General features: G+C 39.0%; 2 protein-coding genes across 2 annotated transcripts; one reads left to right on the plus strand and one right to left on the minus strand.

Annotated features, from left to right (window-relative positions):
- Nucleotides 1-12,402: 12,402 nt before the first annotated feature.
- PTH (parathyroid hormone) lies at nucleotides 12,403-14,977 on the minus strand (the record flags this gene model as incomplete). The annotated part of the gene is made up of 3 exons (XM_079708795.1): nucleotides 14,920-14,977; nucleotides 12,784-12,874; nucleotides 12,403-12,664 (listed from the first exon to the last, which is right to left on the minus strand). The coding sequence occupies exons 2-3, from the start codon at nucleotides 12,867-12,869 to the stop codon at nucleotides 12,403-12,405; spliced, it is 348 nt and encodes a 115-aa protein (XP_079564921.1). The 5' UTR covers nucleotides 12,870-12,874; nucleotides 14,920-14,977.
- A 5,405-nt stretch (nucleotides 14,978-20,382) lies between these two features.
- Nucleotides 20,383-20,865, plus strand: LOC307056335 (large ribosomal subunit protein eL21-like; the record flags this gene model as incomplete). Its single annotated transcript, XM_079709039.1, has 1 exon — nucleotides 20,383-20,865. The coding sequence occupies one exon, from the start codon at nucleotides 20,383-20,385 to the stop codon at nucleotides 20,863-20,865; it is 483 nt and encodes a 160-aa protein (XP_079565165.1).
- Between the last annotated feature and the right edge of the window lie 51,224 nt (nucleotides 20,866-72,089).

Genomic DNA, 72,089 nt, shown 5'->3' on the forward strand with positions numbered 1-72,089 from the left:
CTGTGTGTCACATGCTGGACTACACAAACAGAAAAATGAAAGACACAGTCCCCAACCTCGAAGCTCACACCCTGGGGGCGAGACCCACCCGAAAACAGATAATCGTGTTACACTGTGGTGAAGGCCGAGCTGTGAGCTGAGAGGGAGGAACCGGCTCGGCCTGCCATGTTGAGGAAGCTTCCACCAGGGGGTGACATTTGAGCTGAATCTTGAAGGATGAGTAAGAGTTACCCAGTTTTTAGAAGAGTGGGAGGAGCGCTGCAAGCAGAGGAAGAGGACCTGGTTTGAGTAATTTGCTATGAAAACAGATTTTGCCAGAAAGAACTTTGCTGAAAAGCTTTTAATCACTGTTGAGTTGGGAAGAGAAAACTCCCTGGCTTCTACATGTGCTAACCAAAATGTTTTTCAAACCAGTGTTTATGCTAAGGAGATGAGCAGTTGAGCACAATAGAGGATAGTGAACATCCTTGTCCTCATCTAAGGACACCACATGTGAGAGACCTAAGGGAAACAGATTTTTGTCGTAATACCCAAGTTATTATCATTGCCACATTCTGCTAAAGTGGAAATCTTTGAAGGTTTCTAAGACAGAAGAAGAATCTAATAGTTTTGTAATACAGGTATATCTCATGGAGAAACTTCAAGAAAACCCTCAGGCAACAAAATAACAAAAACTCCATTGGCCTTATGTATTATCATAGCTTTCTTCTATAAGATAAGATCAAGAGAAGTAATTCTATAGTCCAAGTTTTAGTGAGGTCTGTCAAAGAGGAATTATTTCCCTATATCAAAATAGAAGCTATCATTTCCTAAAGAGAGACCCTGATATTCTACTATAGGATTTCTGCCAATCTCCCTTTAGACATTATTTTCATACTATTATGTGTATGTATACTATAGTGACATTTGGCTCACCGTACCAATAGAAAAAAAATAGGTCATAAACAAATACTGAATCATGTTGTACACCTGAAAATAATATAATGTATGTCAATTATACCTCAATTTTTTAAAAAATTAAAAATTTTAGAAAAAGTAGTTCAAACTCTGTTGTGAGCTAGTCAGGTGCTCTGCTTAGCATAATTCACACATTCTATTCCAAGTTCTAGGAATTTTCCAAGAAACATTGGAAGAATTAGTGCAAGATTTCAGATGAAGTATGGAAACTTTATTCCATGCTGGAATCTGGTCAAATCATTTAAACTTGCTTTGAGGGGCCTATAGTTCATTTTATTCTGTTATTCTTTTTTTTTGGCTTTATTGGGTCTTCATTGCTGCACAAGCTTTCTCTAGTTGCGGCTAGTGGGGGCTGCTCTTGGTTGCGGTGCGCGGGCTTCTAATTGTGGTGGTTTCTCTTGTTGCAGAGCATGGGCTCTAGGCACGTGGGCTTCAGTAGTTGTGGCACATGGGCTCACTAGTTGTGGCTCACGGGCTCTAGAGCACAGGCTCAGTAGTTGTGGCGCATGGGCTTAGTTGCTCCGTGGCAGGTGGGATCTTCCTGGACCAGGGCTCAAACCTGTGTCCCCTGCGTTGGCAGCAGGTTCTTAACCACTGCACCACCAGGGAAGCCCTATTCTGTTATTCTTGAAAGAAAGAAAGGAAGAAGGAAGGGAAGAAAGAAAGGAAAGAAAGAAAGAAAGGAAGGAAGAAAGAGTATCTAATAAAGCTATCACTGTCATTCACTTAAAAAAATTAACCTTTCGGGCTTCCCTGGTGGCGCAGTGGTTGAGAGTCCGCCTGCTGATGCAGGGGACATGGGTTCGTGCCCCGGTCCAGGAAGATCCCACATGCCGTAGAGCGGCTGGGCCCGTGAGCCATGGCCGCTGAGCCTGCACGTCCGGAGCCTGTGCTCCGCAACGGGAGAGGCCACAACAGTGAGAGGCCCGCATACTGCAAAAAAAAAAAAAAAAAAAAAAAAGAACAATGAGATGCCCATTATATCGGCAAAATTTTGAAAGTCTTGCAATACTTGACATTGGCAAGAATGTAGAGTAAGAGGAACTTTCATACGTTGCTGGAGGCATGAGATATAAACTGTTACAACCACTGTGGAAAATAGGTTAGCATCTCCTAGAAAAGTTGAACATGCAATTCCATTTCTAGGTGCATATCCTAAGGAAACTCTTACAGGTGTAAAAGACATCTAAAAGAATGCTCATTGTCAGTAATAGCTCAAAACTGAAAACAACCCAGATATCCATTAATAATAAATGCATGAATAAACTGAAGTATACTTTACAATGAAATACTACACAATTAAAATAACTACAGCTACATGCATCAATAGAGATGAATCTCGCAAGTGAAAAGAACAGAATGCAGAATACTAAATATGGTAAATAATATGGTAAATTTGGACATTTTGTCCAAAACCAGACAAAAAATTTTTAAGATACACACACAGGGCTTCCCTGGTGGCGCAGTGGTTGAGAGTCCACCTGCCGATGCAGGGGACATGGGTTCGTGCCCCGGTCCGGGAAGATCCCACATGCTGCGGAGCGGCTGGGCCCGTGAGCCATGGCCTCTGAGCCTGCGCGTCCGGAGCCTGTGCTCCACAACGGGAGAGGCCACAACAGTGAGAGGCCCGCGTACCACAAAAAAAAAAAAAAAAAAAGATACACACACACACACACACACACACACACAGAATATTATATATATATATAAAATGCAAAATATATATATATAATATATATAATATATAATATATATAATACAAAAATATTTAATTTATTACATTAATGGACTAAAAGTGAAAAGTTACATATTTTTGGAGAAACAGCATTTTATAAAGTTCTTTTATAATTTCAAAAGAACCCTTAGAAAACTAGTTATAGAAGGGAATGTCATCAATATGTTAAAAACCATTCTCTTGTTGAGAAATTACATACACATTTCCATTAAGGTCCAGAATATGATAAGGAAACCCAGTAGCATCATTCAGTAGCATGGTACTGAGGTGCCAGATGCTACTATAAGAAATGAAAAAAAAAGTGTAATCACAGGGAGAAAAGAGATAAAAGTGTCATTTTTTGAGATTATATGATCATCTACATAGAAAAGCAAATGTAAACAAAATATAAGCTATTAGAATTAATAAGACAGTTCAGCAAGTTTGTTGGTTATAAGAGAAAATTAGAAAAATGAACAATGTTTCTCTATACCAAAAATAACCAATTAAAAAATATAATAAACATTTATATACCTTTCACAATAAACCATATAGAATTTAGCAATTAACAGGGATACATAAGATTTTTCTAGAGAAAATGTTTAAACTCGATTTAAAAGGTTTAAAGTAGGTCAGAATAAGTGAAAAGGCTTACTATGTTGATGAATAGGACGATATAATAAAGATGACAATTCTTCCTAAAATTAACATAATTTTAATACAATCCCAATCAAAATTGCAGCTGGATTTTTTTGGAAGAGAACCCAACAAACTCAGTGTAAATATAGAATGGTAGAATAAAGATCTATAAAGAGGATATGTGTGTGTGTGTGTACTTTATACTGCAAGAACAAATACATCAATATAACAGAATAAACACATAGAGCTCAAGAATAACCCTATGTTAGTAACATCAGCAAGATGGTGGAATAGGAAGTCCTAGGCCTTGGTTCCTCACAGAAACTGATTTAGCAATAATATACAGAGCAAAATACCTTTATGAGAAGTCTAGGATCCAGTTAAGAAGTTGCAGCACCCCAGAGAAGCACAAAACTAATAACAGCCATATTGAAATGATGGCCATGGCAGAAAAACTCAGAAAAGAATCAACACATTTCACCTGCCTGAACTATTTCCAAGATCCCTGTTTGACATTCTGCAAACATAACTTCTGTTTCTCCTGCCTTAGGCATCAGGACAGTCTTTTCTCTTGTCTCCAGTTTCTTGACATCTCCTAGATCCAGAGGATCCAGACCAGCATGGCCTTGGGGAAACTGGTGACTGAGATCTAAGTGATGATGTCTGTGCTGAGATTCTATGTGAAAATGACTCTAGCTCTGGCTATAGCCAGTGACTTCCTCTTATTCTGTTAATGACCTGCAGAGCATTGAATGTGGGTAGGTTCAGGCAAGACAACCAGAGAATGCCAAAACATTTATCCCTGCTTCTTGTGTGCTGGGATCATCCTGCTTCACCTCTGGCTGACATTATTAGGAGATGGAAGTTGGAGAAACACTGGAATTGGCTGTGGTTGTTTGCAGGGATTCTGCATATCATGATTGCCCTTTCCTGGTATCTTCAGGTCTGGGGTTCTGGGTTCTGAGCCTCAGGAGGAGACATTAAGTCACTGCCAGTACAGAAACCAGGACTATTCTCCACGTGAACTCAAACTTACAGAGGTGAGGATTTTTCTGGACTGGGACCTGAAAGCCATTTTATTTTTCAATGCCTCTGATGGTTTTCATTTATACATCTTCACAAATATTGAGTTGGCCAAAAAGTCCATTCAGTTAGTGAATACACTGCTCAAAAAGTTCTTGGTGAGAATGAAAAATGTGTCTTACCTTGGAGTCTCCTGTGCCCACCCTTTTTCCCTGGGATCTCAAGAGAAGGTGAAAATGTACAACCCATGAAAATCTGTGCCAAGAATGCTACAGATGTTGCAATTTGGCCACAGTCCTTTCAAAGAGATATGTGATTGATGTCTTGTCCCCAAAGAAGAGCATATAGGGTGAAGCTGATGCATCATACATCCCCAAGCTTTCCTGATATTACCAGGAGTTTATATGATTGAGAAAACTATCTAAGAATTACAAAAACACATAATTGATTTTAAAACCTAACTTAATTCTACATACTGGGCTTTGATCAGGATGATGTTGAACTAGACCCAGGAGGCTCACAGTTTAAGGTATTGACCTAAAGTAAACCTAGTGATTTCCCCAGCAAAAAAAAAAAAAAAAAGTTTATTTGGGATAAACAAAGAATTACAATTCAGGGTCTGCAACCATGGAGAGCAACATGTAAGTCCTCACATAGCAAGGGAAGGAGAACTCTTTCATAGAAGGCAAAAGGATGTTGGGAGGGCTATAACAAACAGTCCAGGGCTTTTCATTGGCTGAGTTGTTGCCAGGAAAGAAGAGGAGGTCTTTCTTCTTCCAGTTGGGTCCTACTTTGGCAGCAGGGCATGAGAGCTCCCTCTTCTGGTTTCCTGACTACTTGAGGTTTCTGTTTATTAATTTTTTACATTTCCCTCTTTTAATCAAGATCTTTCTTTGAAAGTATCATTGATCGAGTCAGGTTTTCTCATTTCAGCAGCTCCCTGTCCCTCATGCCAGGAAGGACTTTTCCTGGGTATAATGTCTCACATCAGAGGGAAAGAACACAGAGTGGAAACTTATTGAAGTCACATTTGAGTAACAAGGAGGGTAAGAGAGAGAACTCCCAGGCACTTTTAAAGTTTATATATTATCAAGATATTAGGCATTGGAGATCACCTGAAGCATTATGTCATCATCAACGGTTTGGCAGACAAACTTTCAACAGGCCTGGTCCAGATATCTTTGGAAAGCTATCTCATCAGATATTGTCTGCTTCAATTCCAGGAAATCTTTACTTTCAGGTCACTAGATAATGTGCAGACCCAGTCAGTGTTTGGTGTTTTCTTTAGATGTGTCACATGTTCTCAGAGTCTATTCCCTGGAGTTTGGCAGCACAGGATTAGTTTGCAGTACCTGACAGGGGCCTTTCCAGCAAGGTTGAAGAGAGTCTTTCTGGAGGTGCATTTTCCAATAGACAAAATCTTCAGTTTGCAGGGTAGGATGCTTAAGGTCTTCCTCTCCCGAGAATGCACTGTGAAAAGATTGATCAAACATAGTTATTTGTAGTAGAAGCAATTAGACCTTTGCAATATTGGAGTATCTTTCCTTTCATCTCTTGTGGGTCAAAAGAGGCAGGAGCCAAGTACACTGGGCATCTTCTGACTATCCCAAAGGGTGAGAGTTTATGAGTTCCAAAAGAGGTAGATCTGAGATTTAGAAGGACCACCAGCAAGGCTTTTGGCCAAGGTATTTGGAAGGCCTCTACAAATTTTGTCAGTTGACTCAATAATGCTGTGTACCTTCAACTAAACCAGAGGATTGAAGGTAATAAACACAGTGAAATTGTTGTAAAACCAGCCAAACAGAGCAGACTGGTCGAAGTACATGAACAGTAAAAATGGGTTCCTTGATCATTATGAAGTTTAAGAGGAGTTCCCCAGGTAAGGATAATCATATCCAAAAGGACTTTAGACACAGAACAGGCAGTAGTCTGTCAGTGTGAAAACACACAGACCATGACTAAAACATATGTATATCCATGAGATGGAGGAAGTTGTATGAAACCCATTGGCCGGAACTCAAACGGTCCATGAGGCAGTTTAAAATGTCTGAGAGCAGTACAAACAGGCTTCCTGGGCTGTATTTAGAACAAGTGGAACAAGTGAGGTAGGCACTATTTTGTGACTTTTTAATGTTTCTCCACCAATATTGACTCATGAATGCTATCATTTTATGAATAGACCAATGGTTTAATGCATGTACAGTGGTTAGCAATGGGATTTTTAGAGTTTCTGGTAGGACTAGAATGTTATTTGGTTTGAATCAGAGCTTTCTCTTTTTTCAAACCAACAATTGTGAATTTTCAACCTTGTTTTTTCTTTTCTGAGGCCAACTGTTGGGCTTCTCTAACCAGTTTTTCTAACTTATCATTTGGGGAAATATCTCTTTGGACCATGACAGAGGTCTGATTGCTCTTGGTTCCTTTAAGGGCAGCATTCCTTGTGCCAGCATGGTGATTTACCTTCCAGAAGTCAAGTTTAGAATGCCTGGAATCTTGGGACTTCCCTTGTAGTCCAGTGGGTAAGACTCCGAGCTCCCAATGCAGGGGGCCTGGGTTTGATCCCTGGTCGGGGAACTAGATCCCCCATGCATGCCGCAACTAAGAGTCCGCATGCCGCTACTAAGAAGCCCGCATGCTGCAACTGAAAGATCCCGTGTGCCACAGCTAAGACCTAGCGCAGCCAAAATAAATTTTAAAAAAATAGAATGGGGCTTCCTTGGTGGCGCAGTGGTTGGGAGTCTGCCTGCCGATGCAGGGGGCACGGGTTCGTGCCCTGGTCCGGGAGGATCCCACGTGCCATGGAGCGGCTGGGCCCGTGAGCCATGGCCGCTGAGCCTGCGCGTCCGGAGCCTGTGCTCCGCAAAGTGAGAGGCCACGGCAGTGAGAGGCCTGAGTACCGCAAAAAAAAAAAAAAAAAAAAAAAAAAAAGAATGCTTTGGAATCTTAATAACAGCTAAAGTGGTGGGTAAAAGCATTACATCCAACAATTCCTGAACAAAGGGGCCATTTAAAATTTTATATCTGCTGGAAGAAAGGAAGTCACATTGCTTGTAAAACATTCCAAAATCATGAACTACTCTGAAAGCATATCTGCTATCAGTATAAATATTAGAAGTTTTGCCCTTGACTAAAGTACAAGCCTGTGTAACAGTGTATAATTCAGGCTGTTGGGCCAAAGTAGTCATACGTATAGATGGTGCCTCATCAGTATCAAAAGGAGTTGCAATAGACTAAACAACACAGTATTTGCCATTGTCACCTTTTAAATAAGAACCATCAGTGAACCATGAAAAGCCAGTGTTACCCAGAGGAATAGCCTGTAGATTATCACCAGGAGTCAGGAGGTGATCCATCAGTGTTAGGCAGTCATGAGAGATGTCACTGGTGGTGGTGGGAAGAAGAGTACCAGGATTAAAGTTATTACACTGTAAAAGAGTTATGTGAGGAGTAGTTAACAAAAGGGCTTCATAGGAGTTGAGGGGGCTCACTGAGAAAGGTTGAGTGTGATGAGAATTGGGGAGGCCTTCTACTGCATGAGGTATAAAAATGGGTAATGGGGATCCCACAATAACTTTCTTGGTGGCCTTAACCAAAAGGGCAGAGACAGTAATTGTTCTAAGGCAAGAAGGGTATCTCCATGCCACAGGGTCCAGTTATTGGCTATAATACCCTATGGGTCAATGGTGGTCCCAGTGTTTTTGGATGAGTACCCCCAGGGCATTCCCTTCCTTTTCATATACAAAAGGAAAAAGAGAATTTGATAACTGGGATGTCCAAACACAGGCAGGTTCATCAAACTCTCCTTTAAGGCCTTAAAAGCTACGTTGTCTGGTTCTTCCCGTCAAATTGGATTGGAGTTGTTATTGCTTAGTAAAACATACAGAGTTTTGGCCATAAAAGAGAAATTTGGAATCCAATTTTGGCAACAAACAACTAGCAGTTGGCACTAAGTTTTGGGTTTTTGGAAACTTAGGACACCACGAAGTCTATCTGGATCTGGGTGTGGCCCTTGTTCTGATATCAGATGCCCTAAATATGAAACCTGGGTTTGAGCAAACTGAATTTTTTCCTTGACAATGTTATGTCTCTTTAAGGCTAAAAGCTTTGACATATGGATGCTGTCTTCCGGTGAAGAGGCTTGAGAAGGAGAGCACAGAGATTTCTTTCACATGTTACAACAAAATAGAACTTCTAGGGAACTTTTTATCACCTGGATAAGCCTTCAGGATTTGTGAGAAATAAGTAAGGGCTGAGGCATTACTGCCCATGTGAATTGTTTTTCTTCCCAAGTGAAGTAAAAAAGGTATTGGCTAGGGGACTTCCCTGGTGGCGCAGTGGTTAAGAATCTGCCTGCCAACGCAGGGGACGTGGGTTTGATCCCTGGTCTGGGAAGAACCCATATGCCGCGGATCAACTAAGCCTGTGCACCACAACTACTGAGCCTGCACTCTAGAGCCTACAAGCCACAACTACTGAGCCCACGTGTCGCAATTACTGAAGCCCGTGCACTCTAGTGCCTGTGTGCTGCAACTACTGAGTCTGTATGCTGCAACTACTGAAGCCCACACGCCTAGAGCCTGTGCTCCACAACAAGAGATGCCACCGTGCTGAGAAGCCTGCGCATTGCAATGAAGAGTAGCCCCCTCTCGCCGCAAATAGAGAAAGCCGCGCACAGCAACAAAGACCCAACGCAGCCAAAAATTAAAAAAAAAAAAAAAAAGGTATTGGCCAGTTTCATCAACTGGAATACTAAAGAATGTACTGCATAAATCAATTACAGTAAAGAAATTGCTTTCAGTGGGAGTGGGTATTAGTAATGGATATTAGGAACAACAAGGTGTTGAGGGATAACAATGTTGTTTATTGCTCAAAGGTCCTGGACAAGCATCCACCCTTGGCCCTTAGGTTTTCTCACTAGCAAAATGGGAGTATTGCAGGGGCTAGTGCAAGGGATAATGATGCCTTGGCCCTTGTAATCTTCTATTATGGGCTTTATGCTTTGAAGAGATTCTTTCCTATAGAATATTGATTAATTCTGAGCAGAGGTTTTGAGAGATCTATTTGAATCTTGATGGGAGGTGTGCTGTGAATTTTGCCAATATCAGTTGGAGATTTTGCCCATAACAAAGATGGTAGCTGAATTGATAGGGACAAATTATCAGTGTTTCCAGAATCAGCTCTAGAATCATTAGAGACAGAGCAAATAAAAGATGTCAAGGGGTCATTTAATTCACCTGGTTTGTTACTTCAATGACTGCTCTCAAGTTCTAGAATTATTTCTACCTTTGCAATTTTTTTTTTTTTTTCCGCACTGTGTGGCTTGTGGGATCTTTGTTCCCTGACCAAGGCCCTTGGCGATGAAAGCGTGGAGTCCTAACCACTGGACTGCCCAGGAGTTCCCTTTATGATTTTTTTTTCCACTTTGGAAGAAAGAAATTCCAGCATGATACTTCTCTAAGAAGTCTCAGCCTGATAGATGGATGGGGTTGAGGAGCTAAGGAGAAAAAGGCATGTATCTCTCAAAGGGCCAAACAAAAGGAAATAAGTTCAGGGAGAGGCATCTCTTGAGGTTGATTAGAGATCCCCACTATTTGAACTGTTTTAGTACTTCGAGGCAGGGGCTATTTCATAGTGGTGGAGTCAAGCACCGAGAGTGTGGCTCTGGTGTCAGTTAGGACTGGAAGAGATTCATACCCAATCTGGAGAGACGTTTCTCCAAGCAGATTAAGAGGGATGATTGGGAAGAGCCCCTGTAGTTTCTCAGAGCCCCATCACTGAGAATTGGGAGGACGTTGGAAAGACTTGTTAGAGGGCTGAAGGTGCCTAAAGCACTTAAAGGTATAACAATCTCTTTTCCAGTGTCCTAGCTTTTTGCAATAATAGCAGAAACTAGGAGGGTTTTGTTTTTGTTTAGGGGTTTTTATTTGCTGGAGTTGAAGAATTTTAGTGTGTTTTTTTTGGTTTTGTTTTTTGGGGGTTTTTTTGGCCACTCCATGCAGCTTGTGGGATCTTAGTTCCCTGACCAGGGATCGAACCTGGGCCATGGCAGTGGAAGCGTGGAGTCCTAACCACTGGACTGCCAGGGAATTCCCTAGTGGTCTTTCTTTTAGGTGAATCATCTAGAGTGCAAGAGAGTAAGTTTGTCAGATTAACTAAGTCTGGAGTGGACATATTTTCCCATTCCATCCTGATCCTTTTTACTAGAAGGGAAAGGTCCTGGTTCAGCCCATTAATAAACATAGAGTTAAAAGCTACCCAGGTGGAATAAACATCTGAAGGAAGACCAGAATTTTCTTTAAAAGTAATCTGAAGTCAATTGTAATAGTCATGAACAGATTCATCTGATTTTTTTGTGCAAACCTAAATTTTGCTGCAATCAACAGGCTTTGGAAAAGGCCTAGGAGTTGCTCCATGAGGTTGCCTAGCAACTGTCCAAGCTTGATCGTATAATAAGTTAGCAAGCTGGTCTCCCAGTTGTGATTCTAGAGACTTTCAGGATTTTCCCAATTAGCAGTTTTCATGCAGTGCTGGGCCAGGCCTTTACCAACCAGCATATGAACTAACTGATTTAAATCAGAGAAACAAGGTTGACAAATTTGAAAGACTATATTAAATTCCTCAGCAAATCTGTGAAGATCTTCGGTTACTTTGGGAAAATATTTGACTGTGGCTCGCAGTTTAGCTTTAGTCCAGGGAATATAAGAAATTCAGGGTTTAGCCTTTGGATCCTCAGAAGGCTTAATTTTAAGGGGACAGGTTCTGATAAGTTCAGAGAAAAAAGGAGTGGGGAGGGTTTCAAAGAAATATGAAAGTTCAGCGAGAGAATTAGTAAGGGGGAGCTGAGGGTGTGGAGGAGGTGTGGGTATAGAAGTATAGAAGGGAAGGAGGAAGATGACGCCAGACATGAAGCCTGAGCACAAGGAGCCACGGAAGAGGAGCATGAGGCTTCCGAAGCCACTTCATCTTTCTTTAACTGCTTGTTTGCCTCAGTTAATCTTAAAATCCTATTTTGCAGAGAGGCTATTTTAGGGTCCTGGTGATACTTGGAAGCCTCAAAATACCAATCAAAATAGGAATTTCATTCAATTTTGGAAACCTTAGAGCTATGGGAGTCCAATTTGGTTTTAAGAAAATTGAGTCTGGGGATTTCAAATGTTCCCCATAATGCCCATTGGTATTCTTTTTTTTTTTTTTTTTTAATTTTATCTATTTATTTATTTATTTATTTATTTATTTATTTATTTATTTATTTATTTATTTTTTGCGGTATGCGGGCCTCTCACTGCTGTGGCCTCTCCCGTTGTGGAGCACAGGCTCCGGACGCACAGGCTCAGCGGCCATGGCTCACGGGTCCAGCCGCTCCGCGGCATGTGGGATCTTCCCGGACCGGGGCACGTACCCATGTCCCCTGCATCGGCAGGCGGACTCTCAACCACTGCGCCATCAGGGAAGCCACCCCCCACTGGTATTCTAAATGGTCTTTGGTTAAGTCAGTCCATTTTGTTAGAAATGCGTGTGAGGAAGGACAAATGAACAAAGTTATATTCTATTAAACACAAAAATTCTATTCCTTGCAATTTGGGGTCCAGACTAGGAATATGACCAGTGGCATTTCATTTCCTTTCCTGAAATGAAGAGGACACTAGTAACTAGCTAGTGATGATTCAGGGACCTGGTACTTTGATAATATTCAAAGGATAATTTCAAAATATCAGAATGTTAGACACAGGGTGAAAAAAAATTTGTGTTGTTCTTCCTAGTCACAATCAATTTAAACATATTGGTGTTACTAATAACCAAAAGATATTTTTATAACAAGGAAGAAATTCTTAACTTCATTTATTTAGAATCAATAGAAATAGAATTATTAAAAGAGCTCTTAGATGAATAAAAGTAAAATCAAAATAATCAATTAAAATTGCCGCTACCACAGCTAGCAATAGATTACACATAAAGTTTGGTAACATTAGAAATATTGCCACTTAATCTTAATAGAGCTTGAAAACATTAGCAGCATGTAATGTTGTTGCCCTATGCTGTCTAGAGCAGTGCTCTGATCATATCTGTTTTCACTGGGGTTTAGCTTTAATTAATACATCCACATCAGCTTTGTCTGCTTCTCCAAGACTTTTTTGATGGTTCTCAACCAGGACATTGTCTTCCTTTTTTCGGGGTCTCTGGGAACTACCATCTCTGAAAGCTATAGAAGTTCCAAGAGCAACAAAGTTGTGCACATCCTGCAACTTCTTACGCAGCCATTCCAGTCTTTCCATGGAGCTCAGATGCTTGCCCAGGTTATGCATAAGCTGTATTTCACTCACAGATCTCTTCCTAGAGGGAACAGAATCAGAGAGGATCACTCCATTAGCTCCCCTCTTCCAAATCATAAAGCCAACCTTAAAAATCCAATTCCCATGCCCTCACCGTGCAGAACAGGCTATGGTACTTACTTAACAGACTTCCCTTCCGATCTTGCAAGAAAACAAACCGCGAACATGACAACCATTACTTTAACCATGTCTTTTGCAGACATCATCTTCACTAAAAGAAAAAGCAAAATGGAGGCATTTAAAATATTTTTAATATTACAAACAATACAATTAAATTTATAGTAGTTTATATTTATAATCATACAACTTTGTACAGAGTGTGACAGTAACTAATTGGGTTGTTTTTCATGAGAGACTTTTGGAATCAGCCTCTTTATTTTACAGTATATATAAGTATATATTATATATACAGATAATTAGTATATATTATGTATACACACAATTTGACTTAGAAATTAGACAGATTAGCTTTACTTTCTTAGGTATCTTTTTGAGAGTTCTTGTGCAAGTTTTAATATATGAATTTAAGCTACATGAAGAATGAAAAACTTTACTGTTTAGAATTTCCTCCCACATTTTGTGTTATGACTAAATACACATGAAGTTTGAAAATGGCTACTTCTTTCTTTCTTATTTATTTATTTATTTATTTATTATTTTGGCTATGCCGGGTCTTAGTTGCAGCACGCAGGATCCTCGCCGCAGCATGTGGGATCTTTAGTTGCGGCATGCGTGCAGGATCTAGTTCCCAACCAGGGATCCAACCTGGGCCCCCTGCATTGGGAGCGTGGAGTCTTACCAACTGGACCACCAGGGAAGTCCCTACTTCTTTTAATTAGGTAAATTGTCAACAGTGTTTGTTGACTTAGCAAACCTCTTTTTCATAAGTAAACTTCCTTTCAACACAATGATAAACATAAATGCCAAATGAATAGGCTCTGATTTAGAGATTTTTACTAAATTAACACACACTTCTACCGTTAAAAAGAATGTGTCAAAGCATTTAAACATCATCTAATTAATTACTTGTTATATGAATTCAGAGCTTTGACTCCATATAAAATGCCTGTCTGTATCTTATCTTTTCAGCTTATTTTATTAACGATTTTGTTTGAGTATAATTTTTAGTACTTTCCTCTTTTGCTTTTAAGCTTTTCATCTCAAAATAGAAAAGTCTTACCGTAATCTGCATTTCAACAATTGCAAAGTCTTTTATCATAGACGTGCCTTTTCTTAATACTTAATGTTCTCCGTTTTAACATACACATAGGGTGGCTATGTACTCATATTTTAAAGGGAAACTGCATCATTTAGAAGTAGCATAAGGAGCATTATAATCTATTATATTTATTTTCACTGTGCAATATAAAGCTATTGAAGGAGGAACAAATGAATATTCTTCATTTTTGGTTTGTGTTAGAAACAATCATTGTAGCCAGAGGACAGAAGCTTTGGTGTCCTATTCTAGCTTTGTCACATCCACCAAACGCCTCTGCCTTGCTTCCTTGTTCTTAATAGAGAGATGAGGTTCTTACAAGAATGTCATTTTAAAAGCTGAAAAATCGTTGTAAAACATCCTTAAAATTCATGTACAGTTTTCAGAATAGAAAATTAGAAAAGGCTTTATGTAAAGGGAATAAATATTCAGCAGTAAAACTGAGTTTCTCCAACTATAGTACACAGATTGAGCTCTCTATGAGGATATTCTGGAGGAAAAATGGAATTTTAACTCAGACAAATAAATTTACATTGATTATTTAAATCAGAATTATTCATTTCTCATTAGGCTGTTTTATTTCAAAACTTTAATAAGATACCATTAAAGCACATCATGCCAAATTTTAATTATTTTTCATGTAATTTCAGATGAGTTTATAAAAAGCAAGGCCTCTCAAAAGACTTTAATCACAAAAATAAATGATTTAACAATATTTTGGTAGCATAAATTTATTTTTTATTGCAACAGTTTTAGATTAAATTATCATTCAAACCCTCCCTTAACATTTTACCTTGAACGAGCAGCATGGCATTGTAGAAAATGGTACACATTAAATAATTGCTTGATCATAAAAAAGAACTCATATGAAATTTAAAAGAGAAAATAAAGATTACTCACCACACAATGTCTTAGGACACGATCTTCTTTCAGGTGTATTAGCAGTTGATGCTTTCTCAAAGTTGAGTAAACCTGAGAAAGCTGATGAATTGAGTTGTAGACCCTCAAATGTGACTTTTATATATAGGTCTTCCACACACCAAGAGAAGCTTTTTTATTGTTACGGATGATGTCACTCCCAATTCTCTGAATTTTAACTATAGGATCAGAGCAGCACACACACTCCCATGGGGCGGTGCTCATTCCTCTTAAATTTTAGATAATTGGATATTAAAAGGAAAACAGTGTGGGGCTGGGAAAAGGATTTATGCAAAGATTTCTAACAAATAGTGAATTGTAATTCTGACTGGATTAGTGAATTTATATTACAAAAAAGACTGACTTCAGAGATTTATAGTAAAGTCATCATTTATTTGAAAGTAAAATCTTTAAATAAGTATATTTCTTATAACCATAATATTGGCACAATTATTATAAGGATTATAATGAATCATATTACATTATGCTTACTTTACAAGCCATATTCAACCAATCCATATCATTCCTGATCATCTTTCCAAAAAATAGGTATAGTGCTTTTCTTAAAGGAAGTGTTAAAAATGTTTTGAGAATATGCTCTTAGTACATAATTAATTTGAAGGGCTTCAAAAGTGAAATTATTTTAAAATTCATTTAACTTACATTTTATCTCTTTTTATTTTAATTTGCAATAAAAACATTTGAAAAGCAGTACCTGTATGCCAGACTTTACATATATCATCCCAGTAAGTCTTCACAGCAATCCTTTAAAGTAAATACTATTATCTTCACATGAGGAAACTGAGGTTTGGAAAATGAAGAAGATGGAGTTCAACAAAGGTCTTTATGATTCCAGAGCTATTTTAATTCTTACTACCTCAGTTTCCCCTTAGAAATGTAGCCCTTCTTTGAACCCCAGTCTTCCTGACTCTAATTTGCCTAACCCTTTGCAGACTCTTTGCCAGGAGTTGGGTCTTGTTTCTCATGTTCCCCACCTGGTGATGGAGGGCCTGCTCCAAAACCTAATAGAGGCAAGATGCCACCACCTGTCTAATTTCAAATATTGCTACAGCCTTGTCCCCATCTATCGATCAAAACCCCTTGAATCCCCTTGGTATATCTAGGGTTCGTTTAGGCAGCTTGCCTCCCAACTAAAGCCCCAGAATTGGATCAGTTCTCTTAGCTCTGCTCCTACCCAGGCTTCATGTTATCCTCTTTCCTGCTAACTCTTGCCAAGCTTTGATGCTACATCAAGTAAGAGCCAGTCCAAATTTCAAATACCTGTACAGAGGCTAGAATGAAAGATATGTGTTAGTGCTGCTCTGAGAAATCCTCTACACTGAGCAAATCTCATTTGGAGTAGTGTTCCAGGCTCCATTTCAGAAGTCTTAGAGACGAACTGCAACATGTCTGGAGGATATGAACTAGGTTGGTGAAAATGTTGATAAACATGACATATCAGAAGGAGTTGAATCAAACTGGAAAAGTCTGGAAAAGAAAAGACTTGGGATGATGATGTACCTGTTTTTAATTCTTTATAGGGCTTCTATAAGGAAGAAGGAATATCTTCTGTGGTTTAAGAAGGAAGGACTGAGTCCAATGGCTAAAGATTACAGGGATGCAGATTTGGGCTCATCTTGGATACCGTAATTGTCAAAATAAAGAATCAATTGCCTCCCTAAGTAGTGAGTTCCCGATCACTGGAAGTGTTCAAGTAGAAGCTGGGTGAGCATCTATCAGAGATATCATAGAGATTCATACAGAGCAGAGAGTTGAACTAGATAACCAATAGGTCCCTTTCGACTAAAAAAAAAATCTATTGTTTTGATCCTTTAAAAGACCTCTTCTGATGCAAAGTCTAAACCTGATGTTTGTGTACCATTTTTTGTTATGCTCTGTTAAGAAGTAGAAGAACTGGAAAAATAAATGGTTTTATAAACACATTTTTTGATTGTTATTATAAAGCCATGTTTAACATTTTAATTTGGAGATTTTTCCCCACTTCTTTGGGTAAGTTCGATATAATTGACAGCCTTCCAGGAGTAATGCACACTGTTTTCACTGTCTTCCTCTTATTACAATTATTTAAGAATAAACTGCCATATTGAAGATAACCACATTATTAAACTAGTTTTACAGAAAAATAAAGAAAACAGACAAAGCTTATTCATTCAAAAAGTGCATTAAATATATACCAGATATCTGCTGGAGACTGTGTTAATCACTAAATGGTTGAGACATGATCCTTGCCCTGAAATTTGACATATAAGTTGGAATATAATATAATAGGCATTATAATAGCCATATTAACAGAGGATTATAAAAAGCACAGAGGAAGAAGTGACTAATTTCCCTGTAGTTGTTGCAAGCTGTTTTCCTGAGAAGCTTAAGTATTCTCAAGGATGAATGAGTTTTCCATCAGAGAAGGTGAGAAAGGACAAGAAGGAACAGCATGTGCAAAGGCATAGAGGCAATGAAGACTGAATACATGCTAGTGGGAGGAGAGGGGAGATGGGTAATGACCCTAAAAAAGTAAGTATGGTACAAATTATGGAAGGCTTCTGTGTGTATGCCTAGGAGTTTTATCTTGTAGTCCTCTCTAAACGCGTGTGTGCATTAGTAATATTTTGTGTCCTTTGGATTTTGTAAAGTACTACTTTGACCTTCCCACAAAGAAGAGACACAGCTGCCAAGATCTGGCACATAGTTTATCTGAACCATCAGCTTCTGGGGCTGTAGACATTAGATAGAAGGAAACCATTTAGGAATAAGAGGGCTAAGGGCTATGTGGGCACAAGAGACTGATGTCAGAGTGACAGAGAAGAGCTGAGCATAGCTTTTTCCTTTGAAAAGCTCAGCCTTTCTTAGTGCTCTCAAGTTCTCTGAAGCTAGGGTCAGACAACCTACTGTATTCCTCCTCACATTTGGTAAGGATAAAGGGCCATGTGTTATTTCCCCTTGCATTATGCGAGGTTTAATTTGAGACTGATACTTTTTCCTTCTGTTTGCTCAATAGGAATTAGCATGGCTTTGGGGACTTAACCTCAAGAAGGAACTTCCAGCGCTGGGAAATCCAGCTATAGTTCTCCTAATTCCATGTTTTGTCAACAGATTAATTGGTGACTGTCTTAACAGTTGACCTACTCTTTTGCTTTAAGCTCTCCTGTGGGTTATTGAGCTACTGAATTCTTAATCTGTCAGATACAATTTTCCTCCCTCCTACTCACCAGCCCCCAGACGTTTCTGTTGTTAGAGACAATGAGTAAAAATGTTTTAAAGGGCAGCATATAATAGCTGTTGAATTTTCCACTTGTTTTTTATAATATTCATTTCTTTATTTTTCTTTCTCCATAATCTTTATTGATGGATATTTCAAGTGTGGTTCTCTGATAGGCAGCGTTTAATAAGCCATTGATCTCTTTATATGTATAAGCTGTTATAAACCCTGGGATACATTATACCTGAGTAGCCCTTCAAAGATGAAATATGCAGCTACCTTCACGAATAAAATACTACTTGTTGCTTTTTGTCCATTCTATCAGTGAGCGTCCATCCCTGCCTGTATTCCTTCTCCATGTTTATGTGGAATGGAGGAGTGTTAAAATGACATGCACTGTTTTCACAGTTAGAAAAAGGCATCTCTGCAGGTGGGGACTGAGGGTAAAAAGATTCTGGATGCCTGGGATGAGAGAGTCCTTCTAAATACAGCAAGGAATGTCACAGTGTAAACCAGGGTGTCACTTGGGGAAGCCTTGGGATCTTTATTGATTGAAAAGATTTCTAGTTGTGCAGATGCCTCTGTAATTTTCTCATGATATAGGTAAGCACTGGGACAAGTCCTTGAGTGTTCCTCATTCAAAAGCCCCCTGAGATTTAATTGTACCCTCTGTTTCTTAAAGAAATGGAGGTGGGGGGGGGAGTAGGCTTTGAGAGTTTTCATTTTTATTTTTGGAACCATAAGGAAGTTGGACAGCCATAGCAATTTAATGAAGAAGTAAAGTCTCACATTTTTAATGACCCTTTTCAGTGAGCTGACCAGACCACTGATGTCACTGCTAATTCTAAATATTCTTCTTTTATTGTCTCGTAAATATACTCAGACCAAGTGTTCTCATTTGGAGTATAGACAATATGTTTTCCTCAGTAAATGTGAATCTTCCCTTGGAATAGATTCTTAGTTCTGTTCCATTTTCCCTTTACCCTTGGTAGAATATTATATGCAATTTATGACATCAGAAAAAAAAATACAATGTCTTTCACATCCCTTCCCAATAGTCAACTGGAGCCAATAATCTGTGTACCTTGATTCTTTCTTTATGTTTTAAAATAGTGTGGGGAAAATAAAGCAGGACAGGGGGTATTGGTTTCCCATTAGTGAAGCTTTAAGTCAAATGATCTGGGTGCTCAGAGTCTGAGTTAGGAATGCCAGCATGTCAATCCAAATTACCATTTCAATCCAACATAGTAAAGATTTGTTGAGCACCTAAAATCAGCCAGTCTAGAAACAGCAGCAATTTCCCTGCTCACAATCTTCTCCCTGAACTTTTTTTTCCTGTGATTTTTTTTAAGTTAGAGCACCTTAACTTTTCAGATCTCAAATTCTACATCTCAAAGTAGAATACTGCCTTCCCTCCTTTTAGTTATGAGCTTTCAGAGATGAGCTATCATATGTGAAAGTGTTTTGACTGTAAATGGCATTCAAAAAATGCATGTTGGGGCTTCCCTGGTGGCGCAGTGGTTGAGAGTCCGCCTGCCGATGCAGGGGACATGGGTTCGTGCCCCGGTCTGGGAAGATCCCAAATGCCACAGAGCGGCTGGGCCCGTGAGCCATGGCCACTGAGCCTGCGTGTCTGGAGCCTGTGCTCTGCAACGGGAGAGGCCACAACAGTGAGAGGCCCGAGTACTGCAAAAAAAAAAAAAAAAAAAAAAAATGCATGTTGAATCTAAATCTGAAAGGAAAGTGTCCCTTGCCCATTCTCTCACATGTGTCCACCTCATTCCAGGAGTCCCCAGTACTAAACATGGAGAGTGTTGAGCTCCTGAGCTCAATCTGCTCTCTTCCTCCTTCAGCCCAGCTCCCTGAAGTGCAAAGAATTCTGAGGCAGTAGGCAGTTATGATGTTCATAAATTCCATTTTGAATTTGCTAATTGCACAAAGAATTGTAAAATTTAAACTAAAACTAAGCATATCTTTCTATTGTTGGTAATAAAATGTGCCGAGTGTGACTGGAGAGTGGACTCCAACGCAAGTTAAACTGACAGGCAGCCCTAGAAGCTATGTTCTTCTCACATCCACCTAGCAGCACTATGCAGTGAAACGCTCAGGACCTGAATATGGAAGATGAGGGTAAAGGTTTGGCACTTATTAGTTGCACAACCCAAGTCATTTTAGCACAGAACCTTAATTTCTACAGAAAAATAGATATGAACTACTCCACAGAGTTATTGTGAGGATCACATAGAATAATATATATGAATGCACTTTGTCAACTGCATACCTGGTATTGATTAAAATCACAACTAACAATAATAATTATTTTCATGGCTTTTCGGCCAGAACCGCCATCTTCCAGTGATTCGCCAAAATGACCAACACAAAAGGAAAGAGGAGAGGCACCCGCTACATGTTCTCTAGGTCTTTTAAAAAACATGGAGTTGTTCCTTTGGCCACATACATGCAAATCTACAAGAAAGGTGATATTGTAGATATCAAGGGAATGGGCACTGTTCAAAAAGGAATGCTCCACAAATGTTACCATGGCAAAACTGGGAGAGTCTACAATGTTACTCAGCATGCTGTTGGCATCATTGTAAACAAACAAATTAAGGGCAAGATTCTTGCCAAGAGAATTAATGTGCGTATCGAGCATATTAAGCACTCTAAGGGCCGAGATAGCTTCCTGAAATGGGTGAAGGAAAATGATCAGAAAAAGAAGGAAGCCAAAGAGAAAGGTACTTGGGTTCCACTGAAGCACCAGCCCGCACCACCCAGAGAAGCACACTTCGTGAGAACCAATGGAAAGGAGCCTGAACTGTTGGAGCCCATTCCCTATGAATTTATGGCATGATGGGTATAAAGAAAATAAAAGACCTGGACTGTAAAATAATAATATTAATAATAATAATAATTATTATTTTCATGAATCCTGTTAAGGTCATATAATTCCAATTTGTAGCTTTCTGTGTCCCCATTTTAAGCTGATTGCATGGCATTTCAAACATCACAGAGATGCTCTAAAGGCTTAACCTAGAATGCTATTGACTTCATCTTTCAACAATGAAGAGAATCTTCAGCATGGCCTAACTCAACAAACTGTCCAAAAGAATGATCTAATGGGTGCAAAGAGAGGCATGAAAATGAGATTCTATATTTCCCTGCCAGGGACATTCTCCAGATTTCCAGTAAAGTATGGAAAGTCACTGTGAAACAATTCCAAACATACTCATGTGGCTGGTTATTTTACAAAATCAATTAGAGGGAAGGTGATAGTGGAAAGAGCACTAGATTTGGAGTCAGAAGACCTGAGTTCAGATCCTGAAATCACTAGGGTCACCAGTTTCAATAATAAAAACACAGAATACCAGTCAACAATAATATATTCTATATTTAAAGTTTTATTAAGAGGGTAAATCTCATGTTAAATGTTTTTTCCACAATTTAAAAAAAAGGAATTAGGGAATTCCCGGGCGGTCCAGTGGTTAGGACTCAGCACTTTCACTGCCAAGGGCCTGGATTCAATTCCTGGTCAGGGAACCAAGATCCCTGTGTGGCTCGGCCAAAAAAAAGAGAAGGAATTAAAAAAAACCCACAGGACAAGAAATTAAATTTGAATTATTTCTAATTACCTATGCAAATGCACACTGAGATTAAAAAAGATATTGCAAGGGAAGGGACATATGTGTAGTAAAAATTATTTGAGTTTATCTGAAGTAAATATCTGAATTCCGTACCTCTTCCTTTATTTCCCTAATGACTTGGTTTTTCTTAATAGTTCCTATTTTGTAGAATTTGCTTATCAGGTTTTTTGCAGTTACAGTTTATGTTCCAATTACATTGTTACATAGCTTCTACAGTGGCCACATCCAAATTATTTCATTCTTTTCTGGACTGAACATACATTAATGTAAAAACATGCTCAAGATTATCATATGAGCGGGTATCTTGAACATGTACTGGAATAAAATCAGCTCCAAGAACTGCTCTTCAAATTTGATTTGTTGAAGCACATAATATCATCTTTCATGGTATGAACTGCTTTTCCCTTTCTTCAGAATTACATTTCATCTCTTGATCAATGACTCTTTAAATTGTTATCCACCGACAAAAAAGAATATTGTCACCAATTCCAATTCCCCTCTTCTTCAACACTGTACATGATGATTTCACTTGTTTCCATGCTGGATAAGTATTTAGGACTATCCATGTAAAAGAATCAAATTCTTCAAGGGATGAAATCCATTGGAAAAGATAGCTATGGCAAGTGTCATAATTACTTTCCACTTCAAGTTGGAATTTTTTTCCCCATTCATAAGTAGTGTTATCCCTTTTAAGAACAGGTACTTAAAGGGAAACACTTTTCATCAATTCTTTCTTATTGAACATATTTTAAAAGTTCCTATAAACAATGGAGCACTTTAATAACACTGCTGCTCTTTTTTCAATTTGCATAATCTGACTGCCAAAGAAATATTGAAAACTGTGAACAAGAAATAAGGCTCCATTTAATGGAGTATCTAAAAAGTCAACAAGAATTTTGGGAACGTTTTCTTTAAAAAGTATTTTAATGCATCAAGTAAACTGAGGATTCTTTAACTGTGTTTGTGAAAGAGAAGTCAGTGGGCTTTTAAATGTGAGAGAATTGGATAATACTGAATGCCAACAAAATTACAAAAATCATTTAATCATCCAGTTTGAACAGGATAAATATTGAACTATGTTTTGTTTTTTTTAACATCTTTATTGGAGTATAATTGTTTTACAATGGCATGTTAGTTTGAACTACTGTTTTTAACTAATAAAAATGTATCAGGGGGCTTCCCTGGTGGCGCAGTGGTTGAGAGTCCGCCTGCCAATGCAGGGGACACAGGTTCGTGCCCCGGTCCGGGAAGATCCCACATGCCTCGGAGCGGCTGGGCCCGTGAGCCATGGCCGCTCAGCCTGCGTTTCCGGAACCTATGCTCCACAACGGGAGAGGCCACAACAGTGAAAGGCCCGCGTACTGCAAAAAAAAAAAAAAAAAGTATCAGTATTGGCTCATTAATTATTAAAAGTGTACCATATTAATATAATATGCTAACTATAGGGGAAACTGTGTGTAGGGGTGGGTTTATGGGAACGTGCTGGGCTACCTGGTCAAATTTTCTGTAAATCTAAAACTCTTCTAAAAAATGAAGACCAATGGGCTTCCCTGATGGTGCAGTGGTTAAGAATCCGCCTGCCAATGCAGGGGACATGGGTTTGAGCCCTGGTCTGGGAAGATCCCACATGCCGCAGAGCAACAAAGCCTGTGCGCCACAACTACTGAGCCTGTGCACCCTAGAGCCCGTGCTGCGCAGCAAGAGAAGCCATCGCAATACGAAGCCCGCGCACCACAACGAAGAGTAGCACCCCGCTCGCCGCAACTAGAGAAAGCCCACGCACAGCAACAAAGACCCAACGCAGCCAAAAATAACTAAATTAATTAATTAATTTAAAAAAATGAAGTCCATTATTTACTTATTTATTTATTTGTTTGTTATTATTTCTTTATTTTGGCTGCGCTGGGTCTTCATTGTGGCGTATGGGCTCTTCATTGCAGGCTTCTCTAGTTGTGGCACCCAGGCACTAGAGCGCATGGGCTCAGTAGTTGCGGCATGTGGGCTTCTCTCTAGTTGCGGCACAAACGTCTAGTTGCCCTGTGGCATGTGGGATCTTAATTTCCCGACCAGGGATCCAACCCGTGTTCCCTGCATGGGAAAGAGGATTCTTTTTTTTTAATTTTTGAATTTTATTTTATTTATATTTTTATACAGCAGGTTCTTATTAGTTATCAATTGTCTACACATCAGTGTATACATGTCAGTCCCAATCGCCCAATTCATCACACCACCACCGCACCTCCCTGTCGCTTTCCCCCTATGGTGTTCATATGTTTGTTCTCTACATCTGTGTCTCATTTTTTGCCCTGCAAACCGGTTCATTTGTACCATTTTTGTAGGTTACACATACATGCGTTAATATACAATATTTGTTTTTCTCTTTCTGACTTACTTCACTCTGTATGACAGTCTCTAGATCCAACCACGTCTCAACAGTGACCCAATTTTGTTCCTTTTTATGGCTGAGTAATATTTCATTGTATATATGTACCACATCTTCTTTATTCATTCGTCTGTCGATAGGCATTTAGGTTGCTTCCATGACCTGACTATTGTAAATAGTGCTGCAGTGAACATTGGGGTGCATGTGTCTTTTTGAATTACGGTTTTCTCTGGGTATATGCCCAGTAGTGGGACTGCTGGATCATGTGGTAATTTTATTTATAGTTTTTTAAGGAACCTCCATACTGTTGTCCATAGTGGCTGTATCAGTTTACATTCCCACCAACAGTGCAAGAGGGTTCCTTTTTTCCACACCCTCTCCAGCATTTGTTGTTTGTAGATTTTCTGATGACGCCCATTCTAACTGGTATGAGGTAGTACCTCATTGTAGTTTTGATTTGCATTTCTCTAATAATTAGTGATGTTGAGCAGCTTTTCATATGCTTCCTGGCCATCTGTATGTCTTCTTTAGAGAAATGTCTATTTAGGTTTTCTGCCCATTTTTGGATTGGATTGTTTGTTTTTTTAATAGTGAGCTGCGTGAGCTGTTTATATATTTTGGATATTAATCCTTTGTCCGTTGATTCGTTTGAAAATATTTTCTCCCATTCTGAGGGTTGTCTCTTCGTCTTGTTTATGGTTTCCTTTGCTGTGCAAAAACTTTGAAGTTTCATTAGGTCCCATTTGTTTATTTCTGTTTTTATTTCCATTACTCTAGGAAGTGGATCAAAAAAGATCTTGCTGTGATTTATGTCAGAGTGTTCTTCCTATGTTTTCCTCTAAGAGTTTTATAGCGTCTGGTCTTACATTTAGGTCTCCAACCCAGTTTGAGTTTATTTTTGTGTATGGTGTTAGTGAGTGTTCTAATTTCATTATTTTACATGTAGCTGTCCAATTTTCCCAGCACCGCTTATTGAAGAGACTGTTTTTTCTCCATTGTATATCCTTGCCTCCTTTGTCATAGATTAGTTGACCATAGGTGCGTGGGTTTACCTCTGGGCTTTCTATCTTGTTCCATTGATCTATGTTTCTGTTTTTGTGCCAGTACCATATTGTCTTGATTACTGTAGCTTTGAAGTATAGTCTGAAGTCAGGGAGTCTGATCCCTCCAGCTCCATCTTTTTTCCCTCAAGACTGCTTTCGCTATTCGGGGTCTTTTGTATCTCCACACAAATTTTAAGATTTTTTGTTCTTGTTCCATAAAAAATGCCATTGGCAATTTGATAGGAATTGCATTGAATCTGTAGATTGCTTTCGGTAGTATAGTCATTTTCACAATATTGATTCTTCCAATCCAAGAACATGGTATATCTCTCCATCTGTTGGTATCATCTTTAATGTCTTTCATCAGTGTCTTTTAGTTTTCTGCATACAGGTCTTTTGTCTCCCTAGGTAGGTTTTATTCCTAGATATTTTTGTTGCAATGGTAAATGGGAGTGTTTCCTTAATTTCTCTTTCAGATTTTTCATCATTAGCATATAGGAATGCAAGAGATTTCTGTGCATTAATTTTGTATCCTGCAACTTTACCAAATTCATTGATTAGCTCTAGTAGTTTTCTGGTGGCATCTTTAGGATCCTCTATGTATAGTATCATGTCTTCTGCAAACAGTGATAGTTTTACTTCTTCTTTTCCAATTTGTATTCCTTTTATTTCTTTTTCTTCTCTGGTTGCCATGGCTAGGACTTCCAAAATTATTTTGAATAATAGTGATGAGAGTGGACATCCTTGTATTGTTCCTGATCTTAGAGGAAATGCTTTCAGTTTTTCACCATTGAGAATGATGTTTGCTGTGGGTTTGTCATATATGGCCTTTATTATGTTGAGGTAGGTTCCCTCTATGCCCACTATCTGGAGAGCTTTTATCATAAATCGGTGTTGAATTTTGTCAAAAGCGTTTTCTGCATCTATTGAGAAGATAATATGGTTTTTATTTTTCAATTTGTTAATATGGTGTATCACAATTGATTGATTTTCATATGTTGAAGAATCCTTGCATACCTGGGATAAATCCCACTTGATCATGGTGTATGATCCTTTACATGTGTTGTTGGATTCTCTTTGCTAGTATTTTGTTGAGGATTTTTGCATCTATATTCATCAGTGATATTGGTCTGTAATTTTCTTTTTTTGTAGTATCCTTGTCTGGTTTTGGTATCAGTGTGATGGTGGCCTCATAGAATGAGTTTGGGAGTGTTCCTTCCTCTGCAATTTTTTGGAAGAGTTTGAGAAGGATGGGTGTTAGCTCTTCTCTACGTGTTTGATAGAATTCACCTGTGAAGCCATCTGGTCCTGGACTTTGGTTTGTTGGAAGATTTTTAATCACAGTTTCAATTTCATTACTTGTGATTGGTCTGTTGATATTTTCTATTTCTTCCTGGTTCAGTCTTGGAAGGTTATAGCTTTCTAAGAATTTGTCCATTTCTTCCAGGTTGTCCATTTTATTGGCATAGAGTTGTTTGTAGTAGTCTCTTAGGATGCTTTGTATTTCTGTGGTGTCCGTTGTAACTTCTCCTTTTTCATTTCTAATTTTATTGATTTGAGTCCTCTCCCTGTTTTTCTTGATGAGTCTGGCTAATGGTTTATCAATTTTGTTTATCTTCTCAAAGAACCAGCTTTTAGTTTTATTGATCTTTGCTATTGTTTTCTTTGTTTCTATTTCATTTATTTCTGCTCTGATCTTTATGATTACTTTCCTCCTACTAAATTTGGGTTTTGTTTGTTCTTCTTTCTCTAGTTCCTTCAGGTGTAAGGTTAGATTGTTTATTTGAGATTTTTCTTGTTTCTTGAGGTAGGCTGGTATAGCTATAAACTTCTCTCTTAAAACTGCTTTTGCTGCACCCCATAGGTTTTGGACCATCGTGTTTTCATTGTCATTTGTCTCTAGGTATTTTTTGAATTCCTCTTTGATTTCTTCAGTGATCTCTTGGTTATTTAGTAACATATTGTTTAGCCTCCATGTGTTCGTGTTTCTTACGTTTTTCTCCTTATAATTGATTTCTAATCTCATAGCGTTGTGGTCAGACAAGATGCTTGATATGATTTCAGTTTTCTTTAATTTACTGAGGCTTTTATTTGTGACCCAAGATGTGATTTATCCTGGAGAATGTTCCGTGTGCACTTGAGAAGAAAGTGTAATCTGCTGTTTTTGGATAGAATGTCCTACAAATATCAATTAAATCTATCTGGTCTATTGTGTCATTTAAAGCTTGAGTTTCCTTATTTATTTTCATTTTGGATGATCTGTCCATTGGTGTAAGTTAGGTGTTAAAGTCCCCCACTATTACTGTGTTACTGTCAATTTGCTCTTTTAGAGCTGTTAGCAGTTGCCTTATGTATTGTGGTGCTCCTATGTTGGGTGCATATATATTTACAATTGTTATATCTTCTTCTTGGATTGATCCCTTGATCATTATGTAGTGTCCTTCCTTGTCTCTTGAAACATTCTTTATTTTAAAGTCTATTTTATCTGATATGAGTATTGCTACTCCAGCTTTCTTTTGATTTCCATTGGCATGGAATATCTTTTTCCGTCCCCTCACTTTCAGTCTGTATGTGTCCCTAGGTCTAAAGTGGGTCTCTTGTAGACAGCATATATATGGGTCTTGTTTTTGTATCCATTCAGCGAGCATGTATCTTTTGGTTGGAGCATTTAATCCATTCACGTTTAAGGTAATTATCAACATGTATGGTCCTATGACCATTTTCTTAATTGCTTTGGGTTTGTTTTTGTAGGTCCTTTTCTTCTCTTGTGTTTCCCAGTTAGAGAAGTTCCTTTAGCATTTGTTGTAGAGCTGGTTTGGTGGTGCTGAATTCTCTTAGCTTTTGCTTGTCTGTAAAGCTTTTGATTCCTCCATCAAATCTGAATGAGATCCTTGCTGGGTAGAGTAATGTTGGTTGCAGATTATTCCCTTTCATCACTTTAAGTATATCATGCCACTCCCTTCTGGCTTGTAGAGTTTCTGCTGAGAAATCAGCTGTTAACCTTATGGGAGTTCCCTTGTATGTTATTTGTCATTTTTCCCTTGCTGCTTTCAATAATTTTTCTTTGTCTTTAATTTTTGCCAATTTGATTACTATGTGTCTCAGCGTGTTTCTCCTTGGGTTTATCCTGTATGGGACTCTCTGCACTTCCTGGACTTGGGTGGCTATTTCCTTTCCCATGTTAGGGAAGTTTTTGACTATAATCTCTTCAAATATTTTCTCAGGTCCTTTCCTTCTCTCTTCTCCTTCTGGGACCCCTATAATGCAAATGTTGTTGTGTTTAATGTTGTCCCAGAGGTCTCTTAGGCTGTCTTCATTTCTTTTCATTCTTTCTTCTTTATTCTCTTCTGAAGCAGTGAATTCCACCATTCTGTCCTCCGGGTCACTTATCCATTCTTCTGCCTCAGTTATTCTGCTATTGATTCCTTCTAATGTCATTTTCATTTCAGTTATTGTATCGTTCATCTCTGTTTGTTTGTTCTTTAATTCGTCTAGGTCTTTGTTAAACATTTCTTGCATCTTCTCGATCTTTGCCTCCATTCTTTTTCCGAGGTCCTGGATCATCTTCACTATCATTATTCTGATTTCTTTTTCTGGAAGGTTGCCTATCTCCACTTCATTTAGTTACTTTTCTGGGGTTTTATCTTGTTCCTTCATCTGGTACATAGCCCTCTGCCTTTTCATCTTGTCTATCTTTCTATGAATGTGGTTTTTGTTCCACAGGCTTCAGGATTGTAGTTCTTCTTGTTTCTCAGAAGGTGGATTCTTAACCACTGGACCACCAGGGAAGTCCCTGAATTCCATTAATTTTAATGTTCATGGAGGTATCGCAGGCCAAGATAAATAAATGAGTGGTAATTTAAGCAAAAAAAAAAAAAAAGTTTATGAGTTAAATTGAGAATTAGAGTGGTGACAATACAGCAAAATTCAGTCAAATAAGATTATTTTGATCATCTATTATCACTTTCCACAGCACTTCATATTATACATTGTCTTATTTGGTTCTCACAGTATCTTTGAGGTAAACATTATTCCTATCTTTTAAGTGAGAAGTTGAAGCTTGGACTTATGAAGTTACCTGTTCAAGTTTACTCAGCTAGTGAGGGAACAAGGTCTGAATTTAAATCTATGTCTCTTATATCCATGGCTTTTCCTGCAATGTCAGATTACAGAGAATAAAGGTGAGTAGAATGGAAGAAAGGAATTCAATCCAGAACATATCTGCTAAGGTGCTGGAAGGGATGGTATTATAGAGAAGGTCAGGCATGAACCTTGACCTTGACGAATGTTTGTGCTGGGGGGGAGACAGACAAATATGATTTACAATAATACCAGGACCACTGGAGTGGGAAGGAGAGGCAGATGTAGGTGTTTAATGTGCACACAACCTCATTCCTGCTAGTGGTAAAAAGTTTCAAGGTCAGACTCCTACACTTAAATGCAGTCTCTGCAGATTTGAAGATTACTTCTTTTTACCTGAGGGAACACTGAAGGATAGGCATCTTGTTTTCTTTTCAGGTGTAAATAAGATGACACTGACAAGTGATAAAGCTGACAATCATTTTTCTAGTATAAAGATTTCTGCCTATAGTTTTTCAACCGTAAGTGCTTTCCTTGCCACTAAATAATTTAGCTGGCAGTTTGATTTTAAGCTTGGATTCAGCGAAATACTTATATCTTTCATTAGTCAGAGTTCAATAATATAATAATAGTTACACTTATAGAGCCCTTACTATATGCCGGGAACTATTCTAAGTGCTTTATAAACATTATATCTTTAATCTTTACAACAGTCATAAAATGGGACTATTTTGACAACTATTTTACAGCTGAGGAATCTGAAACATAAATAGGTATAAAACTTGTCTGGGGTTATCAAACTATAGTGGCAGAGACATGATTTGGACACAGGAGTATGACTTATAATAATTATGGTATATTTGAAACCCAGCAGGACTCTGTGGGACCCTCCTGGGTACAAATACTTTCTGTGTCTCCCATTTCTTGTTTGTAGGAAATAGGCTTCATTCAGCCTCCCTGACCTTCCCTGAGTTCCAAAGGGCAGATTCAAACAGTTGCTAATCCGGGAAGGGAGGGAATGCAGAAACAAAGGAGGAGCAGCCAAGAAATAATAGCTTGGTGATAAAGCAGGGTCCTGGTTCCCCCTCAAGAGATATACATAACAATATCTTTGCCATATTCTGCAGGAACTAAGGCCCCCACCCAGGTGGAGGATGGTAACTTCAAGCTGAGCACAAGATTCCTGGAACAGCACTCTGTTACCTCAGTACCAACCAATCAGAAGAAAGTCTGCATACAGTGGAAGATATCAGAGACTCTGATCCCCTCCCCTGCAATTAACTTCCCCTTTTTCCCTTTAAAAACTTTCATGGTCAAGCAGAATCTTTGGAGTTGGTTCTTGAACACGAGTCCTCCTTCTCCCCTGTTTGCTGGCCATCTGAATACAGCAACCTTTCCTTTCCAACCAACACTTGCTCTCTCTCCTTTTTTTAAATCTTATTTCCAGTGTACTTTTTTTTTTTTTTATTCATTTATTTTTGGCTGCATTGGGTCTTTGTTGCTGAGCATGGGCTTTCTCTAGTTGCAGCGAGCAGGGGCTACTCTTCATTGCGGTGCTCAGGCTTCTCATTGCAGTGGCTTCTCTTGTTGCAGAGCACAGGGTTTAGGTGTGTGGGCTTCAGTAGTTGTGGCACGTGGACTCAGTAGTTGTGGCTCGCGGGCCCTAGAGCGCAGGCTCAGTAGTTGTGGCGCACAGGCTTAGTTGCTCCCCGGCATGTGGGATCTTCCTGCACCAGGGCTTGAACCCATGTCCCCTGCATTGGCAGGCAGATTCTTAACCACTGTGCCACCAGGGAATTTCCACTAAGTGAGATTTCTTCCTGGAATGCACAGATGGCTTAACATGCAAAAATCAATTAATGTGCTGTATAACATTAACAGAATGAAGGTGGGAAAACCACATGATCATCTCAATTGGTGCAGAAAAAGCATTTGACAAAATTCAACACCCTTTCATGATAAAAACACTCAACAAACTAGGAATATAAGGAAATTACCTCAACATAATAAAGGTTACATATGAAAAATTCACAGCTTACATCATACCCAAGATGAAAGACAGAAAGCCTTTTCTCTTAGAATAGGAACAAAATAAAGATGCTGGCTTTTGCCACTTTTATTCAACATAGTACTGGAAGTCCTAGCCAGAGCACTTAGGCAAGAAAAAGAGATAAAAGGCATCCAAATTGGAAAGGAAGAAGTAAAATTATCTCTGTTCACAGACAACATGTACATAGAAAATCCTAAAGATTCCAACACACACACACACACACACACACACACAACCTGTTAGAGCTAAGTTTCAGGATACAAAATCAACAACACCAGTTGCATTTATTTACACTAATAAAGAACATCCTTCCCCATTAAGAAGACAATTCCAGGGCTTCCCTGGTGGCGCAGTGGTTGGGAGTCCGCCTGCCGATGCAGGGAACGCGGGTTCGTGCCCCGGTCCGGGAAGATCCCACATGCCGTGGAGCGGCTGGGCCTGTGAGCCATGGCCGCTGAGCCTGCGCGTCCGGAGCCTGTGCTCCGCAACGGGAGAGGCCACAACAGTGAGAGGCCTGCATACCGCAAAAAAAAAAAAAAAAAAAAAAAGAAGACAATTCCATTTATAATAGCATAAAAAGAATAAAATACTTAAGAATAAACATAACCACGGAGGTGAGAGACTTATATACTTGTATAGTGATAACTACAAAACATTGCTGAAAGAAATTAAAGACACCAAGAAATAGAAAGACAGCTCAAGCTCATGGATTAGAAGACTTAATTTTTATTTTTATTTTTTTTTGGCCATGCCGTGTGGCTTGCGGGATCTTAGTTCTCCAATCAGGGATCAAACCCGGGCCCTTGGCAGTGGAAGTACAGAGTCCTAACCACTGGACCGCCAGGGAATTCCCAAGAAGACTTCATATTCCTAAGCTGTCAATACTACCCAAAGCAATCTACAGATTCAGTGCAATCCCCATAAAAATCTGTCATGTTTTTTTGTAGAGATAGAAAAATCCATCTAAAATTCATATGGAATCTCAAGGGACCCTGGAGTAGGTAAAACAATCTTGAAAAAGAAGAACAAAATTGAAAACAACATTTCATAATTTAAAAACTTACTACAGATCTATGGTAATCAACATAGTGTGTTACTGGCATAATGACAGATATGAAGACCGATAGAATAGAATAGAATAGAGCCCAGAAACAAACCCTTGTATACATGGTCGAATGATTTTCAACAAGGGTGCCAAGATAATCAATAGGAAAAGGACAGTCTTTTCCACCTTACACCATATAAAAAAATTAACTCAAAGGACTTCCCTGGCGGTCCAGTGGTTAAGACCCTGCCCTTCCACTGCAGTGGGTGTGGGTTCGATCCCTGGTGGGGGAACTAAGATCCCACATGCTGCACGGAGCAGCCAAAAAAAAGAAAAATTAACTCAAAATGGATGGAAGATTTAGATGTAAGACCTAAAAGTATAAATCTCTTAGAAGAGAACATAGGCCAAAAGCTGCACAACATTGGATTTGGCAGTGATTTCTTGGATATGACACCAAAGGCACAGGCAACAAAATAAAAAACAGACAAATTGGACTTCACAAAAATTTAAAAATTTTGTGCATCAAAGGACAACAGAGTGAAAAGTCAACCTGTGGAATGGGAGGAAATATTTGCAAATCATATATGTGATAAGAGATTGATATCTAGATTAGAAAAAGAACTCCAACAACAACAAAAGAACCTGATTTTAAAATGGGCAAAGGACTTGAATAAGGAGTATTTATTACTTCTCCAAAGAAGACATACAATTGGCCAATAAGCACATGAGAAGATGATCTACATCAATAGTCATTAGGGAAATTCAAACCAAAACCACAATGACATACCACTTCACACCAATCATTATAGCTATTTAAAACCAAAATCAAAACCAAACGCAAAATAGAAAGTAATAAGTGTTGGTGAGGATGTGGAGAGATTGGAACCCTTGTGCACTGTTAGTGAAATGTAAAATGGTGCAGCTGCTGTGGAAAAAGCATGGTGGTTCCTCAAAAAATTAAACATAGACTTACCATATGATCCAGAAATTCTACTTCTAGGTATACACCCAAAAGAAATGAAAGCAGAGACCAGAACAGATATGCGTACACTCATATTCATGGCAGTGTTATTCACAACAGCCAAAAGGTGGAAACAACCCAAATGTCCGTCAATAGATGAATGGATAAGCAAAATGTGGCATATACATAGTATGGAATATTATCCAACCTTAAAAAAGAATGAAATTCTGACACATGATACAACATGGATAAACCTTGAAGACATTATGCTAAGTGAAATAAGCCAGACACAAAAGGACACATGTTGTATGATTCCAGTTATATGAGGTACCTAGCATAGTCAAAATCATAGAAATGGAAAGTAGAATAGTGGTTGCCAGAGGCTCAGAGGGTGGGGTGGGTGAGGAGTTGTTAGCAGATACAGAATTTTAACCTGGGAGGATGAAGTTCTGGAGAAGGGTAGTGGTCATGGTTGTAGAACAATGTGAATGTACTTAACACCAGTGAACTGCACACATACAAATGGTTAAAATGGTAAGTTTTATGTTATATATATTTTTCCACAATAAAAAATAAAACCAAAAAATTAGTTCAAGTCACTCAGTTAAAGGGATTTCTAAATTTAATTTAAACTTTCTAAATTAACCCCTTCCCCTTTTTCCTCTCCAAGATGGTATCCAGGGGCATAGTTGGAGGGGTCTGGCCTACTTGATCCTGTGACACTGGTGAGTAAAATGTCCTGTACCTAAGTTGGTCCACGCACGTGCACAACCTGCCATCTATTCAGATACAGTTGGTTCATTCCCGACCTTTGGCATGAAATTTTGGTCTTCTTACTCACTTAGTTTCCAGTGACTTCTCCTTGCTGGTTTAGTTTCTCTTGTCTCTAGGTATTACAGTTTCCACTCCCAGATTCTGTCACAATCTCCAACCAGGCCTTGGCCTGTCCTGTCCACTGTTCATGACTTTGCTGCTACATCATCTTACTTTGCTATTGTGAGCCCATGCCAGAACCACTGGTCCTCAACTCAGAGTACCCACCACAGGGGAACCCAGGGAACATGAGAGAGCAAATTGAAAGCTCTCTCTACCTGAGAAGGCCACTCAACTCACTTAGCTATGCTGCACCTTCCCTTCTTTTATGGAGCCACAGGATAGTGATTTCCTTCCAAAGTCTCAAATGGGGATCAGTGCAAGAACTTTTCTGCTCTTGGAATTTATTTTAAATTATCCAATGCCACTCTGTCTCAGAGCAAATCCTGAAGAGGTGAAGAGAATCCATGACTATAACTTCTTACCTCTTCTCTCCTCTCCTCTCTTGTTCTCTCCTCTTCTTAGTCTTCCTTGCTCTTCCAACAAGTCTCCCTTCCACCCCCATTTTGACCACAAGTGGTGGGATTTTATTTTAATTTACCTATGACATACTCTCCTACCACCAGGCAGCACATCTCCTGTGCTAATCATAGTAAGTGGGGAGATTATCTTGAAGGAAGGAACTTTACGCAAGGAACACTGTGATCTGATTCAGATCTAACTTTTGATACTTTAAATACAAGCTAAAGGAATTTAGAAAATTCTTTCACAAAACCTGGCTTTCTTGTTGTAATATCCTATTTTAAACATTAAATGTGCTGGATATTACTTATTTCTTTTTCTTTGTAGTCCTTCTGCAACAAATTCCAACCTCTCTCAAGGAGATGATGCTTAGGTTCTATTAGACAAAACATCATACTTTCAAAAATGCAAAAAAAGAGGTACATAAATATGTTTTCAAATAATATTACCCCTCTTACATTTGTGTCGTTGCTTCAAAGTATCTCTACAGCAACTCTACCACCCAGGTCATTGTAAATACCTTGCATCTGGATAATGGCACTAAACTAACCTCCAGAAAATCCATTCTCCACACAGTAGCTAGAACAGTCACTTAAAAACAGAAACAGATCACATCATACACCTACCTAAATCCAAACTCCTAACCATGGCCAAAGAGGCCGGACATGAAGTGACCTCTGTCTAACTCGCCTCTTTTCACTCTCCCCCCCTTCTACTAAAAAAATATCCTACAGTAGAATTTCCTCAGAATCCCACTACTCAACAGATAATGTGAACAATTTCAAATCCCTAATGAGAAGTCTGCTTCTCACCCCTATGCAATTTTACATGAGCCAAGTCTCTCTTCTGAGGCTCTGGATTTTCCTTGACCATTTGACAAATACCTGCCCATCTCTAAGATCCAGACCAATTATAACCTCATCTGTGATGCCTGCATGAACACTGACCAGTGAGATATTCCTGAGGCACTTTGTACTCATCTCTACCAAAGCACTGAAAATGGCAGCCAAGGCTGGAACCCAAGTCCAGCTATTTCTATTACTCTCACTGTTTCTCACATTAACTTCTTTTTTTTTCTTTTTTAAAAGATTTTTCTGGTTTACATCACCAAAGCAGTTTTTTTTTTAATGTATTTATTTGTTTTATTTTATTTATTTTTGGCTGCATTGGGTTTTTGTTGCTGTGTGGGAGTTTTCTCTAGATGCGCTGAGAGGGGGCTACTCTTCATTGCAGTGTTCAGGCCTCTCATTGCAGTGGCTTCTCTTGTTGCAGAGCATGGGCTTTAAGCATGCGGGCTTCAGTAGTTGTGGCGCAAGGGCTTAGTTGCTCCACGGCATGTGGGATTTTCCCGGACCAGGGCTCGAACCCATGTCCCCTGCATTGGCAGGTGGAGTCTGAACCACTGCACCACCAGGGAAGCCCTCTCACATTAACTTCTAAGCTGTGACACTTGCAGACTGACCAAAGAATCTCAAAACTGAGGGCTAACAAAGACCTGGAGATTGTCTTTTCAGGAAAACAAAAGCTGTGTGATAGTGGTTTTGAGTACTGTCATCATTTCTTTTCATATCTGAATTTTTTTGTTTGCCATGAACCCCCTCAATCAGTCTTAAATTATCTGAGATTAAAGAGAGAGATCAAGTGCTCATGTGCTTGGGAGCTATGGGGTATAAACAGCAGTGAGCAATTTTATGTGTCTCTGAGCCAGATACTATGTAGATTTCTCTTGGCTCCTCCATGGCAAATTCTGTTCACCTTCCAGTTGCCCTCAGTCCCCCATTAAGCTCCAAGCCATTAATTTCTAGGGCCAATGGAAAGCCTTCCAAGTCTCTTCCACTTTAACCTCCTGTTTTACATATACATACACAGTCAATTTTGCACTGTTAACTGTAGGGCTCACATATTACACAGCACTGCAGAAACCTCCCTTACTAGGTTTTAAAGTAAAATTGCAATTTCTTCAAAGATATCTTTTCCACAAAATCTCTTCTATACTGCTTCATAGTCTAAAAGTGGGTGAGAAAGTTCAAGAGTCATGGAATGGGTTTTCTCTCATTTCCTTTGTAAATTCTGTTTATGGAGCTCTGTTTCATATACACTTTGATGTCTGATATCTCTGTACTTAGCACTATGGTGCAAACTGAGGCCAGGGGAGCTATTTCTAACACTATGTTATACTATATGTATTAGTAATCCAATACTGCATTACAAATTGTCTGCAAACTTGGTGGCTTAAAACAATAATAATTATTTGTGATTTCTACTCTTTCTGTGGTCAGGAATTCAGCAGTGGCTTGGCTGGTCAGTTTTGTGATAGGTCTTTCATGAAGTTGCAGTCAAGATATTGTCTGGGGCTAAAGTCATCTCTCTAAATTTGAAATACTGATTTTTTTTTTTGGCGGGCCTCTCACTGCTGTGGCCTCTCGCGTTGCAGAGCACAGGCTCCGGACGCACAGGCTCAGCGGCCATGGCTCACGGGCCCAGCCGCTCGGCGGCATGTGGGATCTTCCCAGACTGGGGCACGAACCCGTGTCCCCTGCATCGGCAGGCGGACTCTCAACCACTGCGCCACCAGGGAAGCCCTAGTTTAAGTTTTAATCTTCCAATGACTCTGAAATGTTTTTATTAGTCCCGAGTGTTCACCCAAATTCTGATTGTATATCTCCACTTGTTAACTGGATCCTATGACTTGCACTAACCTCCAACTCCATGTGTCCAAACTGAAAATATCAATGTCATGCTTTAACTGGCTTCTTGAAAAAGTCATCAACAAATATTTATTGGGAGCCTACTATATTTCAGGCTTGGATTAGGTGTGGCATAAAATAAAGTGAGAATAAACAGTATCTGACCTTGGGGAACTCACAATTTAGGGAAGAGAACCAGAAGCCAATGAAAGGCTGATATACAAATGGACAATGGACAGGCCATATATAAAAGCAGGACCTTGGCCCACAACCTGAAGCAACATACTCAGGAAACCAGCCCCTCATCAAAATAAACAACACAGGAAGCCAGTCTGCTATAAATCAGACTTGCAGAAAGCCAGGCTGCTATCTCTGGTAACAGCCCAGGAAGCTAAACAATAATTTCTGTAACAATTGGCCCCTAATGGCAAAGACTTGATTGATAACAGTTTCTCTAATTTTGTCCCTGCTTCCAGCTGAGGACCAACCAGAGGAAGCCAAATATGTACCCTGAACCAACCACATAGGATGCTCTACTTTTAAGTAGTCCACCTACAGCTTCACCATGCCAACGGCCTCTAATCAGGGCATATCTGAAGCTTCCCCTTTTTCCACTATAAAGCTTTACCCCTCCTCTGCCTGCCTTTGAGTCTATAACAAAATGCAAGTGACAGTGGCTGACTCCCTTGCTGTAGCAAGCTTAGAATAAATAGACTTGGCTTTTTTCATTTGGTTGGTCTTTGATTTTTTTCCACATCAACATCCACATAACTGTATGGGATAAATGTCTTAATGGTAGCTATGGAAACACAAACTGCTGTCGGATCCCAGGGTAGGGGTGCAGAGGTTGTAAAGAAAATTTTCTCAGAGGAGGTAGCCTTCTAGCTGGGTCTTGAAAGTAAGGAATTACATTATTACTTAAAAGTTTTACAGGTATATCTTGTCTCTACAACTAGATCAAAGAGAAGAGAACCTGAAAGAAACATAGTTTCAGACTTAAAAGGGCCATTAGAGATGATTTAAACACCTTCATGGTTACTAACTGCTGCAGACTGAAGGTTTGTGTCCTCGGAAAATTCTTATGTTGAAACCTAATCCTCAATGTGGTGGTATTTGGAGGTGGGGTCTTTGGGAGGTGATTAGGTCATGAGGTGAGCCCTCAGAGTGAGATTATTGCCCTTATAAAAGAGACCCCAGAGAGCTCCCTCACCCTTTTCCTACATGTGAAGACGCAGAGAGAACAGCTGTCTATGAGTCCAGAAGGCTGGTTCACTGGGAACTGAATCTGCTGGCACCTTGATCTTGGGCTTCCCAGCTTCCAGAACAGAAATAAATTTTTGTTATAAAGCCATCCAGTCTATGGCAGTTTGTTATAGCCACCTGGACAGACTGAGACACTAACAAAGAGTCTGGGGCTCTGAGAGGGGAAATAACTTGCTGCAAAATCTTTTCGTGGTCCTTGTGGTACCTGTCATAGACTTAATGATTCTAAATCTCTCCAAACTGAGAATATGAAGTGATTTCTTTAATATTCAAATTATGAGGGCTTTGTGCTCTCATCCCACTTGACTGAAGAAAGTTTAGTCATTCCCTGGACTCTTTTCCCAAGTTGTTTTAACATCAGAGAAGCTTACATGTCCCACAAATCCAATCTGGTGGGGTATGCTACCTAATTAAGCTGCTGGCCTCAGAATATTGGTTTTCTATCCATAAGCATGGCCACTCATTTCCTGCCAATGAAATGCTGCAATTTGGGGATTATCATCCATGGTCAAGCACATGCTACCACTACCCTTCTGGCATGGGCAGTGAGAGAAGGAAATAAACCCTTCCTTTAATTGATAATGGATAGCAAGTAGAACAGAGAAAATAATGTACACCTGTTGCTGAATGTGGTTGCTCAGAGTCTTCAGACCCATCCTGTCAAGGTCATGGAAGGATGTCTGGCTGCTGGTCCATCACCTTCCGGTTGGTGCCATCTTCTGTCTCACAAAAGAGAATTGCCTCAACATCTCGCCTGACGTGAAGTTGAAGTTCCATCTATGATGAAGCAGGTTTCAGGTCTATCACTCTAGTCCTCATTTTCTGTTCCAGAACCAATGTCTTTCTAGGCTGACAGGACGAGTGGGAGTGGAAATATCCACTTCAGCCATGAGAAACCCCTTCTACTATCCACAGGAGGGTTACAGTGCAGAATGGCTCACAGAAATGAAATCTCAGATCAAAATATTTCAACATCAGCACAATTGGGTTATTCCTTCAAATTATCTGTAGATAATAACCAACAGTCCAGTATAGCTCAGTCTAGTTCCTTTCTTCCTATTCTTTTCTCCAGCTCCAGTAAAGTTTGGGATCTCATATTTTGGTACATTTTTCAGATTTCCAGATCTCTTGGAGTAAAAACACACTCTCATGTTTCCATAAGAACAAACAATAAATCTGTTTAAATTCAATCAAAGAAAGAACAATTTTTCCCAAGTAAGCACAAATTCTGCAGAGTAGTACTGCTAAAACACATCAAATTTATGTAATCAAACAGAAAACTGAGCTGCTTCATCTAAAACATCTACTTTTGTGTTATTTTCATTTTCTTGAAAAACAGTGGAGGGACTTCCCTGGTGGTCTAGTGGTTAAGAATCTGCCTTCCAACGCAGGGGATGTGGATTTGATCCCTGGTCGGGGAACTAAGATCCCACATGCCATGGGGCAACTAAGCCCACATGCCACAACTAAAGAGCCTGCGTACTGCAACTACTGAGCCTGCATGCTCTGGAGCCCACATGCCACAACTAGAGAGAAGCCCATGCATCGCAACTAGAGAAGCCACCACGCCGTAATGAAAGATCCCACGTGCCGCAATGAAGATCCTGCGTGCCGCAATGAAGATCCCACATGCTGCAACTAAGACCTGACACAGCCAAATAAATTTTAAAATATATTAAAAAAAAACAATGTATGGGTATTTGGGATATATATATATGTGTGTATGGAATACATATATACACACATACATGTTCTGTTTTGTATAAAACAGAACCTTTCAAGTGGTTTTGGTCAAATCAAGTAAGGTCTTTCTTAAAGGAAAAACAAGTCTTCATCTTTTATTAAAAGAAAAAAACTTGCTTAAAACTTGAAAATTATACATATCTCACGTCCATCCATAAAGCTTTTTAAAAATCTTAGGGCTTGGGCTTCCCTGGCGGCGCAGTGGTTGAGAGTCCGTCTGCCGATGCAGGGGACACGGGTTCGTGCTCCGGTTCGGGAAGGTCCCACATGCCGCAGAGCAGCTGGGCCCGTGAGCCATGGCCGCTGAGCCTGCGCATCCGGAGCCTGTGCTCTGCAATGGGAGAGGCCACAGCAGTGAGAGGCCCGCGTACAGCAAAAAAAAAAAAAAATCTTAGGGCTTAAAATATTTTTGAATAAAGGAATGAATGGATGAATTGAATTGAATAACTCAAATGTTTATCGAGCACCTATTATATGTAAGCACTGAACCAGGTAATGAGTACACTGCTGGAAAATAAAACAGTGACCCTTGCCCTCCTGGAATTTCAGCCTAGTGGAAAACACAGGAAATAAACAAATGAAAAAACAAAATAATAAATAAATAAATTAAATAAACAAATGAATACTGAAATGCAAATTGTGATAAGCACCAAAAATGAACTAGACTGGGTGCTATGATAGACAAAAGGTGTATGGGGAGGGGATACCCTCTTTAAATAAGATGTGAGGGAGGGCCTCTTTAAGGCCAAGCCATTTAAGCCAAGATTGAAAATTGAGTTGAAGTCAGATGGGGGGACCATGTGTCTAAAGGCTCTCCCCTTCTATAGTCTGCAGAACTGAAGACAGGCCAATAATGGTGGAGTTTAATGACAGGGAAGAGAGAGAGGAAGCTGTGTTAGTTTAGGTAGGGCCTAATAGGATGCTGTAAGGGGCCTGGATTTTATACTGAGTGCAGTGGGAGAGCCAAACAGGAATTTAAATAGGGCTGACATGGGAATTAAGCAGAAGATGTGATTCAATTTACAATTTCAAAAGATTACTTTGCTTACTGTGTTGGTGAATGGATGGGAAGGATGCAATGGATAGGATCCGAGAGACTAGTTAGGAGGCTCTCACAGGTGAGAGATGAGAGCAAGTCCAGGTGGGAGTGACTTGGACTAGGATGATTTGATCTGTAGGTGTGACTAGAGATGGAGTGTAAAAAAGAGATAAAAGTCAAGGATGACTGACTACTTGCTGCTCCTGTCTTGAGTGCACTTACGTAAATGCTTCTCTCTCTGAGTTTATGTCCTTTTGGCCTTAGATTCAATGACACTGAATATGATCAAGAGCACATTTTAAAATCTGCAATTCCCCTAGCAGCTAACCAGAGAATGCACAAAGTGAAATTTGCATTCCTTGTCATTACAAGTCATTACATTGATCCTGCTAGGCAGCTGTCCTAAATTGTTAGCTTGCTGGCACTATGGTTTATTCATCTCTCTATCTTTTGCAACACTTAGCATTCTATTAACACAAAGTTGATGATCAATGAATTATATGTTGAACTAAACTGAGAGAAATTAAATATCCTCAAAGTTGGCAGATCTACCATTTGAAAATGGTTTCAGAATTTGGGAATAGGTAAGAAGTCATTAGAAGTCAGATATAAGAATCTTTCCACTTAAAGGCATGATGTGGCCATTAAGTAGTGAGTGATTATCTTGCACAGCCCATAAACTGACTAAAAAGACAACTCCTAGAGAGGAGCTACTTCCTCCTCAAACCCCTGAATTCACACAACAAGCTGCATATACTCTTTCACTGACCACTTACAATACTGAGGGTACTATCTGGGCACTGGATATATAAAGTTGGATAAAATATGGGCCCTCGAGAAGAGTCAGGTACCCCTCCCACATAATGCATTCATAGTAATCTATCCTTCCCCCACCAAAGCATATATTTTACGTCATTGCAGTTTCTTGTTAGTCTGTCATACACTAAACAAGGCTCATATGCTCTGTGAGAACAGAGATGTGTGTACTTTTTTGCTCACCTTTGCCCCCACCAGTGCCTGGAACCTGGTAGAGTGTTTGCTTGACATTGCATACCCAGCCTTCTTCCCTCTTCTTTAATAAAAGAACCCTCTTTCCTGTGAAGCATCTACTGCATGTGGTTTACTTGACTCTGATCCCATCTGTATTGCAAAAGAATTGCACACATCAGAGTTCACCCTGAACTTTTCCGAGATTTAAGGAGAAGATCTTTCCTCTGAGGGTGGCCAAGCTGCAGATGAATCTTGGCAGCCACCATGCCTCCCACATGGTTGCTGTTGCTGCCTCACCCATGTCCCGTTCGCAGGGGAGATTAGCACAAACCTTCGCATCTAAAAACTCTTGACTGATTGGCAAGGGAGTGCAAAAGGCAAACCCCCCTTGACTCCAGGTAGGATAAACTCTATGGTGTGATTTATGCTTCAAATCTCCCCATGGGAAAAAGCTGAAACTAGTGGAGCTTTTTCTCCAGTGGAGCCCACATTCTTAGTTAGCTTTCTTCCCCTGCTTTCTTTCCTCCCACATCTTTTCCTGAAAGCATCCCTTCAATAAATCACTTTCATGAGAATCCTATCTCGGGCTCTATTTCTAGGGAACCCAACCTAACCAAGAGGTACAAAAGAAAGATGAATACAAATAACATCATTTGCATGGCTGGATCTCACCATGTTTTTCATTGTACTTTTCCATTAGGTGAGCTGGTTTGTTTAAGCTATTTGGATTTGAGTTTCTATCATTTGCATCTTAAAAAGTCCTGACATTTAGCAGCATTCTAGAAATGTTTGTTGACTAAGTATGTTGAATTATAAATAGAGTAAAATGGAAATATAGGTGAGGATGGAAAAATGGTGAGCTAGTTTGTTTAAGCTACTTGGATTGGGTTTCTGTCATTTGCATCTTAAAAGGTCCTGATATTCAGGAGGCATTCTATAAATGTTTGCTGAATAAGTATATTGAACTATAAACAGCATGAACTGGAAATATAGATGAGGATGCAGTAAATTCCATTGAGTATTTTGAGGAGAAATGGTAATTTACATTTATCTGAGCCTGTAAGTATAAATAGTAAATCAGCAGGAAGGTGAGTAGTGAAGACATTCCAGGCCTAAGGAACCTTTGTAAGAACAAAAGTTTGGTAATGTGAAAGTACATGGTATTTGAGAAAAATTAGTTGTTCTGCATGGTTAGAGCAAAGGAGTGAAAAAAATGCCTAGTCTGTTGAAGCAGCAAGTCTATGAGATTGTATGGGAGGGAAGGCAGATCATCACTGGCATGTTTACCAACGTCGTGGGCTAATGCTGACAGGTGGGCTCTAAAAGAGCGTACAAGATGTACAGACAACACTCTGATATGTTTGGGATGCAATGGCAAAGAGACTGCAGCCAGTGTAACCAAGCTGTTGCTGTTAGTCATGGTCACATGCAATCAAGGTAAAGATCTGCTGAGACCCATTGATTCTGAGGTGTGTTCTTTACCCACATGGGAACACAACATACACAAGTCAGTCTCCTTGGTGTCATTTTGTCCTGATCTGTTTCACCTGGGTGATGCAACAGCTGGCCTGTACAGGGTAAAATACATTTATTTTGATCCTAAGTCATCATCAAAGTTGTTGGATTTTTTCAGAAAACAATGTTATAGGTATAGAGTGTTTTTCATATTGATTGCTCATACTAATGCCTGCTCCCACAAGGTACAATATAAACCTCCATTTATACAGCCAGATGCTTTCACATGAATTTTTCTATTTAATCTTCACAATCATCTGACAAAAATCAAAGAAGTTTAAACTTTGCCAAAGTCACCAGACTTTAAACTATGTCTTTTCTTTTCAAGTTCATGCCACTTCCTATTATCTGAGAGTAGCCTCAGGGTGATTCTTATGGGCCTTCAATAAATATTTGCTAAGATGAGCTGCAGTAGCACTCTTAGTTCTTGGTTCTTTCTTCTCTGTTCTCACGATAATGGTCTCCTTCATCTGACACCTGCTACAGCACCCCGGAAGTCAGACTTCCCTTTACAGTAAGCTCTCTTCCTCAGGCGCTTTTCTTGCTGGAAGACTCTGACCCTTATCCTACATGCCTTTTGAATGTCTCATAGGCATTTCAATACAACATGTCTAAAATGGAATTCTGGATGATTTTTTTAAACCTATATATTCTCTAGTTCTCTTCTATTCTTCCCCATTTCAGTATATGATGCCACCATCCAGTGAGTTAGGAAAGCCAGAAACTTGAGGGTCAACCTGTTATTTTCGTTTCCAAAATACATCTAGAATATTTTTACTTTTCTCCATGTATCTCCACTAGTACCATCCTTGTCTAACACATCTTTCTTTCATTTTGACAGCTTCAATAGCCTCTTAGCTGGACTTCAAGATTCTAACCTTGTTTACTCTATACACCCAATCCATTCTATACATATTGCAGGAGTGAGCTTTTAAAAATATAAATCAGATCACAACATTCTCTGGTTTAAAATCCTTTAATCGCTTTTAATTGTATTTTGGATAAATCAGTTCTTGAGTAACCTACATCACCTTGTAATCATTGCCTGCTTACCTCTCTAGTATCACTGTGCTCTTTGCTTAGTAGTTATCCCTGATATTCTCAATTATGGCAGACTTTCTTTTTCTTTACAGTGATATGCAATTATTTGCTGTAATTATTTTGTGAATATTTTGTGAAATTTCTTGTTATATGTCTCCTGTGCAAGAAAGTAAACTTCACGAAGGCAGTGACATTGTCTATTGTGATTATATCACTAATCCTTGGCACACAGTAGTCCCTGAATAAATATTCTTTAAATGAACAAACAATTGAATGATCTGCCACCTAAATGAGAAGGCTGTAAGATCCAGTATTTATCCTGGTCCTCATGCCACTCAGGTGGCCACTTACCTAGCTCAGACCAGAGAGGAAGTATAGAAGATGTTTGAGAACTGCAAAAGGAATCAAACTACCAGCCTTTCGGCAGTGAAAATATTATGGGACTTGGAGTCACGAGAACTCCATTCTAATTCAAGAGAGTTAAACTTTCTGAGCCTCAGTCCCTCATGTGTGAGAACGGGGATCATGTTGCATATCTTGCAGCCCCAGTATCTTGCATCCACAATGCCTGACACATAATAGATGGTAAAAATATGATTGTTTAATTAATAAAATCATAATATTACCTTACAGGATTTTTATGAGGATTATATTAGATGCTTATGTAAGTTTTGGGTATATTATAAACATTCTTTAGATATTTACCTCATATGACACATAGTTGAAAGGAACAAAGTTGCTTTCTTATTCAAAGCAACTCTGAAGAAGAACAAAGTTGGAGGACTTATATTTCATGATTACAAAACGTACTGAAAAGCTACAGTAATCAAGGCAGTGCAGTACTGGTATAAGACTAGACATAAAGATCAATGGAATAGAATTGAGAGTCCAGAAATAAACCATTACGTTTATTATCAGTTAATTTAAAAAAAATTTTTTTATTGAGGTAAAATGTCATAACTTAAAATTTTCCATCTTAGTCATTTTTAAGTGTACAGTTCTGTGGTATTAAGTACATTCATAATGTTGTACAACCATCACCACCATTCATCTTCATAACTTTTAATCTTGTAAAACTGAAACCCTATACCAATTAAACGATAACCCCTCCTCCCAGCCCCTGGCAACCACAATTCTACTTTCTCTCTCTAGATTTTGACTACTCTAAGTATCTACTTCATATAAGCAGAAACATGCACTATTTGTCGTTTTGTGACTGGCTCATTTCAATCACCATAATGTCCTCAAGGTTTATCCATATGTCAGAATTTCCTTCCTTTTTAAGGCTAAATAATATTCCACTGTATGTTTATACTACATTGTACCATTCAATCATCCATCGATGGGCACTTAGGTTGCTTCCATGTTTGAACTATTGTGAATAATACTGCTATGAACATGGGTGTACAAATGTCTATTTGAGTCCCTGATTCCAATTCTTCTGGGCATATACCCAGAAGTGGAATGCTAGATCATATGGTAATTGTATTTTTAATATTTTGAGGAACTGCCAGAGTGGCTGTACCATTTTACTTTCCCACCAGCAATGTACAAGGGTTCCAGTTTCTCCACATCCCCACTAAGATGTGTGTTTTTTTTGTCTTTTCTTTTCTTTTTTTTTGATAGTACCCATCCTAATGGATGTGGGGAGGTATCTCATTATAGTTTTGATTTGCATTTCCCTAATGATTAGTGATGTGGAGCATCTTTTCATGTGGTTATTGGCCATTTATAGACAACTTTTTAATTAAAAAAATTTTTTATTTTTGGGTGTGTGGGGTGTTTGTTGTGGCACGTGGGATCTTCGTTGTGGCGCAGGCTTCTCTCTAGTTGTGGCACACGGGCTCAGTAGTTGCAGCACATGGGCTTAGTTGCCCTGCAGCATGTGGGATCTTAGTTCCCTTACCAGGGATTGAACCCACATCCCCTGCATTGGAAGGTGGATTCTTAACCACTGGACCACCAGGGAAGTCCTGACAACTTTTTTAATTTTTGGTTTTTGTTTTGGCTGTGCCATGCAGCTATGTGGGATCTTAGTTGCCCAACCAAAGATCGAACCCATGCCCCCTGCAGTGGAAGCATAGAGTCCTAACCACTGGACCACCAGGGAATTCCCCCTTATTGGCCATTTATATATCTTCTTTGGAGAAATGTCTGTTCAAGTCCTTTGCCCAATTTTTAATCAGTTTGTTTGTTTTTGTTGTTGTTGAGTTTTAAGAGTTTTCTATATATTCTGAATATTAATCCCTTATCATATATATGATCTGCAAATATTTTCCTTTATCCTTTGGGTTGCCCTTTTATTGATAGTGTCTTTTGATGCACAAAATTTTTAAATTTTCATGAAGTGTAATTTGTCTATTTTTTATTTTGTTGCCTGTGCCTTTGGTGTCACATCTAGGAAATCATCACCAAATCCAATATTGTGCAGCTTTTGTCCTATGTTTTCTTGTAAGAGCTTTATACTTTTAGGCCTTACATTTAAGTTTTTGATCCATTTTGAGTTAATTTTGGTATGTTATGTTAGATAAAAGTCCATTTAGTCTTTTACATGTAGATATCCAGTTTTGCCAGCACCATTTGCTAAAAAGGCTGACCTTTTACCATTGAGTTGTCTTGGCATCCTTGTCAAAAATCATTTGACCACATAAGAAAAGAGTTTATTTCTGGGCTTTCTATTTTATTCCTTTGGTCTATATATATGTCTGTCTATATGCCAGTACCACATTGTTTATGTCACTTGATTTTTGACAAGGATGCCAAGACCATTCAATGGAGAAATAATATTATTTTTAACAAATGATATTGGGACAACTGAGTATCCACATACAAAAGAATGAAGCTGGATTCCTACTCACACCACAAACAAAATCCAACTCAAATGGATCAAAGATCTAAATGTAACTAAAATCACAAAGTTCTTAGAAGACAACATGGGAGTAAATCTTTGTGACTTTTTATTAGGCAATGGTTTCTTAAATATGACACCAAAAGCACAAGCAACCAAAAGAAAAAAGATTAATTGAACTTCATCAAAACTAAAAACTTTTGTGCCAAAGGACACTGTCAAGAAAGTGAAAAGACAACCTAGGGAATAGGGGAAAATATTTACAAATTACATATTAAATAAAGGAGTTATATTCAGAGTATATAAAGAACTCTTACAACTCAACAACAGAAAGACAAACAACCCAATTTTTAAATGGGCAAAGGATTTTAATAGACACTTCTTTAAGGAAGATATACAAATGGTCAATAGGCACATGAAAATATGCTCAACATCATTAGTCATTAGGGAAATGCAAATCAAAACCACAACTGAGGGCTTCCCTGGTGGCGCAGTGGTTGGGAGTCCGCCTGCCAATGCAGAGGACACGGGTTCGTGCCCCGGTCTGGGAAGATCCCACATGCCGCGGAGCGGCTGGACCCGTGAACCATGGCTGCTGAGCCTGCACGTCCGGAGCCTGTGCTCCACAACGGGAAAGGCCACAACAGTGAGAGGCCTGCGTACTGCAAAAAAAAAAAAAAAAAACCACAACTGAGGGACTTCCCTGGTGGTCCAGTGGCTAAGATTCCATGCTCCTAATGCAGGAGGTCGGGGTTTGATCCCCAGTCAGGGAACTAGACCCCACATGCCACAAGTGAAGACCCAGCGCAGCCAAAAAAAAAAACAAAAAAAACAAACAAAACCCCCCCCCCCCACAATTGAGATACCACTGCATACCCATGGGATGGGTATTAAAAAAAAAAAAAAATTACTAAGAATTAGCAGAGGAAAAAAAGACTTCAATAAACAATGCAGAAAATTATTTAAGTAAAAAAATATATGGTGAAAAAAAGTTTTAGTGAGAACGTGGAGAAACTTGACTCTCATACCTTGTTGGTAGAAATGTAAAATGGTGCTGCTACTTTGGAACACAATATGGTATTTCCTCAAAATGTTAAATATAGAGTTATATGACCCAGAAATTCCACTCCTAAGTATGTACCTAAGAGAACTGAAAATATGTGCACACAAATGTTCATAAAAAGTAAAAAGTTGAAATGATCCAAATATCCATCAACTGATGGATGGATAAACAACATGTGGTATATTTATAGAACAGAATATTAGTCAGCAATAAAAATTAATGAAGTACTAGTATATACTACAACATGGATGAACCTTGAAAACATTATGCTAATGAAAGAAGCTAGACACAACATACCAAATATTGTATGATTCCTTTTATATGAAGTGTCCAGAATTGGTCAATTCATTGAGACAGAACTTAGATTAATGGTTGCCAGGTGCTGGGAAAGGGAGGAATGACTGCTAATAAGCATAGAGTTTCTTTTGGTGGTTATGAAAATGTTCTGAAATTACATAGTGTTGATAGTGTTACCAAATGCACGTTCTTGTGCCTGATGCATAGTGAGGCCAAACAAACCAAAACTTTGGAGTTTGAAGCAGAGAAAGGTTTATTACAGGACCAAGCAGGGAGAATGGGTGGCTCATGCTCAAAAAACCCAAACTCTCCAATGGTTTTCAGAGACAAGTTTTTATAGGCAAAATTTGGGGTGAAGGCTACAGGGTGTGTGACTGTCTTCTGATTGGTTGAGGTAACAGGGTGGTGTTCCAGGAATCTTGTGCTCAGCCTGAAGTTATCATCCTCCCCCTGAATGGGGGCCTTTGTTCTTGAGTTAAAGACACAGTTATGTATATTCCTTCAGGAGGAACCAGGATCCTGCTTTAATAGCTGCACTATAGTTTCCTGATTGTTCCTCATTTGCTTCTGCATTCCTTTACTTCCCTGATTAGCAACTGGTTGAATCTGCTCTTTGGAACTCAGGGAGGTCTAGGAGGCTGAAGCCTTTATCTTGCAAATAAGAAACTTGGACATGAAAGGCTTTTGTGTCCAGGAGGGCCCCACAGGGTCCTGCTCAGTTTCAACAGTTGCACAACTCTGTGACTATACTAAGAACCACTGAATTGCATACTTTAAAAGGGTAAATTTTATGGTATATGAAATATTCCTCAATCAAACCGTTATAAAAAGAAAAGAACATTTACCCAAAGACCTCATTTTAAGTGTGATGAAATTGAGATCTAAAGAATTTGAGTGTTGACGTATGTACCAGTGGTTTTCTCTTCAAATGAAACTATTATGAAACTATAAAAACAAGCCACAGGCTGGGTTAAAATATTTGAAAAAATCTATCTGTTAATGACAGTTATCTAGAATATACAAGGCACTCTGTAAGAAAAAGACAAACAACTCAATTTTTAAAATGGGTAAAAGATTTAAAGATATCTTCTTCGACCAAAAAAGACATATGAAGGACAAATAAATACAAGAAAGATGTTCAACATCATTATTGATTAGAGAAATGCTAATTAAAGTAACCATTAGAGACAGTTACATACCCACTAGAACTGTTAGGGAACCGTTGACTGAAACCACCCCCCTTGGCCAGGCACAATGATAACTGCTTGGCCAAGTTGTCTCACAACAGGAGGTCCTGACAAAGAATGCAGTGATACCTAAAACTGATTGGGAGAATTTGGGAGGGGCCAAAAGAAGGAGGGAGGAGATGATATGTCCTGTGTGTGTCTCCTTAGACAATTCATTTCTGAGTGTTAGACAAGAGCCCACTCTCAGGCCCTGGAAGGGGACCCCCTCCTGCAAAAGAATGGCTAAAATGAAAAAGACTGACAATACCAAGTGTTAAAAAGTATGTGGAATGGCTAGATTGTCTACAATTGCCAGTGGGAATGAGAAATGGTATAGTCACTTTAGAAAACAGTCTGTAGTTCCTTATAAACCTAAATGTACACTTACTATCTAACCCAGCAATACCACTTATTGGGTGTTTACCCAAGAGAAATGAAAAAATATGTTCACTCAAAGACTTGTATATGAGTCTTCACAGTAGACTTATTAATAAAAATTTTAAAAAACCCCAAAACACCTGGGAACAACCCAAAATGTTCATCAGTTGACAAATAGATGAAAACTTTGATACATTCATACAATGGCATACAATTCAGCAATAAATAAACAAGTTACTGATATGCACAACACTGATGAATTTCAAAAACATTGTGCCAACTAAAAGAAACCAGACATGAAATTTCTGAAAAGGCAAAATTGTAATGATAAAAATCAGATCTGTGTTTTCCATGGGCCAGGGATAAGGGAAGGAGATTGTTTGCCAAGGGTCAGGATTTTGTGGTGATGAAAATGAAATGTTCTATATCATGATAATGGTGGTAGTTACAAGACTATATACATTTTCAGAACTCTTCAAATTACACTTAAAAATGGTGCATTGCATATGCAAATAATATGTCATTAAAGTTGATTTTTAAAAACAGCATCTCCCCAAAACTTCATTTAAGGACGAAAAAGTTGAAATCTAAAGGTGAGTGATCACACAAGTAGTGGAAGTTGAAAGTACATCCAGCATTAGAACCAGCCCTTGACTTCTTATTTAGGTCTATTTGCATTACAACTTGTAGCTTTTTTAGAAGAAAAGCAACAAATGTATTTTCATTTATTTGGTTTTGGGAACACAGCAATTAAATATTTCTATTATCAGGTTTGTCTTCTACTTAGCTCAACTTGGGATCAAGCCTGTTGATAATAAATAATTCCTTGTAGTCCTCAGTTGAATGACTTACAGTTCCTAAATCCCTTCAGTAATGGGGACTAATAAATCTCCCTGTCAGCTCTTTAAAAGACTAAGAAAAACTAAGAAAGTCTCAGACAGCGGTTTGATATAAATAAAAGGTATTGTTTCCAGGCTTGCGACTTGTCTTGTGTTTCTCTATTGCCTTGTTCTGAAAGAAAGCAAATACTTAATACTTGAGAACTCAGAAGTATTCAGGGTGGTGAAGGATGTTTTTACAGACTTCATTTGGAAAATCCAGGGGAGCCCCCTGGTGTAGTTTCTTGATATTGCACTTGGGCGATGCTGCCATCAAGCAGGAAGAGAGGAGAAACACCCCAGCGTAACACAAATAAAAGGGCTAGTTTGACATTTTGTTCATTCAGATGTTCCTGATCCTTTGTGTTGTCACGGTGACTAGCCTGGCTAACGCAGAATGCCTTTGAATTGGACGTAATTCAACAAACATTATAAAGAGTCTATTACTGGGCTTCCCTGGTGGCGCAGTGGTTGAGGGTCTGCCTGCCGATGCAGGGGACACGGGTTCGTGCCCCGGTCCGGAAAGGTCCCACATGCTGCGGAGCGGCTAGGCCCGTGAGCCATGGCCGCTGAGCCTGTGCGTCCGGAGCCTGGGCTCTGCAACGCGAGAGGCCACAACGGTGAGAGGCCCGCGTACCGCAAAAAAAAAAAAAAAAAGAGTCTATTACCTAAGTGTTAGATTGATGCATAGAGAACGGATACTTGGAGACATCAAAAGTTAAAAGTTACAAAAATGTATGGCTTAAAAAGTGCGCTTATGCAAATTATTGGGTTTGATTTACAAGGTAGGTATTATTATTCTAACTTTACAGATGAGGAAACTGAGGCTCAGAAAAGCAGAGATTTGTCCAGGAGTACCTTTTTAGAAAGCAATCTAAAATTGAATACTTTCTATTATGTACCACACCCTTGGCCAGGTTCCAAGAATATAAGGGGAAATAAGTTCAAGAACCTCACTGTTGGTTGTAAGTATGTAAAGTAATTATAACACAGAGGAAGAAGTCCTCAACTGTGATGGGGAGAGTTGGGAAATATTTCCTAAGAGTAATGAGTTGAATCTCACAGAGTGTAAGTAAATTTGCTATGTTAAGTAGAGGAGGGAGAGGTTTCCAGGCAGAAAAAAATCACGTGCAAGGGAGCACAGAAGACCAAGGCAGTGAGAGAATGGTGAAAATTCCATTGACTAGCGAGAGCATCAGTTACATACGTAATGAGACATCATGGGGTTGAGCCTGGGAAACTCAGTAGCAACCAGATTGTAAAGGGCCTCTATGCCATTCTAAAGAACTTGGATTTTTAAAATATCTGTGTATTTCCACTGCTTCCAAAATCAGCATAGTAATGTCTTAAGAGGGTAACTCTGGAGCCAGTGTGGCTGCTACACCGGAGGAGGTGGATTAGTTGGAGGCTGTTGGAGTAGTCAGGCATGGGGTGATGACAGTGCCAACCAAGGCTGACTCAGTGAGGATGAGAACAAACAGGCAGACTAAAGAGATCCTAGGAGTCAGACATGTCAGAACTGGGCAATCAGTTGGATTTAGAGGGTTAAGGGAAAGGGAGAATCAGAAGATGACTCCAAGTTTGAACTACCAGGTGGATGGTAATACTGCCATTAAATACATGTAGAGCACAGGATTTGGGGCCAGTAAATGGTGAATCCAGAACTCAATCCCAGGCCTTCTGACTCCAAACCTAAAGCTCATTGTACTCTAACAAACTGTGTTTTATAGGCTAGCAATGCTTATTGTGGTGGAAAAATATTAATGAAAGTAACTTAAAATTTTTACAAAAATAACTTCTACAATAGAGCTAAATTATTATATTATCAGAGCCTCTTCTGTTGTGCAATAATTTCTCAAGAATATACTCCTTTAAAGCCCACTATACTATGTCACTTCCTCTCTGTCACTAATTCTCTGCTAGGTCTTAGTCTACTTTCAGAGGAGTTTATTAATACATTGGATATATACAATCTAGTCCAAGTTTTATTAACATAATGGTACAGAAGTCAACTTGCTCCAGTTCAGAGGTGCTCACGCTGCCTGATGATACTGTAAGTCCCCTGGCTACCTAGACCTGTCACCATCAGTCAATGATCCACCTCTCTGTGTCACTCATTCAGTCATTGCACCCTGCTGGCCCCTATACCAGGCACTCTACATACAGTAGTTGATTCAATCCTCTTAATGTCTCTGTGAAGGAACAACTAAATCATCCTTACTTTGTATGTGAGGATCCTAAGACCCAGAGAAGCTGAGTAACTTATTCAGAGTCTGACAACTTGAGGTATATATGCTAACTACTCGCATACTGGCACTTCCAGCCGAAACATCACAAATCCCAGACCTGCATCTCCAACACTCTACCAGCCACCCCCACCTAGACATCCTTCATATGTCTCACAACTTAATGCTTAAAATCCAGGTCATTATTTTTCCCACAATCTGCCATTCTTCTGTTTTCTATCCTGGTCAATGGCATCGGTACATCCCTGATCACTCAAGTCAAGAAAATAGAAGTCACCTCAGTCTCTTTACTTGTTCTTTCTACCCATGTGCAATAACCCAACCTTTTCCACCTCACCTTCCTGCTCACCTATATTTCCTTTAAAACATGATTGACTATATAATCATACATGTTGTCTTAACTTGCAAAATAATTTCTAAAAACTGCCTGTCTGGCTGGGGCATCTCAATAAAACTGCAACTTGCTTTAAGTTGCAGAATGTTCTTGGAGATCTACCATTTAGCGTGTCTGATTAGTGATCATTTTTGCCCCAGGCCTTTAGTAAAATGTTAGGAAAAGTTTCCAGATTCACAATAATATAAAAGCATAATTTCTGGAAACAATAAGTATTGCTGAGCAAATCAAATGTGAAAAGCAAAGAACATTTGGTCATGCATATGAATATGCTGCAGGGGCACTTAAATACTTTCAGCTTTTTATCAGTGATGAAAATGTGGCAAGATCCTGAAATATATCTTTTGGCCCAACCAGAACATTCTTCTTTTAGTAACTCACAAACAATTTAATATTAATATATTGAGCACATAATTTAGATTCATCTTTGGGTTCTCACTAATTTACTCCTTCCCACTCCAAGAAAAATTCTTTATACAGTATAGTACATAGAAGGTAAAAACAAACTGCTTAGGTTTGTATCCCGAATCTGTTACTTCCAGCTGTGTGACTCAAGCAAGTTGCTTAACTTCTCTCTGCTTCAGTTTTTTCATTGGTAAAATGAGGACAGTAATTATAGCTACCTCATAGAGGTTTTGTGAAGGATTAAATGTAAAGCTTTTGCACATAGTAAGTAATTAATAAGTGCTAGCTCTTTATTACTCTTCTGATTATAAAAAGTATATTTGCTTACCATTCTAAAAAGTCAGCAATATATAATTTTTTTTTTTTTTTTAAAGCAGACACTACCCAGACTAGTCCATGACCATTGTCAGCATTTTGGTGAAAGTCCTTCCAATTATATTTCCATGTATGTGTGTGATATGCAGAGTCATATGCATTTACCTTATATACATTTACAACAGAGGGAAAAATGTATATAAGGATCACTGGTGCCTCTAAGAGGGGCAAGTTCCAGATCCTTCTTTGATATTCAGAGTAATTGAAGCAATGGTCTTAAACAATTTGGGGTGGCAGAGAACTGGTTCCTGAGACAAAAAATGCCCATGACCAACAAAAAGACAGAAGGTGGTAGACTGGCTTCTTCCCTGAAATTAAGTGTGAGGAAGGTTTAGGGTTAATGGGGCAGCAGACATCAGCTTCTGCTTTGTTTCAGTTCATATGAGAGGAAGCTTGTGATCCTAGCAAGTGGTATATATGGAAGCAATGGAAAAGCCTGTCTATCAAGAGCTATAAGTCGGGAAGTCAAGGCCTACTTTGGAAAGCAGTGATGCATTTGAATCCTCAAGCTTTCTTAGCAGTGGCAAGGGGCACTGAATCGGAAGATTCATGTAAGAGTCTTGTCACCTGAGGAATAACCTAATGTTGCACCTTCAAACAAGCTAAACCCAAAGCTAGAAAGAAGACAATAATGACCAAAGCAGAGATCAATTAAATAAAAAATTGAAAAATATTAGGGAAAAAAATCGCAAAACCACAAGTTGGTTCTGTGAAAAGATCAACAAAATTGACATTGAAGAATGTCACTGAGGAATCTTGGGGCAGGAGACTCAAGAAGGTAAATTGTATTTTCTGCTAAGCTGAGAAGAATAGCCTTGAGGTTATTATCATTTGAACAGTAAAAGAATATGACTTTATTTTATACTCAAGCAAATAAGACATACTTGTTACTTGTCTTTGTGAATCATTTTACATAAATGGGATCATAGTACATGTGCTATTTTATAACTTGCTTTTTTCCCCTCACAATATGTTGTGGACATCTTTCTGTGAAATAAATGTATAAATGTATAGCTGTATCAAAAGTTTTTAAATCAGCTGTACACTATTCCATTATATGTACAACCAGTATAAACCACCCCCAAAAATCAGGATAGAATTATTGTCACAGCCCATTTTTTTTTCAATAAATCACTAGTGCCCCGATCTGCTAGGTCAATAGAAGATTCCAAATCTCCCTCTTAGAGCTTCCTATTCTCCTTGAACTATCTAAAATACCAGGGCCTTGCATAGTCTAAAAGGAGGTAATTTGACTTCCACATCCAAGGAGGGAGACCCTAGTGTTGGTTCTATCTTTGTCCCCCCAGCTCTTCCACTGGGGCTCTTGCATCAGGTCTGACCCAGGATCTGCCCTGTCCTAGTTCCCAAATTTTATAAGATTATAGGATTATGAAAGAATCTGAAGTCCATGTATCTGATGACGTTTAGTATCATTTGTCTTCCCAGTCTAGGAGTTCTAGTATGGATTAGTGAGTACCTGTGTTGCTCTTATGTTCTCAGAGAGTAAAGGAACACTGTGCCCCTTGAATCTTGGTGTCTTTTCTTTGTGTACTTTAGCTCTTGCTACACTGCCTCACTCGTGCCAGTGCCCTCTTCCTAGGGACTTCGTCCCTGTCCCCTTGCCTGGTGGCTGTGGCCTAACTGATGGGCCCCTCAAAAGTCTCCCTGATACTTGAATTATGGCTGAGCTCATCCATTATATTAGATAAAATGTCTTGTGGGTCTGGTATCTCCATATCTTAGTCCAAGAAGTCCTGAGATGTGATGAGACATGTTCCTGGCAGAGAATACTAAACAAGAGAGTCTGGTCAGGGACCATAGCAGGTCTTCTGGGCCAAAACAGACATTATCTGGAGATGCAGCATGGTATGTTGCTGTCATCTTGATGGTTATTTGCTACTTACTCTCCATCCACCTCAAGTCCAAGAGTGGCAATCCCTTTCCCTTTACCAGTGATCAGTGTAGGAGTGGGTCAATCCTGGCAATGAGATGTGAAGTCTACAGGGATAGGCTTCTAAAAAAGATTTCCTCATTCCTAAAATAGAGACTCAGAGAGAGATGGTCCCCTCTTCCCTTGCACATTGTCATGTTTAAATGGGGTGCCTGGAACCACTTTTGCCTCTTTGTGAGATGAAAGCCAATCCATGATGGAGGAAAGAACCAAGAGAATTGCAGAAAGGTACAGCTGGAACCCAGATGTGTTGACTCTGAAGGCCACCCTGTCTCTAGACTTAGTAAGTCCGATTAATATATTTCCTCACTGCTTAAGACCATTTGAGTGAAGTTTCCTATTACTTGCAGCTCAAAACTCTATTAGTCTTTCATGTGGATAAATTACTTAGTCTCTTAGACCTCAGTCTCTTCATCTAAAATAATCTCTACACTCCTGTATTTTGAAGTTTAAGCGAGCTTTGTCATGCACACTGTCATGAGGCTATCATTACTAGATTAAAGATAATACTTCTTTTCCATGTTTATAATCTTGTCTCACAGTGAGCTGCTCAGGTAGCTTGGACTCTACTTCATATTCTATGAGGAATTTAACCCCACATAAGCTGGACTGAAGACCTTGATACTGAGTAAATCTCAGCCAGGTCCACAAAGCTGCACAGCAGTGTAGTATCATGATCAGGAAAGTGGGATCAGGAATTAGATTGCCTCATTTCAAATAATAGCTGCCCCCTAACCATGATCTTGGGTAAATGGCTTAATTTTTCTAAGGCCTAGTGCCCCAACTAGACATTGTAGATTACAGTACCTACTTCAGAAGGTTGTTTTAACATTCAAATGAGGAGATCTATGTTAAGATTTTAACCCATTAACATTGTTCATAGTTAAAAAAAATTAGCTATCATTATTTGGTCACAGTAGTATAATGGTTTGCTGATATGGCTTTGATCTTTGTTTACTTAGTACCTAATGTCTTCTGTACATACTTCTGTGAATTCTGCAAAATACACTGAACTTGAAATGTGGTTGAGAGCTTTATTTTCTTACCCTTTAGTTTTATCAAGTATCATTTTGGGTTTCTTTACCTTAAAGTTTCTAATTTTGTGTTTGGGACTTGTGAGTCCATTTTTGATAGAAGTCTCATATATGCCTGGGAAGAGAGATGGCTGCATTCAGAACAAACCTCAGGGTCAATGACCGACTGAGCATACTTTATGTACCACCCCTCTCCCCCTAGTCCTAAGGCCTAAAGGTGAGTGGTGACTAAGGGGATGAAAACCCTTATTAGTACTGAAACAGATGAGGTGTCTCTGGAAGCCACCTCCCCTGAGCTGTTTCACTTTTGAAAGCTGGCATGAGCTGACAGAACCAAGGAGATGGATCAGCACCACTTCAAGATCCTTTTTTTCCTCTCTCTCTCTCTTTTTCTTTCTTCCCTGGACTCTTGGTTTGCTATGTCAATTCAGATAATCCTGACTCAAGAGACAGTTTCTTTTAATGTTTGCCTGCCTCTGCCTTACAGAGAAGAGGTGCTCAAGAATCACATGGATCATTACAGAGTGAGGACCCTTAGGACTGTGAGGACTGTAAGACAATATCCCACCCAATTTCCTTATTTTATATATGAGATACTGGGCTCCCAATTGTCCAGTGCTCATGCAGCTACTTAGGGCATAGAGTAAGGACTCAAATCCAGGACCGGACACTCTACCCAGTGCTCTTTATTTTTATTTAGTGAATTAGTTTGGCAAGAATTGCCACAGAAATGCATATTTAGGTAATACCTAATAAATGTTACTGAGAAGTCAGGATAAATGCATTTATATGATCTCATTTCATCTTTACAACTACCCTGTGAGAGGATTGGAGAGCTCAACAACTTTCCAGAGATCACAACGGATTCTAAGTGGGGAAGCTGGGATATGAAACTATATCGTCTGACTCCAAATCCAGAGTTCCTAAAAGAGAAAATATTTGTGCTCAGTCAGCCTATCCTTCACCCCATACATATGCTTGCATGGTATATGCATAGTAAAAATTCAATGAACAACTCCCTCTCTCCCTTCAACCAAAGCATCCTCAGCCAAGGGCAACATTATTCATGAACCTCAGAGTTAAAAAAAATTTTTTTCCCCAGAGAATTAGAGCCTCTTATCCCTGGCTTCTGCATACATGATCCTTACACCAGAGGCATTAGCATCTCCTTGGAGCCTACCAGAAATGCAGAATATCAGGCTCCACTCCAGACCTCCTGAATCAGAATCAGAGTTTAACAAGATCCTCAGGTGAGTCATGTGGCCCTTAAAGTTGAGAGACTCTGCTTTAGTCTAACTGAAGCTGAAAGATTTCTGACTTCTGGTGATCAAATAGCATTGTTATTAAATTTCTCCTTAACATGATGAAATTTCCAAATAATTATGTGCAAGCCTCTCTCTCAAGAAGTTGAAAAAGTTGAATATTTCAGAGAAAAATAGGATTAACACTAGATGGTATATCTTGCTAAAAGTGAGGACAGTTGAAATAATTTGAAAGTCTTTTTTAAAAACAGAGAAATTAGGTAGAGAAATTTCTCCTACACCCCAAGTCACTGAGACAAATGAGGATAATAAATATTTATTGGAAAAAATGAAAATATGAGGGGAAAGGAATATTTATCAAATAGCTTCACCAGGCATTTTACATAGTTTAATTTCTCATCACAACACTGGATCCTCACTGTATATACAAGGAAACTGAGGTTAAAAGAAATTAGATAAATTGTTCAAGACCATGAAGAGTTAAGTCAGAATCCAGGTTTGTCTGATTCCAAAACTCCTTATGCCACTCCCTGTGTGTGACCCACATACAGTTGCTAGGTGCTGTGAGACTCCAAAAGAAGTTCCTATTTTCTCAATTCTAAGATGCAGTTTTTGCCCTGCAGCTTAACATTTCTGAAGTTGGGATGCTTCTTAAAACTAATGTTAAAAGACACTTGTCGGGACTTCCCTGGTGGCGCAGTGGTTAAGAATCCACCTGCCAATGCAGGGGACACGGGTTCGATCCCTGGTCCAGGAAGATCCCACATGCTGCAGAGCAACTAAGCCCGTGCACCACAACTACTGAGCCTGCACTCTAGAGCCCATGAGCCACAACTACTGAGCCCACGTGCGGCAACTACTGAGCCCGTGTGCTGCAACTACTGAAGACCATGCACCTAGAGCCCATGCTCTGCAACAAGAGAAGCCACCGCAATAAGAAGCCCGCACAGCGCAACAAAGAGTAGCCCCAGCTCACCACAACTAGAGAAAGCCCACACGCAGCAACGAAGACCCAATGCAGCCAAAAAATAAATAAAAACTTAAAAAGAAAAAGACACTTGTCAAGGTGCCAAGAAAGTTCAGTGTATATTGTAAAGTTTTTTCAACAAATAGTGCCAGAACAGCTGGATATTCAACCAAAAAAAAATGAACCTTGACTCATATCACATTTCACACACAAAGATTAATTTGGGATGAATCATTTTCTTGAATGTTAAAAGCTAAAACTTTAAATGTGGAAGGGTATATTTGAAAACTTGGGATAGGTAAATATTTATAAAAGAAGTCACTAAAAGCACCAGATACCTCATACCCATTAGGATGACTACTATGAAAAAAAAAAGGGGGGTTGGAGGGAATATGGAGAAATTGGAACCCTCGAACACTTTCGGTGGCATTGTAAATGGTTCAGTCACTATGGAAAACAATATGGAGTTTCCTCTAAAAATTAAAAATAGAACTACCAGATGATCCAACAATCCCACTTCTGGGCATATATCCATAAGGATTGAAAGCAGGGTCTAAAAGAGATATTTGCATGTCAATGTTCATTGTAGCACTATTCACAGAAGAGGTAGAAGCAATCCAAATGTTCACTGATAGATGAATAGATAAATAAAACGTGGTATAGACATACAATGGGATATTATTCAGCTTTAAAAAAAGAGTAAATCCTGTCATATGATATAAAATGATGGACCTTGAGGACATAATGCTAAGTGAGATAAGCCAGTCACAGAAAGACAAATACTGTATGATTCCACTTATATGAGGTATATAGAGTTGTCAAAATCATAGAGACAGAAATCAGAATGTTTTGTCAATGAAAAAATGTTGCCTGCCATATCAGTAAACAAAGGATGTTGCAGCCATCAAGCCTTCACACTGCAGCTGCCCTGATGGTGAGCCCTGAGGGAACTCAGGAGAGAAACAGGATGCTGCCATCAGTCACTGCAGGCACCCCGAAACGGCGAGACTCAGAATGAGAAAGCACAGGATACTGGCCCCAGATAGCTGAAGTGCTTATCAAAGGAATAATCTCAATGAGCCCAGAGCTTTGCATCTTCCCATATATAGAAAAGCACTAAATTCATTAACTTGAGATGTCTCGTTCTCTTTAATCAACTGTAATCTTTTGAAGTTCCTACTACCTGGTGTTTGTTGTAAATACTCCTATACATCCTGGCTCCTCTCTTACATCTTTGGAGCAGTCTCTCTGAGCTGAGAGGCTGCATCCTGGGCTTAAGCCCTCAGTTTTGTCGCCAAATAAAACAAAATTCTCCACTTTTAGGTGGTGCATTTTTTTCAATCTACGGGTTGTTACCAGGGCCTGGAGGAAGGGAGAAGAGGAAGTTGTTTAATGGGTATACAGTTTTAGATTTATAAGATGAAAAACTTCTGGAGATCTGTTTTATAACAATGTGAACTACTTAGCACTATTGAACTGTATACTTTAAAATGGTTAAGATGGTAAATTTTATGTTATGTGTTTTTTAACCACAATAAAAAATTTTTAAAATCTTCACAGAAAGAAAGCACTTAACATAAAAGAAAAAAATGATTTATTGGACTTTGTAAAAATTGAAACTAGTCATTCATTGAGACACTGAAAAGAAAATGAAAAGGCAAATCACATACTAGGAGAAAAAAAATACATATATATATATTTTAAAAGGAACCCTATAGTCTTTTTTTTTTTAATTTTTGGCTGCGTTGGATCTTCATTGCTGCGTGCGGGCTTTCTCTAATTGTGGTGAGCGGGGGTTACTCTTCGTTGCAGTGCGAGGGCTTCTCATTGCGGTGGCTTCTCTTGTTGCGCAGCACGGGCTCTAGGCACGCAGGCTCAGCAGTTGTGGCTCGCAGGCTCTAGAGCACAGGCTCAATAGTTGTGGCGCAGGGGCTTGGTTGCTCCGCAACACGTGGGATCTTCCCAGACCAGGGCTTGGACCCGTGTACCCTGCATTGGCAGGTGGATTCTGAACCACTGCGCCACCAGGGAAGTCCCAGGAACCCTAGAGTCTTTGTGTATTTTTAAAATATTTTTGTTGCATTTCTTTTATTTATTTATTTTTAATTAATTAATTAATTTTTGGCTGCTTTGGTTCTTCGTTGCTGTGCGTGGCTTTCGCTAGTTGCGGTGAGCAGGGCTACTCTTTGTTGCAGTGCGCCGGCTTCTCCTTGCGGTGGCTTCTCTTGTTGTGGAGCACGGGTTCTAGGCATGTGGGCTTCAGTAGTTGTGGTGCATGGGCTTAGTTGCTCTGCAGCATGTGGGATCTTCCCAGACCAGGGCTCGAACCCATGTCCCCTGCATTGGCAGGCAGATTCTTCACTACTGCACCACCAGGGAAGCCCTAGGAGAAAATATTAATAGTACATATATCTGCAGTGGATGCTTTGATGTTCCCTCCAGATTTCCCTTCCACAACTGCCAGGAGTTTGGGCTGCTAGAATTGCAACAGTTAAGTCTGCCTGTAGACATTGCCCTTGACCAGAAGAGAAAAAAAAATGTAAGGGAGAAGAGAAGAAGAAAAATCAGGGCATCCAGAGAGATGGGAGGAAAACTAGGATTGTGTGGAGACATGGAAATTAAGGGAAGAACGTGCATCAGAAAAGAGGTAGTTTGTCAAATGTTCCTAAGCGATTACATAAGAGAAAAACTAGATAATACACATCAGATGTAGCAAAATGGAGGTCACTGGAGAGAATAGGTAACAGCAATTTAACTAATAATGGGGACAGAAGCCAGATTGTAGTGTGTTCATGAGTAGGAGGTAAGGAAATAGACGCAGAAGTGAAACAACTCTGAAAAAATTTTGAATGCAAAGGGGAGGAGTGAATTAGGTTAGCATTTGGAGCAGCTATGTGGGTCAGATGGCAAAATGTTTAAAAATTCAATTTAATTATTTTGATAAGTAATAAATTCATTTGGTTTAAATTTTTTAAATTATGCATTGAGTAGTCTTACTCTAGTTCCCCACAATCCACATCCCCTACTCTGACTTTTATATGTAACCATTATCTATTAGTTTTTTTGGAATCTTTCTATTATTTCTTTAGGCAGATATGAGCATATACTAACGTAAATTAATAATCCTCCTCCTCTTTCTTCCACAAAAGCAGCTCAGCTTTGATTTTTTTTTCACTTAACAATAGATCCTGTGTATCTTTCTTAGTATCTACATAGGGACACAGGTTGTTTCCAACCGTTTGCTACTATAAACAATGTTGCACTGGATAACCTCATACAGTTGAAAGTTTGTATGTATGGGTATATTTTTAGATTAAAATTCCAGAAGTGGGATTTCTGGATTAAAGATTGGTGAACTTTTAATTTTGATGGATATTGTCATATTGCCTTCCATGGGGTTCATATCATTTTGTTCTCCCAGGCATTATGTGAAAGTGTGTGTTACAGAAAATGCTATCATACCTTTGACTTTTTTGTAATCTCATGAGTGGTCATTGTTATTTTATTATACTTTTACTTGGCATTTATCTTACTATGAAAGAAGTTGAACGTGTTTTTGTATGTTTAAATGCAATTTGCATTTTTTATAGTGAACTCTGTCTCTCAAAGAGTCTTATTGTTTATGTCTTTATCCATTTTTTCATTTGACTTGTTGGTCTTTTTCTTCTCAATTTCTAGAAGCTCTTTATATATTAGGGGAGAGGGAGCTATTAATCCTACAAGTGAAAGGTGGATAATAGAGCAAGCTTACTAAGAAGAGATGGGGAGTGATATCAAAAGCAAAAATGCAAATATTAGCCTTAAGTGAGAGGAAGGATACATTTTGTTACATTACAACAAAAGGGACAGATGGGGTTGGGTCCACATTCCAGGTGGGTATGAGGATTTTGTGGTAGGGCTGCAGGAGTACCAGTTTATCAGCTTCTACTTTCACAGTGAAATAAGAGGCAGGTTCATCTGCTGAGACTTGACAAGGGGGTAGGGGTGGGAAGAGAGATGGCTGGAAGGCTGAGAATGGGTTGTCTGATTTAGTGATTTTACAGGCAAAATAATTTTAGGTGAAGACAGGTCCAGGGTGTAATATTGGGAGTGTGTGGCTGAGGTGACAGCGGTAGAGGTCACTGAAAATAAAAAGATCAAGAGACCAAAAGCCAGGATGTTGGATCATTAGCACTCTCTAGACATGGAAGTCACCCATGTTGATGTCAGGTGTAAGGGTGGAGAGGAAGGTTTATGAGCCTGAGTCTGCAATGAATGAGAGGTAGAGTCTAGGATGTCAAGAGATGACAGGCACAATGAAGACTAGAAGGTGATAAAGCCAAATGGAATGGACTATGAAAAAGCAGAGATTTTTACAAATAGATGGACACCAAGGCAGGAAAGTGGGGGGCGGGTGGTGGTGGGATGACCTGGGAGATTGGGATTGACATATATATACTAGTATGTATAAAATAGATAACTAAAAGAACCTGTTGTATAAAAAAAAAGAAAAAATACATTTCTCTGAAGAAATAAATTATTGGGAAATAATGTTGCATGAAAGAATGAAAAAAAAATTTTTTTTAATCTTCTGATGGAGAAATGTCTAGTCTGATCTTTTGCCCCTGTTTTAGTTGGGTTATTTGTCTCTCTGTGGTTGAGCTGAACGTGTTTTTATATATTCTGGATTCTAGTCTCTCTCTCTCTCTTTTTTTTTTTTTTTTTTGGCCACACCATGTGGCATGCAGGATCTTAGTTCCCCGACTAGGGATCAAGCCCATGACTCCTGCATTAGGAGCAAGGAGTCTTAACCACTGGACAGCCAGGGAAGTCCCCGGATTCTAATCTCTTATCCAAGATATGATTTACAAAAACCTTCTCCCGTTATGTAGACTGCCTTTTCACTTTCTCAGTGGTGTACTTTGAAGCACAAAAATTTAAAACTTGATGAAGTGTAATTAATTTATTTTTCCTTTGGCTACTCCTGCTTTTGGTTTCATATTTAAGAAACAATTGCTAATCAAAGGTCATAATTTACACCTATGTTTTCTCCTAAGAGTTTTATACCATTAGTGTTTAGATTTAGGTTTTTATTCATTTTAGTTAATTTTTGTATATTATGTGAGGTATAGGTCCAAATTCACTCTTTTGCATGTGCATATCCAGTTGACCCAGCAATATTTGTTGAAAAACTCTTCTTTTCCTATTGAATTGTCTTGGCACCTTTGTTGAAAATCAACTGATCATAAAATGTGAAGGTTTATTTCTGGATCTCAATTATGTTCCATTGATCTGTATGTCTATCCTTATGCCAGTACCACACTGTCTTGATTAGTGTAGCTTTATAGTAAGTTTTGAAATTGGGAAGCTTGAGTCTTCCAAATTTGTCCTTCTTCTCCAAGACTGTTTTGGATTGTTTGACTATTCTGAGTCCCTTTAATTTCCATATAAATTTTAAGAAAAGCTTCTCAATTTCTACAAAGAAGTCAGCTGTGATTATAAATTGTTATTTAACTTTTCTTAATAATAAATTACTTGCAACATACCTCACAATGATTATAACACATTTCAACATGAATACTGACAATCATACCCATATTTATTATTTTTGTTCATTTGCATTATAAAATTCTATGAAGGTGCTATTCAGAGGGTGGCAGTTGAAAGTCATAGCAGAAATTTCTAACTTTGTGAAAGTCTCTATATATTTTTTACTTTATTCTCATGAAGCATAATAATATACATACAAGAGTCACACAACATAACATTGTTTTTGTCCTTTTCAAATGCACCGTGTGATATTCTTGTTGTAGAAGATAAATGTTAGCAAGATGGCTGACAGATTCTCCTTATTCTTTCTTCTTCTCCTTCTTTTTTCTTAATTTTAGAGTGCTGAATAATATTGTTCAATAAAAATATTCTCTAAAATAACTTCATTATATTTCTAAACTACTTTGGCATTAATCTGGAAGTTCAATTGAACTCTCACATTAGTGGAATTTCTTTTCCAAAAGAGAGTATCTGTGAATCAAATCAAATCAAACATAACACTTTTACAGCATAAAAAATATACTGAGTACCTACCGGGGGTTTAGCTCAACTCTTCATTGTGAAACTTCTTAAGTGAACTATACTAGTCACTTCTACCTGACCCAGATAAAGCGTTTCTTTAATTGTTGAAATGTGCCTTCCTTATCTCACCATTCACAGTCTTCTTGCCAAGGACTCTTGTGTTGCCACATTTAAGGATCAGTTTGCTTTTGTCTCATGTAATGTCTATACTGCACTAGACACAATGGCCTGCTCTCTATTTTGTGAACTATGTCCTTTGAACTCTGTCCAGGTATTATACTACCCTGGGTCTCCTACTTCTGAATACCTGGTCTCCACTTTCCTTAGTTCTCTCTTCTCTCTTCCTACTACACCCAAGGGACATGCCCTAGGTTACCCTAGTCCTTGCTTGCCAGTTTCACAACAATTCTTATTCTGATGTCTTCTCATCCAGGCTAATGCTCCCTCTTGCCTAGAGGGCATAGCTATTGGATATCACATAACCTTAAATAGAGCATGTCTGGATGTGGACCCCCTTTACTCTCCAAATCAACTTCCTTTCAACGTCATTTCATAGTGGTAACAAACATTTCCCAAGGTCATTAGATTTCAGTCCCCCATCCCTTAATTCTCTCTATATAATTAGTTACCATAAAGTCCTGTGGGTATTTTTGGAAAGAATTCTCAAACCAATCTGTTCATCTCCATTCCACTTTTACCACTTGTACAATTACTTACGAAACTTTTTGTTCATGAGGTCAAGGGCAACCTAGTTTAGAGCTTTAATCTGCAAGAGCTTTAATCTACAAGACATACACCAGCCTAGAAGGTGAATAGGTCCTAAGAGCTGGGCCAGATACAATAAGCTGTTCATCAAAGTTGAAGGCCATTTTCAGATGGTATCAAGAAGAACCAATATAACCTTTACCTCAGGTTTGTATATCTACAACTCCCCACCATGTCTCCTGAATATTGTATGCTACTAACATATTTTGTTCACACCCACATCTATACTTTTGTTTATTTGGTTAGTCTGGTTGGTGGTACAAGCTTAGTATTATCCCATTTAAAGGTTGGTGATTTATGTCATAAAGCTTTAGTACCACGGTCAATTCAAGAATATGGTGAAGCACATCTCTAGGTTGGTTTTCATGAAAACCAAAAGGTGGACAGACACAGAGAGGTTTAATCTTAAACTCAAGACATTGTTCACTAAGTCAACGGGATAGTGTCAGAAACTAGAACTGAAGTAGAGTTTTCCAAACCAACAGAAAAATTCTGGGCAGGAGTTTTTCTAAGCTTCCTTAAGTTCTCTGCCACCTGTAAAGCAAAAGCAACTCAAACCTTCACAATTAGCCCTATCTGAACTTTCCTTGTCTTTGACATCTAACAAGTCTCAGTATCTCCTGCAAAAGAAGAGCAAAACTCATACAGCCCTTTCCATTTGCTAGTGTATTGATCATATTTTTAATATTTTATGATGTTTTGACATCTTGGGGGCCCTAGCTGGCTGAGAAAAGACTGCTTCTCCCAGGATTAGCTAAGTCCCAGAGATAATAAACAACTTGCCTGAAGACACACTTTTCATACACAAATCAACCAATCCCAAGTAAATACACAGTCTCTCCTTTATTTAACTCTTCTACACCAAGCAAATATTTCCCCTGCCCTAATTTTCTCAGGTTTAGTTACCAGGCAACTAGTGACTACCCCTAGAGCCCAGAGCCCACTTGAATTATTCAAACTAGCCATTTGTAAGCAGTTTCCCTACCCTGTCTTGCCTTTCTTACAGAAAACAATAAAGCCTTTGGCCAGGCTTTCTTTCACTCCTTTTTGCTTCCTGATCAACATTGGTGCTTCCCCATGTGGCCCTGCATCATGTGGTGTGCCCCCTCCTCTTGGAAACATAAGTAATTAAAATCTTCTTTCAATGGCATTAGCCTCTCCATGTCATCACTCAGTCACCTCCATAAATTAAAATCCCATGAATATAACTGAAATAGCTAGAGTCATTCTAAACACTTTGTATAGGTGACCTCATTTAATCTTCACAACTCTCTGAGGTATATACTATTATCTCCATTCTAACAAAGAGAATACTAATGTACAGAGAGGGTAGGTAATTTGCCCAAGATTCTATGAATCAGTGGCAGAGCTGGGACGCAAACCCAGGCAGAGCAGTGTCAGTCTGTGACTTCACAACTGCACTATACTGCCTTCTAAGGAAGTTGGGGTGTTCTATACGCTCAAGATACAAATCACTGGCATTTTCCTCATCACTATAGGCCTCCTGAAATGGCTGCCCTTCTTGTTTGAAAGCCTGTCTTAAATTATTTATCAGAATGAGGAACAGACATTATTTGGAGCCTGAAAAGCATCTGGTTCTGATCCTAGTTGTTGGCTTACAGTGAATAGAGAAATGAACATCTAATTAAAATTGCATAGAATGCAGATGAGACAAGGGTGACAATCCATACTCTTTCTCTATAACCTCTAGATTGCTTTCACTAACTTATATAGCCTCAAGTATGATTCCTCAGTGGCTACTACATGAATGGTTGTTTTGGTTGTGTAGCATGTAGAGTAAAACGTTTATTTTCTTTGTTTTTTAAAAATATTTATTTATTTATTTGGTTGCAATAGGTCTTAGTTGTGGCAGGCGGGCTCCTTAGATGTGGCATGCGAACTCTTAGTTGCGGCATGCATGTGGGATCTAGTTCCCTGACCAGGAATCGAATCCAGGCCCCCTGCATTGGGAGTGTGGAGTCTTATCCACTGTGCCATCAGGGAAGTCCCAAACTTTTATTAATGACACTAATAAAATTTACAGTCAACAACTGCCACACAATAATATTTTCTTTTCAATGGCTGCCTTGGGCGAATTCCCAGGGATAAGATTGAGTTAAAGAAAATTATGGTTGTTCTCATTGCTTTCTATGTCTTTAACCTCTAGATTGCTTTCACTAACTTACATAGCCTCAAGTTTTGTACATGTTAGACATGGACTTGCCAACATTCAATTATATCATGTATATTTATGCTAAGTCATCCTACACTCTCTAAAACTATCATATCACTCTCCTCTCTCAATCTCTAACATCCCCTTCCCTTTCCTTATCCTCAACTGATAATCTCGTTTCTTTTAGAGACAAGCAGGCAAGACATCCAGACAAGATGCTGGAGGGTTGGTAGATTTGTGATGAGCAGGTGCTCATCACAAATCTGCCAACCCTCCAGCGTCTGTACCTGCTTACTCTGTTGACCCTGTATTATAAGGAACAGAATTGGCATGCTCTTATCTAAGGACAAACCCTCATTTGTTCATTGATGTCTCCCTCCACTCAGGGCTTTGCTTCTCCCTCTTCTGACTACCCCATGACTCTAATGACACTAGTTGTTCTCCCCCAATTTCTCAAGTTCTGTACATGGATGTCTATCTGGAATCTTAAATGTAGCATATTCAGAACAGAAATCTTGATGTCCTGTACACCCCGAATCTGCTTCTTCTCCAGTCTTCTTTCTGTAGGAGAAGGAAGGGATTCCTTTCTTCTGGAGGAATGATAATGACACAATCATTCATTCGATTGGTCAGACCCCAGACTAGAAGTCATCCTTGATTCTTTTCTTCTCTTTCTCTCATGCCCTGCATTGAATCTACCTCTAAAACCAAAATATAACCAAGTGTAGTCATTTCTCACCTCCTCCATCAGTATCATCTTAGCCCTAGCCAGCCTCAACCCACATCTTATTGTTGTAATAACCTCCCAAGTGGTCTTTCTGCTTTTGCTCTTAGTCTCCTACACAGTGGCCAAAATATTTTCTTTTTTCTTTTTTTTCTTCCATTTTATGAAGATATAATTGACATACAGTACTATATAAGTTTAAGGTATATAGCATAATGATTTGACTTACATACATCATGAAGTGATTATCACAGTAAGTTCAGTGAACATCCATCATCTCATATAGATACAAAATTAAAGAAATGGAAAAAATTTTTCCTTGTGATAAGACCTCTTAGGGTTGCTTTCTTAACAACTTTCGTATACAACATACAGCAGTGTTAATTTTATGTATCATGTTGCATATTACATCTCTAGTACTTATTTATATTATAACTGTAAGTGTGCATCGTTTGATTGCCTTCATCCTATTCTCCCTCCCCCCCACTCCCCACCTTTGGAAACCATAAATCTGACCTCTTTTTTTGAGTTTGTTTGTTCTTGAAGTATAATTTTCCTACAACACTATATTAGTTTCTGTTACACAACATAGTGATTTGATATCCCATATAGTTCTAAATGATCACCACGATAAGTCTAATTACTGTCTGTCACCATAAAAAGATATTACATAATTATTCACTGCGATCCCCATATTGTATTCACACTCATAACTCATTTATAGTCCTACTGGAAGTTTGTACCTCTTAATCTCCCTCACCTATTTCTGTTTTATCCCATCCATCTCCCCTCTGGCAATCACCTGTTTGTTCTCTGTATCTATGACTGTTTCTGTTTTATTATGTTTGTTCATTTGTTTTGTTTTGAGGATTCTATATATGTTAAATCATACTGTATTTGTCTTTCTCTGATTTATTTCACTTAGCATAATACCCTAAGCTCATACATATTGTCACAAATGACAAGATTTCATTCTTTTTTTAAAAATTAATTAATTCATTTGTTTTTATTTTTGGCTGTGTTGGGTCTTTGTTGCTGTGTGCAGGCTTTCTCTAGCTGCAGCGAGCGGGGGCTACTACTCTTCGTTGCAGTGTGTGGGCTTCTCATTGTCATGGCTTCTCTTGTTGTGGAGCATGGGCCCTAGGCACACAGGCTTCAGTAGTTGTGGCTCACAGGCTCTAGAGCGCAGGCTCAGTATTTGTGGCACACGGGCTTAGTTCCTCTGAGGCATGTGGGATCTTCCCAGACCTGGGATTGAACCCCTGTTCCCTGCATTGACAGGCAGATTCTTAACCACTGCACCACCAGGGAAGCCCTTCATTCTTTTTTTATGGGTGAGTAATATTCTACTGAATATATATACCACATCTTTTTTATCCATTCATCTATCTTAAGCAACTTTGGTTGCTTCCATATCTTGGCTATCGTAAATAACGCTGCAGTGAACATAAGGGTGCATATATCTTTTCTAATTAGTGTTTTCATTTTCTTCAGATAAATACCCAGGAGAGGAATTGTTGAATCATATGGTATTTCTATTTTCACTTTTTAAAGGAAACTCCATACTGTTTTCCACAATTGCTGCACCAAGTTACATTCCCACCAACAGCACGCAAGGGTTCTCTTTTTTCCACATCCTTGCCAACACTTGTCTTTTTTCTTTTTTTTTTTGGCAGTACGCAGGCCTCTCACTGTTGTGGCCTCTCCCATTGTGGAGCAACAGGCTCCGGACGCGCAGGCTCAGCGGCCATGGCTCACGGGCCCAGCCGCTCTGCGGCATGTGGGATCTTCCCGGACCAGGGCACGAACCCGGGTCCCCTGCATCGGCAGGCGGACTCTCAACCACTGCACCACCAAGGAAGCCCCAACACTCGTGTTTTTGATAATAGCTATTCTGACAGGTATGAGGTGATATCTGTCCCTCAGACCAGAGCTACAGACTTACCAGAGCTAGTAGGATCTGTATTAAGAGAAAAGGGCTATCTCTTAATGAGAGGGTGATATCTCATTGTGGTTTTGATTTGTATTTCCCTAAAGATTAGTGATGTTGAGCACCTTTTCATATGCTTGTTAGCCATCTATATGTCTTCTTTGGAAAAATGCTAATCAGGTCCTCTGCCCATTTTTTAATCAGATGTTCATTATTTTTGATGTTGAGATGTGTGAGGTCTTTGTATATTTTGGATATTAACCTCTTATTGGATATATCACTTGCAAAT

The sequence above is a fragment of the Hyperoodon ampullatus genome (genome assembly GCF_949752795.1).
Source record: "Hyperoodon ampullatus genome assembly, chromosome: 7".
Lineage (NCBI taxonomy): Eukaryota > Metazoa > Chordata > Mammalia > Artiodactyla > Ziphiidae > Hyperoodon > Hyperoodon ampullatus.